This window comes from Pinus tabuliformis, chromosome X (assembly GCF_031772625.1).
Source record: "Pinus tabuliformis cultivar Carrire ecotype Pingquan chromosome X, CPIR1, whole genome shotgun sequence".
NCBI classification, from domain to species: domain Eukaryota; kingdom Viridiplantae; phylum Streptophyta; class Pinopsida; order Pinales; family Pinaceae; genus Pinus; species Pinus tabuliformis.
The window spans coordinates 214,539,369-214,611,457 of NC_142308.1; the positions used below are offsets into that span (position 1 = coordinate 214,539,369).

The 72,089-nt window shown below is 39.2% G+C and overlaps 2 pseudogenes; both read right to left on the minus strand.

Annotated features, from left to right (window-relative positions):
* Nucleotides 1-10,433: 10,433 nt before the first annotated feature.
* On the minus strand, nucleotides 10,434-10,826 carry LOC149139111 (F-box protein 7 pseudogene; annotated as a pseudogene).
* A 6,464-nt stretch (nucleotides 10,827-17,290) lies between these two features.
* Nucleotides 17,291-18,059, minus strand: LOC149139112 (F-box protein 7 pseudogene; annotated as a pseudogene).
* Nucleotides 18,060-72,089: the final 54,030 nt, after the last annotated feature.

A 72,089-nucleotide genomic window follows, 5' to 3' on the forward strand; every position in this document is an offset into this window, starting at 1 on the left:
CAAAAAACAGGGAACAATAAGAATATGCATCGACTATAGGGACATTAATCGAGCCTGTCCAAAGGACAATTACCCAACTCCCTATATCGATCAAATCATTGATGATTGTGCCAGCAGTGAAATATTTTCCTTTATGGACAGTTTTTCCGGATACAATCAAATCAACATTCTACCTGCCGATCAACCAAAAACGGCTTTCATTTGTCCATGGGGGACATTTTCTTATTGCAAGTTACCTTTTGGACTTAAGAATGCCGGAGCAACTTTTCAAAGGGCGATGTCTTATGCGTTTCATGACATCAAGCACATTGTGCAACCCTATCTCGATGACTTGCCTGCTCATTCATTACATCGAGCTGATCACCTCGTCCATTTACGAGCAATCTTTATGAGGTGTAGGCATTATCGTATTCGGTTGAACCCACACAAATGTGTCTTTTGTATAGAAACAGGTCGATTGCTGGGATTTGTAGTTTCGAAAGCCGGCATTCGCGTTGATCCCTCGAAGGTCGAAGCTATCATCAATTTGCCTCCTCCTTCGAGTCTTCGCCAACTCCAAAGTTTGCAGGGAAAGCAAACTTTTTACGACGATTCATTCCTAACTACGCCGAGGTTACAAAGGGTTTTACACGGTTGTTGAAACAGAACACTCCATTCTATTGGGATGAGATAGCTCAGAAATCTTTTGATGCACTCAAACACGCGTTGACCCATGCACCGTTGTTGCATCCTCCCAACTACAACCAGGATTACTTCTTGTATCTCGCCGCCTCTCATTCCACCATTGGAATGGTCTTAGTTCAGGAAGATGAATTCGGAACAGAACATGTGATATATTACCTTAGTCGAACGTTAAATCCAACTGAGCTAAAATACTCACATGTGGAGAAATTGGCATTGGCAGCCGTTCAAGCTGTCCAACGTTTTCGTCACTACATTCTACTACGTAAAACTACGGTAATTTCGGATTGCAACCCTATGATCTACATTTTGACCAAGCAATTGCTAGGGGGCAAGTACTCTAAATGGATCGTTATCCTGCAGGAGTTCGACTTGGAATTTGAGAAATCTAAGTCTAAGAAATCTTTAGTTTTTGTAGAGTTAATGTGTGACTTCCCGCGTGCTGACACGGAAACTGTGGCGAAGGGGCCCATTGCGAACGAATCCTTGTTTCTAATCAGCACTTTAGATCCGTGGTATGGGGATATCATCGTCTATCTCCAGACCCAATCCTTTCGGCCAGAAATTTCAAGGTCGGAACATCGGAAAATTCGATTCCAGTCCCAACAATTCAGAATTATTGGAGATACTCTTTATCGTCGTGGGGCGGATTCTATTTTTCGACGTTGCTTAACTCACGAGGAAGATGAAAGGGTTCTAAATGACTGTCACTCTGGAGCGTGTGGCGGTCATATGTCTGGGTATGCCACAGCCCAAAAGATATTGCGCGCTGGCTACTTCTGGCCGTCTTTATTTAAAGATTGTATTACGGCGGTCCGAAAATGCCACAACTGCCAGATTTTTTATCGTAAGATGCGCGCTCCACCTGCTCCTCTCCACCCTATAATTGCCGTTGGTCCTTTTGCCAAATGGGTATCGATTTTATTACATGTAACCCTCACTCGGCTGGGGGGCATGCGTATATCATCCTTGCGGTAGATTATTTTACTAAGTGGGCCGAGGCGATGCCTACATTCGAGGCAGACGGCAAGACAGCTGCAATTTTCATGTTCAATCATATAATTGCTAGGTTTGGTGTCCCACAAGCGATAATCACTGATCATGGGCGTCATTTTCGAAACGTTATGATGACCGAACTTACAGGCCAGCTTGGTTTACGTCACGATAGTTCAACCCCTTATTATCCACAAGCGAATGGTCTGGTTGAGTCCATCAACAAAGTTTTAGTTATCATGATCCGACGAATCATTGGGATTCATCGGTCGAATTGGCACAACATGCTATTTTCAGCGCTTTGGGCGTACCGAACTTCAGTAAAAACATCAACAGGGTTCACTCCTTTCCAACTAGTCTATGGTTTGGAAGCTGTGTTACCCATTGAATGCGAAATCCCGTCACTGCAAATGGCCATCGAGTTACTTCCAGCTACTTCCGAAGAGGAAAAGCGTTTGTTATACTTAGCTCAATTAGATGAGAATCGACGTGATGCTGCATTGGCGATCGAGACTCACGCAAAACGTATGAAAGCTCAGTATGATCGAAATGTGACCCCTCGAAATTTTTCGGAAGGAGACCTAGTGTTATTGTATGATCAAGCTAATGATAAATTAGGCGCTGGAAAATTCGTTCCTATGTGGCATGGTCCCTATGTTGTCAAGCGAAAGCTAGCCAAAGGGGCTTATGAATTGGTAGACTTTGATGGGGACTCTTTGGGTAAACCCAAAAATGGCCTTTACTTGAAGAGGTACTATGCTTAAAAGAATGGGTATGGAGATTTTTAGTTAGGATAGTTTTTCTTTCTAGCTGGTGTGTTTTAGTTTAAAAAGTGTGCTTAGCTTAGAGAGTGTTTTTTTCGTCATTATTCCTGCTTATCTTGGTTTTACTCTTGATATTGCAGATGTCGATGCCTCTCCAAACATACATTGGATTTGCTGATGGTGCTTGTCGTAATACACAGAACATCTCTTCCGCAGCTTGGGTTATCTATTCGCCCTCTGACGAGTTAGTTTCTATGCATGGGGTAAGCCTCGGTCAAACAACAAACAACATTGCAGAGTATAGTGCAGTGATTGAGTTATTATCTGAATCTATTTCATTTGGGATTCGGAGTTTGATAGTGAGGTTAGATTCTGAACTCGTTGTATTACAGCTTAATAGAGTGTATGCCATTAGAAATCCAGTGTTATTGAGATTATTTTTGAGAGTGCGTCTCTTGGAACGTGAATTTGATTACATTGAATATCAGCATATTCCAAGGTCTTTAAATACATTAGCAGATGCAATTGCTTCTCGAATGTTAAATAGACATTTGCAATAATCATACATGTAAATTTAAAACCATTCCATAACATGATTTACAAGATAAGCCGGTAATAGTGATATATATATAGGAGTGTGTCAAAAAATACATCGTCCTCGATCATAGGTTGAAAAACACCTTATGATCGGCAAAAATGATAAGTACAAAAAACAAAAATGTCACATGTGCCCACAATAGGCGATCATCCTATCACTGGTGATGATCTCTATAAGAAACCACTGCCCGGGCCACCTTGCAAAGGAACCTCCTAAAAGGTCCCGGGACTCCAATCACATAGCGCTGAAGTCGACGAGGAATGTCATCTATAGTGGTCTCAGGAATATCTCCTGTCAAGCGCTCGAGATGACCCTCCAACTCGGCCAAAACCTCTGCTGATTCGTCCTGTGGGGCTGGCACGGGTGCAACTGGTTGCTTCCTCTCGAAAGGCCAGAGAGCGGCTGGTCGCTGTGGACCCACATCTGCATTTGAAACTTTTGCTATCAGTTTTGAGACGATGGAAAATAACAAAAAAATTTAAAATAGGAAAAATGTTGAAAAGGATTTTACCTGAGTCATCCCACTGCTCTCCTGGTGGAAGAGCCATGTCTAGGTCACCACGAAAATCTATCCCAGCATAAGGGAAATCCTGAATGGAAAAGACCTGGTTTTCCAGCCATTGGAAATACTCAGGTTTGAATCGAGCAACCTCTGTCCTCTCGTCCGGGTGACGGGCCATGACTGCAACCCATCGCATCAGTTTGGGCTCTCGAGGAAGCCCAGCTCCAACAGTAAGGTGTTGTGGGATCAGCATAGGAACCCTCTCCAGGCCAAAACTCACGACCAAAGCCCCATAACCAAAGGTCTTTAGTCGTCCGCTCTTGGCCCTGGTCAGTTGGCCTTTCACATTGGCCAGCACAGCATCGCACCAGTTGAAGATGGTGCCTCGAAAGCAATCAACTGCCATACGCATCTGGGATCCGGTGGCAATATGTAATGCGGCAGCTCCGCAAAGTCTGGTGACAGTAAACGCAATCACCATGAGTTCAGGACGGGATATGGTCTTTATGTCTATCCCTTTGTCTCTAGCCTGGCTGTTGCAGTACTCTAGCCGGAGGCTATCGACAGACTGGCCACCTGGCCTAGTCCTGTGCAGAGTCAAGTCTTCACCTCTCTTAGGCAAACCAGTCAAGAAATAAATGTCCGCCGGCTCGATTTCGAGCTGGTGGCCGCCAATGAAGAAGCACTGGTCCTGTATGCTCCATCTGTCAACCAGCCACTGTAAGAAATCCACCTGAGCCCTCATGCCAGGAATGGCCCAGAATTTGTACAGTCCGCACGCCCTCAAAGCATCAAGTGAAGGCTGATGATTCCATGCAGCAGCATCCACGTCCTCATGCTCTCGTTCACGCCAATCTAGCATGATGTACTCTCTGCATCAAGTATAAGGATAAATTAAATTGCTAGAAAATATTTTGTGTGGTCCATTTTTGAGAACTTTTGGGTTCAAAACCCTTGCGGCGGGGTACGCACCCTCCGAGTTAGACACAGTGCGTGGGACCGCACTTTGTCTACACGGAAGGTGCGGACCCCGAGCTTTTTCCCAATGGAGAAAAAGTCGGGGTCCGCGGGTCCGCAATGGTAAACCTGCGGACCCCCGCGCGCGGGTTTTGCGCCTAAAAACCCTCCCAAAAATGAAATAAATGACTTAAACAAAAAATTAAACGGTTAAAAATGAAGAGTGGGATGATGTGGATTACCTGGAGAAGACGGCGTTCGATTCCGACGGTTGGATTTTCCGCAATCTTCACAGGAAGTTTTCTGAGCAAAAGCACTATTTTCTCACCCAAACTCAAACGGTAAAAATGAATTGACAAAGGCCCTTTTTATAAGTTTTTTGAGTAAATGAATTGCAAATTTGTTTATGTTTCACTTTGAAAAGGTATTTTGCAACATTTTTATCCATTTCAAACAGGTATGAGTAATGTTTGTGTTTTTGTGCAGAATAAAGGATTATTCAGGCGAAATCTATCATTTTCAACGAAAAAACAAGTAGAGTCATCTTTAAGCCCTTTTCTGACTCCTAAAACATGAAAAGATTGCCGAGCGTTTCTTTTACACTCGTTAAAACGGAATTAAAAGACGGTCCACTTACAGCTCTTTTCCGACCGTAAAAACATGAAAAGATTGCCGAATTTTTGTCGTTTCAAATTCGATATTGGTTATAAAACGACGTGTCATTGATCGCTTTTTTACTTTTTCGGGTCAAGGGCACTAATAACGAAAAGTACTCCTTGGTCGTAAAAGATCAAGCGGTTCTCTCAAGTATTATTTTATACTTTTTCGGGCTTGGGAGACACAAATTTACGAAAAAGGTCAACCCTGGAGTCTTCTTAAGTTTTTTCAGACTCTCTAAAATTGAAAAAACGCCGAGTTTCTCCTATACTGGACTCGTTAAAATTTCACAGTAAAGGACCTGTTCAATTACAAACAGGAACGAACCACTCCTTCTTAGGGTTCGAATTTAAACTAAGTTGGACTCATCCGAAGGATGAGCTTATAATCAAGCAAATGTTATCCTCCTCAAGCTTGTCAAAAATAAAGAGGTACTTGCCAGAAATGGTGGGGGAAAAGAGAGAAAAATGAGTCTGTTTGTCATACTTTGTAACCACTCTTGAACATGACACTTTCATTCACCTGGGTTGGGAAATCCTTTGCCTAACAGTTGATCAAACCACATTGAAAGTCTTCAGCCAGTTTCTGGGTATTAACTTTGGGTCAATTGTCACCAAGCCATCTGTCGTGTCGTTATGTGTTCAAGAGGTCACTGCCAATAAGCCATTCATCTGCAAAATATCTGTCATCCATCTTGACCATCCCTGAGTCAGTCCTTGCAACTAAATTTCTTCAACTTGATCTATGATTTCGTGTTGTGGGCTTGCCTACGACGGATCGCTTTCTATCGACATCAGCACATTATCTAGAAAGATGATCTAAAAATCGTCAGTACCTTGAGATCTGCATGCCTCAATGGCAGGTTTCTCGCCTTTGACGACAGTTTACATCATTGACTTTCGATCAAAGGATTCCGTGACATGTTCGACATCAACACATTTATTCGCATCTCATGGATTGTACTGGGTACTTTGAGAGCCATTGACATCACTGGTGGTTTCTCTCACACTTGTTAACAGTTTACATCATTGACTGGTAATCAAGTGGTTTCTACCATGTTCGACATCAACACATTTATTCGCATGGATAGAATCATACTATTTCGGGAAGTAGAAATGAAGACCCTGGATCTAGTTTCCACCATCCAGGCTGCGAGGAATTTTGTATTCATTATGTTGTGGACTATTCATAAACAGATGGCTGCGTCCATACTGTGTTCACACGAGTCTATACTTGTGATGTTTTACAAGATCATTCCTATATCATAGCAGTAGATAGTTTTCTAGTTAGTTTTGATCTGAGTATGGGAATGCCTACCTCAGCGATGATATGATCTCATATATATATTTTGCATTGAATGTTTTTACAGGTTCCGACCGGGCTCTCCACAAGATGATCCTCGAAATGATAAAGCACTTCACTCTTCCTATATGATAAATGAAATCCTCATCTACTACAGACTTAGCACTTTAGGGGGCAATCTGTTACACAAAAATATCGTCACCATGATTATTTGCAGTCAGTATGGGTCCATCATCACTTGTACTGTCCTCCTAAGCAAGTCTAAGACCTCAGCTCTTCAAATCAAGCTTTGGAAATGGGAGAAAGACATTAAAAATAAATGTAACTCTGGTTCTGCACTTTCTCTCATGGTCACCTGCGGTCCCGCACCTTCTGTGTACAAAAGCTGCGTACCTACCTGCTCTGTCCCTAACGGTGTAGGTGTGGACCCCTGTAAAAGTCAAAAGGCGCAAGTTTTATCTTAAAAAACTCACTTTGGGTTAATTCTAGAATTTTCTAGAAGGAATTTTGACGTGGATTGTTCGCTCTGAGGTGGTTCATGCATCCCAAAAGAGAAGGAGCTAAATCCCTTGACTAAAGGAGCTATCCCTTTGAAGGAGGGCTTTATCCCTTTGAAGGAGGACCTAGTAACTTCCCTCCATTGCACTATAAATACAGGAATTGGGGTGAGGACTAGGGAGGTTAGAAGCTGAACATTTTGAGGGTAAATGCTGGTGAAATTAAGACTTCCTAGTTGAGCTTAAGAGGAGAGATCACATACCTTCTTGACTTCATTGGGGACTGAGTGAAGCTTGTCAAAGTAGAGGAGACTTCTTGTTGGACCCTGGGAGGAGCTTGTACAGCGTCAAGGCAAAGGTTGTAAAGTTCTTCTTCTTTTGAATTAATACAATCAAACTCATTTTTCTCAACAAGTATCTTATGGTATTTGTTTCATGGACTCCTTGACTTTCATGTTAAATATGTTTTACGCAATTGGCTTTTCAGGTGCTATTTAATTTGTTTGCCTTGTTTGTGTTTGCAGATTCGTGAAAAGGAGCTCATTTGGATCAAAGGAGCGAGGGCATCCACAAGCTTGCGTTGGACCAAAGGTAGGCCCTAAAAACACTTGTTTGCTATTGTTTATCAAAGCATATTTAGAGAAAGATAGTGTCTGGTTGGTTTGCTTGTCATTAGGTCTTCTTTAGATTCTAGGAAGGTCTATCTTGTCCGCAAGATCGACTCATTCCGTGTGACAACTATTCAATTATTTCTCTGTCAAATCTGTACAATGAAGCGCTGGGTTTTTTCCTCCCACACTTTCCTCAGAAACTCAGAACCATTTACACATAATTTTCATACAATAAATAGACTTCAATATGGGAAAGTCGATCGACCCAAAGTGGGACAGAAGGTGAAAGGCCAACCGCCTGTAAAGGAGCAGCGTTACATTTTTACTCGGATCTGAAAAGTGACATATGTAGGTGTGAATCCTTTGAAATTGTAACTGAAAATGAAAGTAGCCCCCGTGGCTTATTTCTCTGCTACATACGTTTTACATTTGGGCGTTAAATCTGTGACTGTTCGCTTTAATTTGGCTTTACGGTTTCTGACTTTTTGCCTTCCCTTGCATATGCTCCTTTTTCTCTTCTTTTTATAACTCCTTTCTCCAGATGGTTTCTTCATGAAATTCACGTGAACCACCTTCTTTGACTGCTAGTTATATATTGGATACATCCTTTAACCTGATTATGTACAACATCATGTTGGCCTTTTCTTGAAACCTTTAGACCTGTCAAATTTATTTCATGGTCTTTAACAGCATCTGTAAAACCTTCAGTTTGAACATCATCATCTGTACTAGTGCCATTTGTGTTCTCCATAACTTTAAACTTGTACATTTTCCCAGCTCTTCTCTCAGACGCTGAGTAACTCTCTTTAACTAAATCTTGTTGTATATCTTTCTTGTTATGAATCCTACTGCTTCTGCGAACTTGCTCTTTTCTATGTTGACCATTCTCAACCTCATCTCGGTCCTCCAAACCTTCTAATTCGGTGATGTTATGCCCTGAAGTTTGATCGTGAGCACCAACAGCTTTAGCTGGGGATTTGACAGCTGTTGTAGTAGCCACATAATCCTGTTGCAGTTCAGCTTGATGCTTTCGACTTTTTCACCTTTTGTGTCATTCAAAGCCTCCTCCTTTATGCATTTGAAATTAGACCTACTGATTCCTGGTTATCATGACATCAGTGACTTTTTGTGCATTTATGACACAAAAACCTAGTACAATAAATGTTATACTGTAAAGATGAATTCGCTAACAAGTCTTTTATATCGACACTGCCATTCCATCTGGATTCTGGATTTACATGCTGTGTGACCTTCACCTCACTACTTTTTACCTGGTTTCCATGGCTTTTACTTGGGAATATGAAACTTTGTCCGTTGGAAGTAAAATCCAACACCCACTAACCAATCGCTTCAGCTGATGTAGACTCTCCCTATTTTAATTATTATGATCTCCATTAAAGCTTCTTACTGATCTCTTCATTTACATGTTCATAATATGACATTTTCTGAACAGATGATATTGCAGAGGAAAAATCATGTCTTTCGTATGCAGTTGAGAAAGATGTCCGGCATTCTTCAAGTTTCGCTTGTGTTTTACTCTGAAGAATTTTGAGAGCATCATCATTGTTAGCATCTTCTACAGATTGTCGAACCTCCATGATCTCCATGAGCAATTCTGGATCAGGCACAGTTGCTTCCTCATCAACATGGATGCCTTGCAGGTGAAACTACATATAAAGAGCCATCAAGGGCTGCGCAGAACCGTACAAGTCCATGTGAAGTGAATAATTAAGTGAATCCATGAGATTTTTTTTTATTGGCACCATGAAATGAGTGTGCTGCTGGATTAGAGAGCTGTCTAAGTAGTAGGTATCGTTCTCTGGATAGAGGCTTGAGAAGCACATTATAAGCCTTGATCACCTGAGCAGACTGCTAAGCCGAATACTCCTTCTCTTCCTCAGAGTTGCACTGAAATAAATCAGGATGCAATTTCTTCTGCCAATCTTTGTACTTTCTCTCTAGATCATTTATATGCATATCATATCCTGGCTACCTGTATTGAAGACTTGTGTCATGCTATCCTGATATAAGTGGGAATTTATTCTGCCATTTTTGCTGCTGAATGTCCTTTTGTCCTTGGTGACCATAGTACTCATCAATAGGGATACCAGACTGGAACTGATGGCGTGAAGAACTACCATAGCTATGACGATGATTCTGATTGTCATTGTATCTTTCACCATAACTATTGAAAGAAGATACAGCATAACCCTGCTCATTACTCTGACTGCCATTATACACTCTAATGTTATATTTTTGAGAGCTATCTAAAGGATATCCATGTTCATATCCAAGATTATCATCTCGTTTTGGATATGAATTAGGACTATAAATCATGTTGGTACCTCCCCAGTACGAGCTTCATGGTGCACACTAAGTGTTACCTCCTGTGAGCTGTTGTTCCTTAGTTGTAGACTGTTGGCAATAAGACGCTGAGCAGATTTTCCTAGATGAGGAGCTGAGGTAGGTCCAGTATGGTGTGGCCTTTTCTCGATCATGTGCCTTCCTCCCATCCTTCTGTTGCCCCCAGCACATCCTCTTCAATATTAACTTCATTCTCTCTGATGCCACTAGTCACAAGAGAGACAAGATCCAACCGATTGTTTGCACCAATAGTTGTACCTCTTAATCTTAGACGGATTCTTAGGACAGTAGGTCGTAAACCTGGGTACAAAATGGCTGCCTCAACCTGATCCTTTATCATTGTGTAGCGACCACCAAAGACAAACTCAGCTTTTGATGCCCGTCCGTGCATAGCTTTTGCAACATCCTTCACCTTCTGAGATGAGTTCTTGTACAAGAATTTACCACTGGGGAAAAAAAAGCACATAGCGATAGTAGCATACCTTAAGATCTACTATAACTCTTCAGTTAAAAGATTTTCTGCCATGGAATTTGAACATCTGATGATTTCATTTTTTCATTTGTGATACTGATTACATCTGTCTTTTCTGGCAGCTGTAATTCCAATGATCTTCCAATCAATAACAAATGCACTGGATTGGTGGTTTTCCATTCTGCAATTCCGGCACGAATATAGGTGTTTCGACTAACATACAGTCCATCAAAACGAAGCCTAGGACGATGAAGCCACATTTTACGCCAAGAGCCTCCAAAATCAGTTTTCAGAATCTTATAATTCTCTTCTAGTCCAGAAAGCTGCCAGGTATTAATGCATGCATTGCACCAAAGACAAGGGGTCCGAAGGGCATAGCGCCATTTTCGACATACACATGCTGCCCTTCCTAAAGTGTAAGGTGTCATATGTTTTACATTTGGGCATTCGGTGCTTTGACCGTTTCAGCTCCCTTTTCTTTCTGTTGCCACGAATACACGTGGTTGAGTAAAAACTGTCATGAGGAATTCGAATCCCTATTTCCATATATTCTCTCCATTTTCTTGACAGTGATCATCGGTGGTTTTCCTGAGCTCTAACGAGCTTGAAGATCTTCTTTCTTTGCAGTATTATCTTGCAAGACCATCTGACAGACATGCGAGAGGGTGCCTTCAATATCAGCCACACTTAGTTTCCAGAGTGAGTTGATCTTTTTTGAAAAATAAATCAAGGCCCAAGAATCCTGGAACCTGCATCAAAATTTGACTTCAAAAAGTTCAATCAACGAATAAGATTACAGAGGACTGATCTGAACAAGTGACTCCCGTATTTTCCACAGAACAAACCCAGAATTATTTCAAATCTTCGCGAATCATAATGAGAGGGTCGACCACCATTTTGTGCACATTGAAAGAAATAAAAATTCGATCCTGTGAAAACCCAGGATTTGAAGCCCAACGTAACCCTTTTTAAATCATATCCCAGAACCAGCGAACATGCAAATAAAATTTGCCACGTTTCCACCTATCAACTCTTTGTTGGACTGTAGATATGTTTCCAAATCACCTTCAGAATAATTCCCCTCTGTACATATGGTCCTCTGAATTTGTAAAAGCCGCATCCACATCATCCAACAAGTGCTCTGGCTCTGTGCGCCGCGCAGGCTGCTCAGTGCACCGCGCCATGTGAGTGCGCCGCGCCAGTGTTAAAAATGCACTGTGGAGGAGCGCCCAGTGCGCCGCGCGGCCCATGTGTGCCACGCCATATGCTCTATGCGCCGTACGTTGACTGTTAGCACAATTCCGGCCTCCAAACAAAAAAAATTCGTCCTTTAACCCTTCAATGAGATCTTTGGGTGCAAATGGCCTTTTAATCAATGAAAATATCTTGATGACTTTGATTTTGGCAAATTCACTTTGTAAAGTTGTAGAGTCTTGGCACTTTGACAACTTGGACACAAACTCTGATTTCTCGTTTCCTCTGACTTTTGGCTTTGAAATGATGACTTTTTCTTGATTGATTTCCTGCAGGTGTTGGAGCTGCTGAACCTAGCAAGATGGGCAGGGCTGCCTGAAGAACTGTAAAACCTTATCAATCATGCATTAAACGAACTTAATAATTTCTTCTTTAAAACAGAGTTTTAAAGAAGAAATGTCCTTCAGCATTATTAATAATGTGAATTTTGAAGTGAAACCTTATTGAAGCTCTCTTTGGCCTGCAGGCATTAGTGAACACTTCTGGAGACAAAACCCTGGACTCAAGGATTAAAATGACCCTTTTTGACCAAACTGGTATTTGATGACTGCAAATGATGAGAAATGAACCTTGGTGAATTCGACTCTGACAGAAGACTGACAAGACTGAGTCTAACATTGGCTCCAATTGGGATGGCAGCTGCCGCTCCGTGGAGGTGCCAAGAACTGCAGATCTTTGGGAGAGCAGACAGTGCCTTCATCCATTGGGCTATGGAGTCCATTATTCCGAAAAACCAACATGACTCAATTTATTGACTGAAACTTGACTTAAACTAACTCAATGCGAACTAAAATGACTAAAAAACTTGACTCTATGCAAAAGGAAATGACTCATGACTGACTTAACTAAAACAAGAACTGACAAAACTTATTCAATGGTAGCAGTCTATCAAGATTCGAGGGTTTCAAATCATGATGACAGCCACCTGCATACTAATGCAATATGTACAATCATGTGTAATGTGTCTTCCAATGTAACCAATCAAGTAGATGCCTCCTTAATTGATTCTCTAGATCAGATCTTCTGGTCAACAACAGATACTGGTAACTGGGCCTCCAAAAACACAGTTGACCATGATCTCCTTCATCACTGAATACTGCAATAATCACCTTCACTGCTGACTACAACAAATCTGCCATTAGATCTTGAAAAACATGAAGATTCTCCTCCTGTTGAAAAAACAAGGGGTCCATTTCTTGTGACGTTGATCTCTTTTCACAATATACTTCAGAAAAAGTATGCTCCTGGTCCTCAAAAAATTCTGAACAAGCAGATGAGTGGATTTCCTCTTCAAAGAACATTTCAAAACATGAAACATAGGAAGAAGAATCTAAAATGGCATCCTGAATGGTCGGCTCTCCGGTAGTCTGAACATCTTGCAGGTTATCTTCATATGATATGACAGCCAAATTCTCATTACATTCATTAATAATAAGAAAAGAAACTTCAAATTCTTCATGAAACTCAAGCATGACCTTTCTGTCCTCTATCATAAATTCATCCAGAGAAACTTTTTCACCTACTTGAACAAAGATATCCTCTTGTTGTTCATGAATTGACTGAATTACCTCGTTAGGAAGGCTGTGTTCTGATGAGATGAGGGCAGTTAGGTCTGTAACTCTGTCTTCTTCATTTGAGGCGGCCTCAACAATGCAATTCTCTTCTATGAGATCCGGAACAACATGTTTTTCCTCATCACAATCTGTTTCTCTATCTGGTTTATCATCATCATTTTCTGAGATTGGAACATCATTTTCCTGCGTATCCTCATTTATTTCAACCAGATCTGAAATAAAACTTCTTCTTTCCTCATTTTCGGCCATATGGAACTCTTCAACCTGCTGATCTATTTCATGTAATTCATGTTGACTGTCAAGATGCAAAATTCCTTCATTTTCCACCATACAAAGATCTTGATTCTGCTGCAAATTTTCCTGAGCATCTTGATGGGACTCCTCTAGTTTCTCTTCATGTTGCTGAAATGGATTCTCGTACAAGGCTTCCATGATCTCATCATCCATAAAATTATCATCTTCATAATATTTTTCAAGGTTTTCAATAAAAGTAGAAGCATGTTTGCAACAGTCATGAACTAGATTTAATGATGGATAAGAGTCTTTATATCTTTCAATGAACATGGCATGAAAATCCTTTAAACAGTAAATACAAGCAGGTGGCAAACTTTCATACCAAGATTGGGCTTCATCTTCCAGAGTGGCCATGAATATCTTCATAAAGCAATCTTCAGGAAAATCAACCTTCAACTTGCGAATATGCATGTGAAATCGAACTAGATGTAAAGCAGCGTCCTTCTTACCATCATCTTTAAATGTAGGCAAATTCCTTAACCAATCTACCTTCGGAATTTTATTTGGAAAACTTGGGATGTGATCTCGGCTCATGGGAGCGTATCTTCTTACAATCCGCTCAATTTTGAAAATCTCAAAGCTACTAATCTCTCTGCAGTGGAGTCACCATGAAGCACCGGTTGCTGGATTCTTCAGTGAAAGGAGTCGCCATGAAGGATTGATTGTTGGATTCTTCAGTGAATGGAGTCGCCAGGTGAATGATTTCAGCCTTCTTATGTCTGATCGATGTTCACCATCAACAATCAGCTATGAACTTGAGATATGTACTGGGGCAAAACAATCTTCAAGCAAACCATTTTCGTCCCCAGTGGAGTCGCCACTATGTTAGCGCTCGAATCTACCTCAGGCTGAAAAAGGAAAAACTCAAGGCAACATCAAACCAAAATCAGCCTTGTAGCTAGCCCTACGAGGGCAGGAGAGGGCTCTCTCCAGTCAATCTCGATAAAATGAGCAATCGGGTGTGAGATGACTAAAAATGGGAACTAATTTTAGGCCAGTAAATGGATAGGAAAGGGGTAATTTGATAAATGACTGGGTTTTCTGGGCAGCATGGGATCAAGGAACAGCATGAACAAAGAAGTCAAATCAAAGACACAGATTATCTCCTGAGGCAAGATAGGCAAGAGATTTAACATCAAATTTGAAATACTGTGGAGTGGGTGAACTGTTGAGAGGTTGACAAGGGCATAGAAGATGAATCCTTGTCAAACAGAAGAAAACATTAAATATGAACACTTTCCCAAGGCAGAGCAATAAATTGGATTCTGCCTTTCTCACTTTAAAAGCATTCAGCTGAAAACGATTATGAATGAACTATGAAACAGAAACAAGAGACATATGAAACAGGAGAAGAAACACATGCTAAATTCATACCGCAAGGATCTCATGAAACAGAGCTGTACCATTCAATTATTTCTCTGTCAAATCTGTACAATGAAGCGCTGGGTTTTTTCCTCCCACACTTTCCTCAGAAACTCAGAACCATTTACACATAATTTTCATACAATAAATAGACTTCAATATGGGAAATTCGATCGACCCAAAGTGGGACAGAAGGTGAAAGGCCAACCGCCTGTAAAGGAGCAGCGTCACATTTTTACTCAGATCTGAAAAATGACATCTGTAGGTGTGAATCCTTTGAAATTGTAACTGAAAACGAAAGTAGGCCCCATGGCTTATTTCTCTGCTACATACGTTTTACATTTGGGCGTTAAATCTGTGACTGTTCGCTTTAATTTGACTTTACGGTTTCTGACCTTTTGCCTTCCCTTGCGTATGCTCCTTTTTCTCTTCTTTTTATAACTCCTTTCTCCAGATGCTTTCTTCATGAAATTCACGTGAACCACCTTCTTTGACTGCTAGTTATATATTGGATACATCCTTTAACCTAATTATGTACAACATCATGTTGGCTTTTTCTTGAAACCTTTAGACCTGTCAAATTTATTTCATGGTCTTTAACAACATCTATAAAACCTTCAGTTTGAACATCATCATCTATACTAGTGCCATTTGTGTTCTCCATAACTTTAAACTTGTACATTTTCCCAGTGTTTCTCTCAGATGCTGAGTAACTCTCTTTAACCAAATCTTGTTGTATATCTTTCTTGTTATGAATCCTACTGCTTCTGCGAACTTGCTCTTTTCTATGTTGACCATTCTCAACCTCATCTCGGTCCTCCAAACCTTCTAATTCGGTGATGTTATGCCCTGAAGTTTGATCGTGAGCACCAACAGCTTTAGCTGGGGATTTGACAGCTGTTGTAGTAGCCACATAATCCTGTTGCAGTTCAGCTTGATGCTTTCGACTTTTTCACCTTTTGTGTCATTCAAAGCCTCCTCCTTTATGCACTTGAAATTAGACCTACTGATTCCTGGTTATCATGACATCAGTGACTTTTTGTGCATTTATGACACAAAAACCTAGTACAATAAATGTTATACTGTAAAGATGAATTCGCTAACAAGTCTTTTATATCGACACTGCCATTCCATCTGGATTCTGGATTTACATGCTGTGTGACCTTCACCTCACTACTTTTTACCTGGTTTCCATGGCTTTTACTTGGGAATATGAAACTTTGTCCGTTGGAAGTAAAATCCAACACCCACTAACCAATCACTTCAGCTGATGTAGACTCTCCCTATTTTAATTATTATGATCTCCATTAAAGCTTCTTACTGATCTCTTCATTTAGATGTTCATAATATGACATTTTCTGAACAGATGATATTGCAGAGGGAAAATCATGTCTTTTGTATGCAGTTGAGAAAGATGTTCGGCATTCTTCAAGTTTCGCTTGTGTTTTACTCTGAAGAATTTTGAGAGCATCATCATTGTTAGCATCTTCTACAGATTGTTGAACCTCCATGATCTCCATGAGCAATTCTGGATCAGGCACAGTTGCTTCCTCATCAACATGGATGCCTTGCAGGTGCAACTACATATAAAGAGCCATCAAGGGTTGCGCAGAACCGTACAAGTCCATGTGAAGTGAATAATTAAGTGAATCCATGAGATTTTTTTTTTATTGGCACCATGAAATGAGTGTGCTGCTGGATTAGAGAGCTGTCTGAGTAGCAGATATCGTGCTCTGGATAGAGGCTTGAGAAGCACATTATAAGCCTTGATCACCTGAGCAGACTGTTGAGCCGAATACTCCTTCTCTTCCTCAGAGTTGCACTGAAATAAATCAGGATGCAATTTCTTCTGCCAATCTTTGTACTTTCTCTCTAGATCATTTATATGCACATCATATCCTGGCTGCCTGTATTGAAGACTTGTGTCATGCTATCCTGATATAAGTGGGAATTTATTCTGCCATTTTTGCTGCTGAATGTCCTTTTGTCCTTGGTGACCATAGTACTCATCAATAGGGACACTAGACTGGAACTGATGGCGTGAAGAACTACCATAGCTATGACGATGATTCTGATTGTCATTGTATCTTTCACCATAACTATTGAAAGCAGATACAGCATAACCCTGCTCATTACTCTGACTGCCATTATACACTCTACTGTTATATTTTTGAGAGCTATCTGAAGGATATCCATGTTCATATCCAAGATTATCATCTCGTTTTGGATATGAATTAGGACTATAAATCATGTTGGTACCTCCCCAGTATGAGCTTCATGCTACACACTAAGTGTTACCTCTTGTGAGCTGTTGTTCCTTAGTTGTAGACTGTTGGCAATAAGACGCTGAGCAGATTTTCTTAGATGAGGAGCTGAGGTAGGTCCAGTATGGTGTGGCCTTTTCTCGATCATGTGCCTTCCTCACATCCTTCTGTTGCCCCCAGCACATCCTCTTCAATATTAACTTCATTCTCTCCAATGCCCCTAGTCACAAGAGAGACAAGATCCAACCAATTGTTTGCACCAATAGTTTTACCTCTTAATCTTAGACAGATTCTTAGGACAGTAGGTCGTAAACCTGGGTACAAAATGGCTGCCTCAACCTGATCCTTTATCATTGTGTAGAACCCGCCAAAGACAGACTCAGCTTTTGATGCCCGTCCGTACATAGCTTTTGCAACATCCTTCACCTTCTGAGATGAGTTCTTGTACAAGAATTTACCACTGGGGAAAAAACGCACATAGCGATAGTAGCATGCCTTAAGATCTACTATAACTCTTTAGTTAAAAGATTTTCTGCCATGGAATTTGAACATCTGATGATTTCATTTTTTCATTTGTGATACTGATTACATCTGTCTTTTCTGGCAGCTGTAATTCCAATGATCTTCCAATCAATAACAAATGCACTGGATTGGTGGTTTTCCATTCTGCAATTCCGGCACGAATATAGGTGTTTCGACTAACATACAGTCCATCAAAACGAAGCCTAGGATGATGAAGCCACATTTTATGCCAAGAGCCTCCAAAATCAGTTTTCAGAATCTTATAATTCTCTTCTAGTCCAGAAAGTTGCCAGGTATTAATGCATGCATTGCGCCAAAGACAAGGGGTCCGAAGGGCATAGCACCATTTTCGACATACACATGCTGCCCTTCCTAAAGTGTAAGGTGTCATACGTTTTACATTTGGGCGTTCGGTGCTTTGACCATTTCAGCTCCCTTTTCTTTCTGTTGCCACGAATACACCTGGTTGAGTAAAAACTGTCATGAGGAATTCGAATCCCTATTTCCATATATTCTCTCCATTTTCTTGACAGTGATCATCGGCGGTTTTCCTGAGCTCTAACGAGCTTGAAGATCTTCTTTCTTTGCAGTATTATCTTGCAAGACCATCTGACAGACATGCGAGAGGGTGCCTTCAATATCAGCCACATTTAGTTTCCAGAGTGAGTTGATCTTTTTTGAAAAATAAATCAAGGCCCAAGAATCCTGGAACCTGCATCAAAATTTGACTTCAAAAAGTTCAATCAACGAATAAGATTACAGAGGACTGATCTAAACAAGTGACTCCCGTATTTTCCACAGAACAAACCCAGAATTATTTCAGATCTTCACGAATCATAATGAGAGGGTCGACCACCATTTTGTGCACATTGAAAGAAATAAAAATTCGATCCTGCGAAAACCCAGGATTTGAAGCCCAACGTAACCCTTTTTAAATCATATCCCAGAACCAGCAAACATGCAAATAAAATTTGCCACGTTTCCACCTATCAACTCTTTCTTGGACTGTAGATATGTTTCCAAATCACCTTCAGAATAATTCCCCTCTGTACATATGGTCCTCTGAATTTGTAAAAGCCACATCCACATCATCCAACAAGTGCTCTGGCTCTGTGCGCCACGCAGGCTGCTTAGTGCGCCGCACCATGTGAGTGCGTCGCGCCAGTGTTAAAAACGCACTGTGTAGGAGCGCCCAGTGCGCCGCGCGGCCCATGTGCGCCGCGCCATATGCTCTATGCATCGCGCGTTGACTGTTAGCACAATTCCGGCCTCCAAACAAAAAAAAATCGTCCTTTAACCCTTCAATGAGATCTTTGGGTGCAAATGGCCTTTTAATCAATGAAAATATCTTGATGACTTTGATTTTGGCAAATTCACTTTGTAAAGTTGTAGAGTCTTGGCACTTTGACAACTTGGAAACAAACTTTGATTTCTCGTTTCCTCTGACTTTTGGCTTTGAAATGATGAATTTTTCTTGATTGATTTCCTGCAGGTGTTAGAGCTGCTGAACCTAGCAAGATGGGCAGGGCTGCCTGAAGAACTATAAAACCTTATCAATCATGCATTAAACGAACTTAATAATTTCTTCTTTAAAACAGAGTTTTAAAGAAGAAATGTCCTTCAGCATTATTAATAATGTGAATTTTGAAGTGAAACTTTATTGAAGCTCTCTTTGGCCTGCAGGCATTAGTGAACACTTCTGGAGACAAAACCCTGGACTTAAGGATTAAAATGACCCTTTTTGACCAAACTGGTATTTGATGACTGCAAATGACGAGAAATGAACCTTGGTGAATTCGACTCTGACAGAAGACTGACAAGACTGAGTCTAACAGGACATGCCCAAGGGCTTTTGCATGGCTCAATCAGGTTCTGTTCAAGCAACTGCTAGATCTCTTGTTTGCACAAAGCCTGTTCAGTAGGTGACATATGATTACCACTTGCTTTCTATGGTTTAGGAAGCAGAGACAGTACAGAAGCAGTAATACCTCCTCCAGTTATACCTTTATCAGTTCCGGTTCCACCATCATATTCTATTCCCAAAAGAAACGAAAAGAAACCTCTATCCCATAAATCTAATGACTGCCAATTCTGTGTATCGGGTCCATCTTCAGGTTTCCAACTAGAAGATCAAAAGCATGAAACAGTCTTGCCTGATATCAAAAGCTTTAGTCTTCCTAGAGCTCAATATGATCTGACAGTAAAGATTAATGAAAGATATTTAGAGCCTACAAACTCTAGAAAAACTTTCAAGAATGGTACTCTAAAGTCAGATTTCCAATGGGTACAGATGAAAAACATGTCATATGCGGATCAGAGTGAAACAGAGAAAATGCATAATTATACAAACTATCATATTGTTTGTATGCTACAAAACATAGATGACATAGCCAAAGATGTGCTAGAAATTAAAGAACATATAAAGAAAATGCAGTGGTTATAATGAATGTTTGGGAATACAGAATGAGAATACACAGAAATTTAATGATATCAATTCCAACATGGCAATTATTTCCAGGTCCCTTGGACATTTAAGAGATGCATTACCGCAGCCTACTTCTCCACCTCATTATAGAGAAGTAGATCTTTCAAGTTCAAAATTAAAGTTTTCTTCCAGTTCAGATGAACTAAAAGATGGTCTTAGAAGTATTTTGTTCAAAAGCATTGATAACATAGACACTGCTAAAATTGAGAAAGTACAAAAAGGAATAATGTTAGCCAGAGAAAAAATAGATTTTATGAGAGATGGGCTAACCACTTTTCCTACTATTGATAGCCTGCGATTTCCAAAGGGTTATGTCAGTCTTAAAACCCTTGTAGAAAATGGCCAACCATCTGCTCCACAAATTTTGGCCATGTCTGGTGTTACCTCTCATACTACCAAAACTCCTGGAGAACCCACTCAAGGAGATACTAGTTCTAAAAGAGATAGGGGTGATACATTTACATTCACACATAAAGGAATGAAAGGTGACAACGATACATTTGCACATGAAGCATCTGCAGATAGTCCTTTCTCTAGATATAGAAACAATTTGGAAAGTGTCCCTGCCAAATTTGAAAATCCATCAGCTAAAGGATTTGGTAATACACTTTTGGTAAATATTGATTGCATGGAAAGTGATGAAGTTATAACAGTTTTGCATAATGTCCATGCTTGGGCACTTCAGCGAAAAGCTGAAACTAAAGCATCATGGTCTAATATAGTCACACAAATTGTTTGGTCTTTTACTGGTATTTTAAAAAAATGGTGGGATAAGTTGTCTGAAGAAGAAATGAAAAATATCATTGAACATCCAACAAATCCCCTGAAAGCTATTTTTCATGCCTTAACACATGCATTTGTGGGGGTAGTACCAGCAACACCATGGTCAACTCTTTTTAGCTCAAAGATTGAGTAACATAGATTATCTGCATGATTATTATTGTGTTATGCAAAAACTTCTTTATTGAGCAGAAGATCCTCACAATGTTGCTTATTTAAGGTAATACATAGCTTCAATGCCAGGAAAAATTCCAGATTTGATTAATCAGTATATTGAGACCAACAAAGTAAAAATTGAGAATTCCTTATTCGCTGCAGTACATCAGATGATAGTTTCTATTTTGCAAAGAGAATGTGCATCAGAAAAAGCTAAAAAGAATTTTAAGAAGCAGATGCATTTCAGTACAAAGTTGTGTAATAATTTTGCAGAAACTTATGATTTTGGATGTAGTAGCAAATCTAAAAATAAAGTGTCAAAAGTCTCATGCTCATGCAAGATAGATAAGTATACTCCTAAGAGAAAATATTATCCTTCTAAATTTTCCAAAAAGAAGAGGATAGTATTCAGAAAAAGAGCAAAGCCTTCTAAAAAGGTAACATGTTTTATATGTGGCAAAGAAGGCCATTATGCTAATACTTGCAAAGAGAAGAAGAATAAGAAACAGTTGAAGATCATGAATATTTTTACTACAGTTTATAATCCAGAAGATTGGGACCTCATTTCCCACTCAGATGGTGAATATTTTGAGATTTCCAGTGACTCCTCTACTTCAGATAATGATGATTTACCTAATATCATAAGAATAAGTTTGGAATCTGATTCTTCTGACTCTGATGAAACTTTTATTGCCGATATTAAAATGTTTTACTTCAACAAAACAGATAATTTGCAGAATCAGATTGATGAGGTCAAGACACAGCTAGCATAGCTTGAACCGTCCCAGTTAATAGCTAGAAGAAGATTGAAAGAAAAGCTGGAAGGTTTGGAAAAACAATTACCTTCCAAAAGAATAATTGATGATGAGGATTTTGTTGAAAGAGAGTTTGATTCAATGTTCAAACCATTGCATATTACAGAAGCTTCTCAAGTTACAGGTATGGATGAAATCAATACTCTCAAGAAGAAAATTAGCAGTTTGGAATCATCTATTAAACTAACAAGATCAGAAATATTGCAATTATCAACTAAACTTCAAAGTCTTATTTCTGATTATGATGATGCTAATTCCAAATTGACAAGAATTCTAATGAAGGATATTCTGGAAGAAATGCCCATGAAATCTAAGGAGGTAGATTTGGTAAATATCATGGGAATAGGAGATAAAGTGGTAATTCGTTTGAAAATAAAATTGCCAAATTTAAAGGAATACACTTTAGATGCACAAATTGATTCTGGAGCTATGTGTAGTTGCTGCAAATTTGGTGCAATTCCTTATTGTTATTGGCATCCTACTAAACTGTCCTTCAGAGCTGTGAATAAAGAGTTAATGGAGATTAACCATATATCTCCTGATTTTCCAGTTTATTTGAATCATGTACAAACATATGTTACTTTGTACAGTTTTGATACAGGATCAGATGTCCTATTGGGACAAGATTTTTTGAAGAGATTCCTTCCAGTCACCTTTGGCAAAGACTCAGTCACATTCACTACTGTTGAAGGACTGGTTATGATTCCTGCAAAGAATTATTACCAGCTTAAAGTCAAGCCCAGTGATGAAGAAAATCTATAGGATACCATGCAGGATCTTACCAAAATCCAAAAGATTGTCAAGAATGCAGAAATACATGGCCAAAAGACATTGCAAGCAATCTCAGATAAGCTGCACCAAGATTGCACAGCAAGCAGGCCAGACGCTTTCTGGACCAGGGAGAAATATTTTGTAGCATTACCTTATAAAGAAGGGTATGTTCCTAAACCACAGAAAGCAAGTGCTAATCATATGTCACCTACTGAACATGCTTTGTGCAAACAGGAGATCTAGCAGTTGCTTGAATAGAACCTGATTGAGCCATGCAAAAGCCCTTGGGCATGATCGGCCTTTTATGTCAACAAACATAGTGAGAAGAAACGTGGAAAGAAGAGGTTGGTAGTTAACTACAAAGCTTTGAATGAGGCTCTAATGCCTATCAGGTATCCCCTTCCCAATAAATAATTGTTGCTTGCTAAAATCACCAATGCCAATTTTTTCAACAAATTTGATCTTAAAAGCGGTTTCTAGCAAATTAGTATCATTCCAGATGACAGATATAAAACAACCTTCATAATTCCACATGGTCAATACCAATGGACAATAATGCCATTTGGTTTGAAAAATGCTCCTTCTGAGTTTCAAAAGCGGATGGAAGATATTTTTGGAGGGGTAGAGTATGTGATTGTATATATTGATGATCTTCTTGTATTTAGTAAGGATGTAAATACTCATAAGTTGCATTTAGAAAAATTCTATGAAATAGTGTACAAGCATGGTTTAGTTCTATCTGACTCAGAGGAAAAGTTCCAAATTGGAAAAGTCAGAATAGACTATTTAGGATTACATATTGAACAGGGTCACATAGAGCTTCAACCTCATATCCTTCTTCATCTTCTGAAATTTCCTGATATTTTCCTTGATGTAAAGATGCTTCGGATATTTTTAGGTTTCTTGAATTAAATCCGTCAGTTCTATGAAAAGCAATCTGAAGATACTAAGATTCTGCAGAAAAGGCTGAAGAAAGAAAAAGTTGAATGGTCTAATGAGATGATTATGGCAGTAAGGAACATAAAAAGCAAAATCAGAGAGCCTCCCAAGCTAAGACTGCCTGACACTGATCTCCCATTTATTCTTGAAATAGACGCATTTGATCATACATGGGCTGATGTGTTATTACAGAAACATGGAAGGAAAGAACTTGTTTGTGGATATGCCTCTGGTACTTTTGATGACACAGAAGCTAAGTATCCATCTTCCCACAAAGAAATACTGGCTGTCAAAAGAGGAATTAAAAGATTCAAATTGTTCTTAAAAAGTGTCAGATTTTTAGCTATAACTGATCTGAAACATATGAAAGGTATTTTGTCCAATAAGAAATTGTTAGAACAAGTAAATACCAGGGTTCTAAGATGGGCTCTCTGGCTAGAAGGTTTTGATTTTGATATTGTCTATAAATCAGGTGCAGAAAATTATTTAGCAGACACGTTGACAAGAGAAGGAGCTCCAGATATCAAAGACGTCAAGATGTTCAGACCCCTGTACAAAGGAGAAAGTTCTTCAAGTAAAATTCTAGTCCAGTCTAGTGGCTGTCAGTCCAGAAACTATTCAGTATTAGTATGTAGTCAGTGTAAATATGAATTCTGTTGGGATTGTTTTGTTTTAAGAGTCAAGTCATTACCTATAGAAGTATTACAAATTGTGTTGCAGAAATGGTTTGATTCAGAGTCATGCATGTTTGCGTACAGTAAGGAATTACCTTATAGAGATAGGCCTTGGAGAGTCTTTTATGCATTATCCCGCAAACCTATTCCCATTTATTTTGGTTTTGTCCAAAGTATAGATTGGACCTAGCAAGATTATTTTACCATTCATTAAAGGGCTAGAATACATGGTTATGTCAGAGTCATTTTTTATGCTGCACAGGTATATAGTGCTGTAAATTGGTGGAGTCCTTGGTTTAAATTGTTTCTGTTGAAATATATGCCTAGAGTCACTTGGATGTGTGAAAATGGTTTTCCAGACATGATCAACACACTTATTTGGGAACTCCACATTGCTGCACAAAATGATTACGCTATAGAATTCGAATTCATTCATGAAGATACAGTTGTAGTCTAGAATGACAGCAATCACCATGGACCAGAATTTAAATTGTTTATCAGTTTTCGAGGAGAAATTTCTGTGGATGAAAGGCACCGGCCTCTAAATGTTTTCTCATTCCCTTTCTGCTGTTGCTTCCGAGAAGAAGCACCACCATGGTTAGATGTTTCATTAGCACCAGAAATATTTGCTCCTGACATTGAGCAATTATTAGAAAGAGAACAAATAGATAGATATGAACAAGATCATGATGATTCTGATGAAGAATGGAATAACAATGACTAATGTATATGATCACTCTTTTGATATCATATACACTTTATGTAAATATTTAAGTTTTCATGGGTTTTCTTTAAAATATCCACTTTGTAATAATCAGCCGATTCCGACCATCTTGTCTGACTAATGTATATGATCACTCTTTTGATATCATATACACTTTATGTAAATATTTAACTTTTCGTGGGTTTTCTTTAAAATATCCACTTTGTAATAATTATAAGTTGATGTCCTAGATTCCGGCTGTCTTGTCTATAGATCATATAATCTTGCTTTTTAGGTAGTGTCAGATTCAGTCCCCATATGGCTCTACCTTTAAGGGACAAGATAACAGGTGGTAGTACCCACTTGCCCGAATATTTTAAGTACGCATTGTTGTTAGTCCTTCGGATATGATTTCCTGCGTGATATTCATACCGAAAGTAGATTCCATCTGTTATAAGTTTCCGGTAAAAGTTTTAACCAGTTAACTGGCTAGGATATTATAAATACTAGCATTGTAAGATGGAGGGGGATGCGTAGTTTTTGAGTTATTTATGTTCAAAAGTTTTAACTGGTTAACTGGCTAGGATATTATAAATACTAGCATTGTAAGATGGATGGGCATTCAGGGTTTTTAAGTTATTTTTGTGTGAGTTATTTGTGTGTTTGAGTCAAGTCTGAGTTTGAGCTCCCTGCTCTTCATCTACGAGAAGTTTCTCGATCTGCTTGCATCACGGAGATCTAACTCTCAGTTCTTAGGTAAATGTTATTGCAGTTGATCTCTGGAATGTAATATCATTTTGAAATCTTAATAGAAAGTTATTGTTGTGAGCCCAGATCTTGGATAACCTCTTTAATTCCTTCAGATTGGCCACAAATCCCTTAGTGATGTACCCATCTTTGGCCAGTGGGTGAGCCTTCCAATAGTCTGTCACAAGGTTGGTGTAGGAGATGTCTTTCAACCATGAGGAGTTGAATTTGAAGGGAGCTCTTGGTTTGTTAATAATGCCACAGATTTCAAGGTGGATAGGTAGATGGTCTGAGAGTCCACAGGATCCCACCCATTGGTGATATGTGTACCCCTGCTCCAACATATGTTCCTTGATGAGGAATTGGTCTAGTCTCCTTCCAAGGCTGGCCTCCCCAATTCTTTTGTTCCTCCAAGTGGGGGCTAGTTTGGCCATAGGGATATAAATGAGCTGATGAGGGTCAAGGAGCTGCTCAAAAAAACCTGCTAAGGGGTCTACATGTGCCTGGTGCCCCCAGGATTCCGAGTATCCTAAGGAAAAATTTAGGACTCCTACTATGATTATATTGTTTGGCTGAAAAATGTTGTATCCCAGAATCCTTTCCCAGAAGTTCTCTTGATGGTGGTAGGGTCCATAAATATTTATCAATCTGATCTCAGATCCCAGCTCAGACAAGTATATGTCAATCCCTATGAACCCTATGCCCCCCCAGGCTCCCAGAAGTTTGATAGAGTGAGGGTTGCATCCTAGGGTTGTGCCACTCGATCGTCCATTAACATCCATGGCATGGAATTGCCAACCTGGGAGCATAGATTCCAATAGAGGAGATATGATAACTGCTACTCCCAGGGTTTCCGGCAAAAGGACCAAGTCTCGTGGCTCCTTCTGAAGAAGTCTCCTCAGCGCTAGTTTTTTTTCAATATTAGCTATCCCTCTGTAATTGAAGGAGATAGTCTTCATGGGGAAACACAAGTGGAGGGCTTTGTGCTCTAAGGACCCTATCTAGAGTAAGTTGTTTCCCAGAGACCACCTCCATTCTTGCCTTTTGTTTTGCTTTAGACAGTGAGGAAGGTCTACCTCGGGTGGGCTTCAAGGCAGAGGAGGAAGGTGTAGTGATAATGTCGATGGCATCCGACATAGATGCACGGGAGTGAGAATGGAGATGGTATCTATGGGGCTCGGGGTCATTCCCAAAGATGGGGATCTCATGTGGCATAGGAATGGACAATAGCAAGGCTAGATGAGTGACATCCAGTTTTGTAATGAGGGGGCTAGCCTGGTGGCTTGAACAATGATGAGAAGTGTCAGGATTTGACCCATGATGCAAAGGGCTAGTTGATGTTGTAGATATAAAAATAAAGCATGTAGAGTGAGAGGTTGGATAAGACATACTCGAACATAGCGCTCTGCCGGTGGCCACCTTGGACCTGGTCAGAGAAGGTGAAGGTGGCCGAAGGGGTGTAGTCCCATGCTTCTTCGACGTCGTTGCATCAGGCATGTGTCCTTCAGGCTCAAAGTCGTTCAATTTGACCCCATCTGATTGTTCCTTCTGCGACTGTGCTCCCCCTGCAGCTGTGGTTTTTCCTTTGATACCTGATTTTATTTATGCAAGGAGAGGGAAATCCTTGAAGAGGTGGCCAACTTTATGGCAGTGTCTGCACTGAAAGGGGACCCCCTCATAGTCTAGTATCTAAGTCCGGTTATAATTCCTCCAGCAAAGCGTAACTTTTTCTTGCAAGCCTCCTCTAATGTCTAGGTGCACCAACAGTCTTGCATAGGCCATAACTCTTGTGGAGAGATAGGATCTATCATAATCCAAGTAAGTCCCCAAGGTATTACCAATTCTTCTAAAAATTTCCTCAGTCCAGAAGTGGAGAGGCGGGCCAGGAAGCCAAACCCAGATTGGCCCTGCCCAAGTTGCTATCTGTCTAGGTCAAATAGCAGACTCCATCTCCTAAGCATGACCGGGGCTTGTTCAATCTTCCAGAAGGATGATAGAACCTAGTTGGTGTGTTCAGTTTGCATGAATCTAAGAGAAAACCAACCACGATCAAAGGTTTGAATGATAGGTAGATCTTCCAAGTGATGGCCCCATATTTCAGCTACCCATTGTTTGAGTCTTGCTGCAATTTAGTTTTTTCCTCTGACTCTGCCTACCAGGACCATTGCTGCCATATCCATGGTGTCTTTCCACTGGAAATATTCTTCCCAGTCGATGAAAACATCTTGTGCCCTAGGCTTGACACACCTTTGTTTCTCCCCACGAGTTAGCTCCGCATCCTCAGATTCTTCCGAGTATTCTTCAGAACAAGGGTTTGGGGGGTTAGGGTTAGGGTTTGGAGGTAGTTTTTCAGATCCAGGCGGGTAGGTGTCCAAGAGGGGGGGAATGATGGTGTAACTGCCAAATGGCTAAGCCGGCTCTAGGGGTGGGAAGGATTGTGAAGGGAGGGCTTTGCTGAGGGGGGAGCATAGAGGGTAGTGGGAAGCCACAAATGGGTGGAGGGAGGATAAGCTTGAGGATCCAGCCTCTTGAGCAGAGGCGAAAGGGTAGGGGCCAAAAATATGGGGCAAGGACATCAGTGAAGGTGTAGAGGAAACTATCCAGGTCACAGGAATCTTCGAAAGGTTGATCACAGAGCTGGGCTGTCCCGATAGCGACGAAAGTGGTGCGATAACCTCAGTGAGCTCCCTGCTGAATGGAAAATATTCTTTGTTGTTTGTGGGTCTGCCAAAGATGGAGATGCCCTCGAGGGGGTCCTCCAAATAGTCTATAAGGTCACCTTCCATGTTGCTCCAGGGTTTACGCCAGCTCCTATCTTAAACCGGTGTAACTGACGCAGGCTAAGACCAAACCCTACGAACGCAAAACCACATACGCTAGCTCAAGTCGCTGATCGAGGGTTAAGCAGGATGAAGAGATTAACAAGGTTCCATGGCGGGTTATGGCAAACTGTGACAAAGAAACGGACCGTGTCTACGTCTAGGCCCCAGGTGTACAATAGGATGGCCTACCCCATGTCAGGTTGTGGTCGCGCTAGCCCTGTCTGTGTCCTCCTCGCCATTGTACTAACCAAGATTGGGAGAGGTTCAATCTTTCGCAATCATTATTCTTCTTAGCAAGTTGTTTCTCCAAATCTCCCTTGATATGTATTGCTTCATTTGCTTCTATTTTAAGGGAGATGATATCTGACTTCATTTTGAAAATTTCTTCATTTTCTTTTTCTAGACTACTCTTCATTTCTTCCTTGATCTGGGTTCCTTCACACAATTGGGCCTTAAGAGAAGTGATTTCTGATTTTAACTTGGTGATGTCATCATCCTTTTATTCTAGTTGGCACATGACACTGTTTCTCTCCTTTTCTACTTCATCAACTTGTCCTTCTATGAATGTCAAAGCTTCCATTACCTTCTTAGCTCCTTGTGCTTGTTTCCTTGCTTCTTCTAGTTGAGATCTAAGGGAGGGGACCTCTTCCTTGTATTAACCAATATCTGCTTCACATTTGTTCAAGTTTTTGTGCCTTTGTTCAAGGTGGCCTGACAAGGTATCTTCTTGTTTCTTTTCCTTATCCATTTGATTTATCATGGATATGACTTCTTCATGATGCTTTCTTTTTATTTGATGAAATTCCTTCTTAATCTTGACAAGCTCTTCATCCCTTTCTTGTACTTGAAGCTTGAGAAGGTCAACTTCCTTCCTTGTTTGGTCTTGGTCACCATCTAGTGCTTTCTTCTTAAGTTCCTGGCTTTCCTTTTTCAAACTAATAATCTATTTCATAGCAGCCATAAGTTTAGTGAGGAGATATTCTTCCAAATATTTTTCATTCTCTTCATCTTCTAGATATTCTTTAGCCTTGATGACATCATTCTCATTTTCAATTTCCATGATGGGTTCTGGATTTCCTTCTTACTTTCCATCATCTTCTTAACTAGTGGTCATGGTCAATGCTCCTTTTGAGTGAAGGTCATGAATTTTGTTCCATATACCCTTTGGTGATGAACATTTTTCTAAATTTTCATTTATAGAATATAGTAGTCCATTTAGGATTGCCTTTATTGCTTTTGCATTATACTCCTTGGATTCTTCATCCATCATGTTATCAGTATCACCGATTTCCAGAATTCAATGCCTTGAGTCTTTAAGAAATTTCTTATCACCAACAAATTGATCATCTAGCCTAATTTACTAGATGGATCGAAGTACACCATGTAAAGCCAATTTTACCATAGTAAAATTGCTTTCACTGTGAGAAATTACCTAATAAACCACCTTTATTAAGTAATTTATAGTAAAACCCATGAAGAATAATTAAATAAATCACCATTTATTTGATCTTCTTCTAGGAATAATTAATTCAACCATTGTTTTATTATTATTCCTTGTCAAATTTGACCCAATCATGAAAAATAAATAGATAAATCATTATTTTTCTTATTTTTCTCTAAGAATAACTAATTAATCATTAATTAATTACTATTCTTTGTTAAATTTAACTAAAGTCCTTCCGAATAATTAAATAAATCATTATTTGTTTATTATTCCTTAACTAATTCTTTGAGATAATAAATAAATCATTTATTTACTTATTATTTCTAAATAAAAGTTTAAATACTTTTTCCCTCCTAAACAAATATAATAAAATATTCCAAGTGGTAATTCCAAGGGGTAATTCCAAGAATGGGATAAATATTATTATATTATTGATCATTATTTGAGGATAAATCAATATTTTGTTATAAATAGGAGGGTTTTCTATTCATTATTCACTTTTGATTATTTTCATTGTTGCACTCACTGTTGTAACTCTGATTATTTTCATTGTCGCACACCATATTTTTGTTGGGTTTATGCATTATAGAGGAGAGAGACTCTACAGAAGCTAAAGACATTTGAGGATAGTCAGGAACCCATCCCATAGAGTGGGACTGGTAACATTTATCTGTTCTCTTCACATGTGTTATTATAAAATTATTCTTTACATATCTAGTTTCCTTTGGATGTTTTGGGGTTATTACTTTTTCTTTCACTATTTGACTATGATTGCAGCATAATTTTGGTAGGTTTTGTTTCTATCAATAGCTACAGATCTACAATTATTAGTAGTCATTTCTATTGTTGATATCATTTGTAATTCATGATCTTAAGTGGGTTCTTTTCGTACATCATTGAGAAGAAAACACTACAACAAAATTCCTCATTTTTGCTTCCCATATATCAAAGTTTCCATTGAACAATGGAGCCTTCACAAATTGATTGATTTCAACTTTGGTGGTTGAGGGAGACACATCTTTAGGAGGATTAGAGACTTTCTTCCTTGGCTTCACCATTTGTGTTCTAATTGATCAACCTTCAAGTTGTTAGGCTTTGTGTGAAGATACTGGCTCTGATACCAATTGTTGGAAATACTGGGGGGGGTGAATCAATATTCCTTTTCAATTATTAATTTTACCAGTTATATTTAGATCACAAAATAATAAATAGGAATAAATTCTTTTATTAATATAATATTTATAATGAATCAAATACAATATATAGGGCTCCAACCCATGATGAAGACACCGATCTTCAATCTCCTAGGCTCCAACCGATTGCCAAGCACCAACTTGGTCTTTTGTGAGGCTCCAACCTCTAGGGCATTGACCCTATCTTCTCAAGGCACCAACCCCTAGTGAACCAACCCTTCTGTGGTACAAGCTCTGACCTGGTTCCTTGAGGACACCGATCCTCTAAGGCTCCAACCCTATCCTTTAAGGCACCTAACTTGTTTGTTCGAGGCTCCAACCTTCAGGGAACCAACCCTCTGGGCTCCAACCCACTGCTATATTTTGTCTAGATATGTTTGATAGTAATTCTCTGCTCTCAAAATATTCTTCATTGTGTTATGTCAATCTACAGATTCAATGTAGTCTCCATGCTATGTCATCAATGACAACCTTGTCTCATAGAATGTGTCACCATTGCTCTTCATATTTACCCAAACAAAATTTCCAAGTCACATCATGATGACTAATACATCATGGTCTTCAATACTCTTTACACAACTTCAATGTATCTTCAATGAACTGTACTAAGCTCTGCACATACACAACTCTCTATTTCAACCCTCTGTTCTAACTATCGTAGTAATTGCTTCAAGAGTAACTGCTTCAGAAGAGTGATTGTTGTGGCTTCAGGTTGTGCGTACAATTATAAAACGACCCTATCTTATGCAATATTTTTAATAGATCTTGGGCTGTGCTTCTACGATTCATTATAGATCTGATCTTTCAGTGATTAACCCAGTCAACATAATGCTTTGACCTTCAACTTCCGCTGGACCTTCAGCTTCCTCTTCGTTCACTTGACCTTCGGCTTTCTTTCTATTGTTCCTTCACATTCACAAGTTGTGAATGGTCATTATGTTCTACGATAGATGCACAAGATCGATGATTATAAATGAGGCGTATTAACTTATATTTATATGAGTCTCACCAATAACCAAGAGAAATGTTCATTGGAAGGAGAGGCCGACTTATGAATATTCATCCAATTATTCACAAAATTATTTATTTAGAGAAAATTTCATAGGAGAGGTCGTACCCACATGAGGTCCCACATCCACGTCATTACCTCAATCACAATCGCAACTTTCAGAGGTATTTGACAAGTCATTCTCATAAAATAGCCTATTGTCGATTTCCCCTACTGGATGCAATATTATATTAAACTGTTTTGATAACTCCATTGGGTCCACCACACTATCGCAATCGGTGGTCCAGGGTCCACCACTCTATCACAATAGCAACTTCATGAAAATCTCACAATCACAACCCTTTTTCTTCACGATGTAACATGTTCGATACCCCTACTGCTGATGGAGTGTGTGCAATATTCAATAAGTTGTTTTTAATAAATTTTTGGATCCACACCTTTATCACAATCAGCGGTCCGTCTGGTCCACAAGTCTTATCACAATCAATAGTTTGAATGTGACATCTTTAAGACTTGCAATATGAAAATTCTGATACAACGGATGCGATGTTTCATTAAGTCGTATTGAATGGAGCTACTGGGTTTGTGTTGTATATCACAATCGGGGGTTTTGAGTAGTGTTACATAACTTAATATAATAGAAAATGTCGTTATGATATGATTTCTCAGATAACTTTGTTTATGCTCCTTTGCTACAATGCTCCTCTGTTGTTTCCTTCCTTTCAGTTCTTCTTGGGCATATGTGATATTTCCGATATGGCTCCTTCGTTGTTTTCTTTGAATCTTTGGCTTATTTGTGATTTTCGATGGATACTCTTTCTTCTGTATGTTTCTCTTGCTCCAATATGCTTCTCCTAATGCAATTTTGACTTCCAATGGCTTCATATCATCATTTGGTATCCCAGAGTATTTCCATATTTCCATTAATGACAATCTAGATCAATAGAAGGAGTGCCTATTTGGGTGAGCTCCTATAGGATAACGTCTCATGGAGACACATGCCACTCTTGTTGAGGGAATTTTCCCATATGAGTGAGGTTTCTTGAGAATGTATCATTGGGAGACATGCCACTCTTTTTGAGGATTTATCCTTGTAACGACAAAGAATATACAATGTACATCATCATCATACTGCAACATTTAATGAAGTGGCCTCACCACCTTTGACACTAAGGCCCAGAGGCGTAACCCAAACTGGGAGAACTCCATTATAAATGTGTTTGTGTTCTTGATTTGATGGTTGTCATTATGTTTTCTCTTCTTTACAGTATGCACATATGGCTTTTCATAATCTTTCACATGCAATTATGCTAACATCATAGAAGTAAAAGATATTGGTTAATTCAAGTAGCCGAAGAGATCCAGATCATGTTTGGTATCAGAGTGGTCTTCTTGCTAATGTGAATTGCAAGAGTGAATGATTGAATGTGTAGAAAGAAGGGAAATGGAGAACAACAGAGATCTCTACGAGTACCTCCTCAGGATGGCACACATGATGGACATAATGTATGAATATTATGAGAAGAAATTTGCAAGAGAGTAACGGGAGAAAGAAAGAGAAGAGGATGATACTCCATCTCCATCTTCCAGTGACCATTCATCTTCTTCATTGTATTCTCATCATTCAGATGAGGAGATCAATCAGAGCCTTCAAGCAAATAATGCTTGAAGAGGCTTCTGCGAGAAGAAAAAGAGGAGAAGTAGAGATTTCACTTCAGTTACGAGCCACATAAGAGGCCTTGGAAAAGTTGAAGCACAACGAAGGTTTAACAAAGACATTATCACTTTTTTCAGAAACGATAGTTGAGATAAAAAATGTTGATCATTCTTCAGTTTCTTTTTCAAATGACACTATTTATGTTGGAAACATGGAGGTGCCCATTTCAGGAACTGCCATGAGACTCCTTACCAAGATGGGGAATAAAGGAGGAGGACTTGTTGTTGGTGGCCAAGGAATGAATCAACCAGTGGAGGTTGTTCAAAGACCTTGATTTGCAAGTTTGGGATACACTGAAGGAGAGTGCTCGAAGGTACCATAAGATTCCAAGACATTATCGAAGCCATCAAAGAAAGAGGATGATTGGAACACATCACAATCATCCCATGATAGTGCACATTGCAGAGGAAGAGATAAGGCAAGATTTCATTGCAAGGATCATAGTAGAGGCAGTCAAGAGAGGTATAAACAATCTCAGTATTCTAAATTTCATTTTAATTACAAGCATGTTAATGATGAACAAAAGTCATGGAATAGAAAACCATGTAGTTTTTGTGGTTTGCATAACCATGTTATTGCCAAGTGCTGGAAGATAATGAAACAAGAAAGAGGATGACACATGAAAGGTATTATCCACATCAGGGAAGGAAGAAGGTTAAATAGGCCTGGAGGAAGAAGACTTATTGCAGTCATGTCGTGGAGAGACATGCCACTCTTGTTAAAGGAATTTTCCCATATGAGTGACAATTCTTGAGAACATCTCATGGAGAGACATGCCTCTAGGTTTGAGGGAATTTATCCTTGTAATGGCAAAGAATATAACATGTACATCATCATCATATTGTAGCACTTAATGAAGTTGCATCACCACCTTTGACATCAGGGCCCGAAGACGTAACCCACACTGGGTGAACTCTGTTATCAATGTGTTTTTGATATTGATTTGATAGTTATCATTATGCTTTCTCTTCTTTATAGTATGCACATGTGGATTTTCATACTCTTTCATATGCAATTATGATAACATCACATAAGTAAAATATCTTGGCTAATTCCGATAGATGAAGAGATCCAGCTCAAGTTTGGTATCAGAGTGGTCTTCTCGCTGATCTATATTATGAGTGTGAATGATTGAATGTGCAGAAAGAAGGGAAATGGAGAACAACAAAGATCTCTACGAGGACCTCCTTAGTATGGCACATATGGTGGACATAATGTATGAAGATTATGAGAATAAAATGGAAAGAGAGGAATGGGAGAAAGAAAGAGCAGAGGACAATACTCCATCTCCATCTTCCAATGACCATTCATCTTCTTCATCGTCTTCTCATCATTCAGATGAGGAGATCAATCAGAGCCTTCAAGTAGACAATTATAAATTGAGGAGGCTTCTACGAGAAGAAAAATAGGAGAATCAGATATTGCATATTCAGTTACAAGCCATAGAAGAGGCCTTGGAAAGATTGAAGCACAATGAAGGTTTAGTGAAGACATCATCACCTATTTTAGAATCGACAGCTGAGGTAAACAATGTTTATCATTCTTCAGTTTCTTTCTCACATGACACTATTTCTGTTGGACACGCGGAGGTACCCATTTCAGGTACTAGCATGAGACTCCTTACCAATATGGGGTATAAAGGAGGAGGACTTGGTGTTAGTTGACAAGGAGTGACTCAACCATTGGAGGTTGTACAAAAACTTTGATTTGTAGGTTTGGGATACACTGATGGAGAGTGCTCGAAGGTAGAATAAGCTTCCAAGACATTGTCGAAGCCATCAAAGAAAGAGGATGATTGAAACACATCACAATCCTCCCATGATAGTGCACATTATAGAGGAAGAGCTAAAGCAAGCTCTCATTGCCAGGATCATAACAGAGACAGTCAAGAGAGGTATAAATAGCCTCATTATTCTAAAGTTCATTTTGATTAAAATCATGTTAATGATGAAAAAAAATCGTGACACAGAAAACCATGTAGTTTTTGTGGTTTTCATAATCATGTGGTTGCTCAGTGTCGAAAGAGAATGACAACAAGAAAGAGGAGGAGACGTGAAAGGAATTATCCATATCAGGGAAGGAAGAAGGTTAAGCATGTCTAGAGGAAGAATAATTATTGTAGTCATTACAACAGAGGTGGAAATCAAAGAGCTACATGTTGGAGGCTCCATCCAGAGCAGCATCTCAAGGACAAAGCGTCCATGCAGAAACTAGTTGGTGAAGATGTTCAACAAGAAAATCCACCACATTCTTGGTGGTTCACTTTGTTGAGTAAGAGATGATTTTACTAGATATGGTAGCTTGTCATAACCACATTTTGTAATTCATATGTTACAATATAAATGTAAAAGTGACGATGTGTTTTCCATTTCTTATTAAAGAAATGATGATGTTTTGGCCTTTTATTGGTAGCGAGGGTATTGGTTTCTATTCTGATGTAAACTTGAACAAATCGTATGCCTTATAAACTCTTGGAAAGTATGGGGATGCTTGGGTCATGATTGGCCATGTAATAGAGCATGTAATTTGCAAATATTGTACTATAGGTTTGCAGAGGATGTAGGTGTTGACTCATCACTTATGGCTTCGAAGAACAAGGCTGAAGGAGAAGGAAGTGTGACCTGTCAAGACACTTGTCATGTAGAAAAAGTAACACAACAACTTCAGATTTTGTTCATGCTTTTGGAGGACCAAAATCTCCTCAGTGGGGAGGAATGATCCAGGTCACTCCATAAATGCTCAAGATTTAGAAGTGGCCTTGAAAAATATCAAAATAAAAGTCCTCAGATTGAAATGAAACCAAAACCAGATCGTAATTCTCATTTTCCTGATTCCAACGGTGTGAACAACACTCAAATTTGAGTTTGTATGCTCAAGTTATAGCTGGTCAAATTTCTGGTCAAACTTGGCCAAGTGGCAGTCTTAACGAGGCAACAATTTGGCAGAATCTTGGAGCACAGAATCTGGCCACTGGAAAGGGAAAATTTTTCGAATCGTTGATTTGTCTAATATCTTATAAAAATCAGCGATTAATTTTAATGGTCTGTTATAACAAAAAAAAATTGAATTGTTGGGGTGGCAAGCCACCAACCTCACCACCCCTCTAAACAACCCAATGATTGAATACTTATATGGCACATTTATTGGATAATAAAAAAAGTATGGTGGGTTTGGGCCAAGGGTGACCTAGACCCCGTGCATGGTCATATGCCAACAATAGAACCACATGATGGGGAGTAGGCGGGGGTTGAACCCGCCCAACCCACATGGGCTAGCCACCAACGGGTGGCCCCAAAAGTGTTAAACAAATCATGCTATGTAACCACTGACATTTAAATATATATCTAACCACCGACATTTAAATATATATGTAACCGTCGACCGCGCACTAAAGCTTCCATAGGGTTCGACCCCGAAACCACCTCAACCACAAGTCTTAACATGACGCTGCCTACCAACGGGCCAATGAACCAATGTTGGTAGGTCTGTCGACACATATGTATAAGAACTCATTCATTTTCCTAGTGGAGATGCCCAACAATGGAGGAGCAATGGAACCAATAGCAACCTGTGCAACATAACCATGAGCGAAGGTATCTTGGAGATGCCAAAAAAATTCCCTTAGAGGCGTAGAGGTGCCAATGTCAGAATTTTAGAAGTTGATAGTAATTTTTGCACGTTTTCTCTCCAGGATTCAAACCATGAGGTCTATTTCCCCATCTGAGCAATGAAAATTCAGGCGTCCAAGGAATCTTTGAAAAATATTATGGAATCTAAAAGATTCCCTTATAGGTTGATTTTTGATAGAAGCAAAATGATGCCAACTTTATAGTCATTTTTCATAGAATTTCATAGGGAGTGCAGTGGTGTGCTCAGAATATTCAACTGAGCAACACATTTTTTGGCCATCTTTAGGAAGGAATCTTTGGGGGAATCTTCAAGATTCTTGAGGGTCCAGATTTCGACAGTGTCAGAAAGGGGTGAAGTTTATAGTTGTTTGACATGATTTCATGCCACAAATCAGTGGTGTAGTCCATTTCTTCATATGAGCTTTGCATTTTCTGGCCATCCCCAAAACTAGAGGTATATGATGCAGTTATGCCATGTCTTTCTTCTGATTTGCTAAGATGATATTTTTGTTGTTGAGATCCCTAATTACAATTATGTTGAGGGATACTTGTATACTGCATGATGTGATATTTTATTAGCTTGTCATGCTAAAGGAGTTCCCATTTGAGTGAGAGATCCTATAGAAGAATGTCCTGTGTAGAGACATGCCACTCTTGTTGAGGGAATTTTTCCATATGAGTGAGAGTCCTGAGAATGTCTTGTGGAGTTACATGCCACTCTAGTAGAGGGAATTTATCATTGTAATGACAAATAATGTATGATGTACATAATCATCATCTTGTAGCACTTAATGAAGCGACCTCGCCACATTTGACACCAGGGCTTGCAGACGTAACCCACACTGGGTGAACATCGTTATCAATGTGTTTGTGCTCTTGATTTGATGGTTGTCATTATGTTTTCTCTTCTTTATAGTATGAACATGTCAATTTTCATACTCTTTCATATGCAATTACGCTAACATAACAAAAGTAAAAGATCTTGGTTAATTTCATTAGCTGAAGAGATCTAGATAAAAAAAACCATCCAGATTGACTAGACCCATGGTTAAATATCATAGATAAATATCTTGAAAGAAATAATAAAGCATGGACCATAAGTAACGAAAGTAATTTATATATGGAAACTTCTAGTGAAGATTGCCAAAAATTCCATTTGATTCAATTTCTATTTGTTTGTACCAGGTATAAGATTGTTTTTTTAATATTTTTTTTGGATTTTTTGACATGATGTTATAACTATGTATTTAATCCAAATATGTTTCATATCTTACTTATGACTCCAAATGATGTGATTGGAAATCTAGGATTTTATGTACATGCATGTTTGTATTAATGCTTAATGTAATGTGACAAATGCCAACATAGTTAGAGAATTAACACATGGAACCTCCTTGTCTCAACATGGGTTTTCCTATGATCAGGACCAAAGAGATAATATTAAAATAAACATGATAAACATCAAACTAAATAAACCCACATACAAAAATAAATAGCACTCACATCACACACCTATGTACAAGGCACTATTCATCCTTGCGTTTACATAGATTATATCTCACTGGTAGGTTCATGCGAAGGATTTATATTAACATTTATGAATTCATGGGCCTTATCAACATCATATGGCCATGGGTTTCACCTTGTTGACCAATATCTCATAATATTCATTCATAAAAGGGGTTTTTAAAATTGTGAAAAATAAATTCAATATATTGTAGGTATTTGTGGCACCCCTTTCATTACCACAAATTTTGTAATATAATTAAGCACATATAATGTTGGGGTGCAAGCATTGATGCTATTATGTCAAACTCTATTATATGATGTAATGTTTATTTTTATTAATAAAAATGCTAGAGCTGAAGAAATGGGACAACCAACAGATTATGATGCCTTGGGAGAAGGGAAAAAATCGACTCAAGAGGAAAAATATACCTTGGGTGAATATTTCCCTTTGATGTGATGGTTGGTCTTCCTAAGAAGCTGAAAGGTTGGGAATATGAAGGGTCAAGGTGTTATATAATAAAAATAAGAGGGAGGAGAAGTCAATGGGTTCTTCTTCTTGGTTCTATTGACAGGTGGAAAAATTCTAGCTTGCAATGTGGATATACCACCTCATAGGGGCCCTAATTAACTCATTTAGTGTGGTGGAAATCATCAGTATTTGTCTAGTTTTTGTGTGCCAAACTAATCTAGTATAACCTACGCTAATTGTATAACTAACATAATATAACCTACTCATAATTCTAAGTACTCATTTAATATCTATCTAAGCTTTTATCCCACTATGTTGGTGTTTGATGGACTTGTTGTTATTGAAAAAGAGGAGGGAGAGAACCACCCCAAATGCAAGTTTTCTAGGAAACTGCAGATGTTTAAAATGACAGTTCTTTCAACTGATATGTGGGCTCAACTAGGCCACCTAGTAAAATTTATGTCAATGCAAAAATAAGGAAGGTAAAAGAGATTGTGTTTATGTTTATTCCAGGATATAAATTTTAAGAATTAAATCCTATTTAAAACAATGCTAAAACTAAATAATGCCACGAGTGATAATCTATAACTTAATTTGAAAGAATGAATGTTAGACATAATGATAATAAATTCAAAAGGTAGAGATAATCTGCATCTAAATCAATTAATGAGCACATAATACTTATTTTAATTATAGAATTAAAATGAGTATTCTAAAATGCATAAATAAGAAAACAATTCATTAAATCTATATTTCATTTTCAACTCAAATCAAACATGCATGTAGAAATATATAACATACAAGATGGTTGAAGAAAATGAACTTTTATGAAAAGCTCTCGAGGTCTTCAAAATTGATCAAAAATAGATGATAAAGTATTAATTTAACATGAATTCATCTGAACGACCCTTTCTTCATCGAAGGGGGTCATGTATATAGAGTAAAATTTAGGAGAAAATATTGTTCATGATTTTGATAAAACAAAATATCTCTATCAATAGTAAATCCATTACATGGATGTGATCAAATTTCTAAATTAAAATCTCAGTTGTAAAAGTTGTTATCGGGGTTGTTGAAATAGGCTATGAGTTGGACCTTATCCAATGGAATTGAATTCACTTCCAAATTTTGTTGAATTTGTCTTGATCTTCCCTTATTTTTCATTAACCCTACACATACATATTTAAAAAATATGATAACTCAATGGATTAAGATAATAGTGCAACACATTAGCTATAACGAAAGTATGGGAAAAATGATTTAAAACTAAATCATGATTAAACTTTGGTTTAATTATCTCATTTCCTATATGTTTTAATAATAAGATTTGAGTATTTGGGGTCTGATGAATGAAACAAGTAACATTTACCAAAGGAGGCCATATGTTGGATTGACACTAATTGTAGGTTAATTAATTTGATTAGCTTAAATCATTGTTAAAATAAAATTATTTTGGGATCCATTCATCTGGAACTGTCTATTAAGATTTCAAAATGATATTACATTCCAGAGATCGACTGCAATAACATTTACCTAAGAACTAAGAGTTAGATCTCCGTGATGCAAGCAGATCGAGAAACTTCTCGCATATGCAAAGCAGGGAGCTCAAACTCAGACTCGACTCAAACACACAAATAACTCACACACAAATAACTCAAAAACCCTGAATGGCCCTCCATCTTACAATGCTAGTATTTATAATATCCTAGCCAGTTAACCGGTTAAAACTTTTACCGGAAACTTGTAACAGATGGAATCTACTTTCGGTATGAATATCACGCAGGAAATCATATCCGAAGGACTAACAGTAATGCGTACTTAAAAGATTCGGGCAAGTGGGTATTACCTTAAAGGCAGAGCCATATGGGGACCAATTCTGACACTACCTAAAAAGCAAGATTATATGATCTATAGACAAGACAGTCGGAATCTAGGACATCGGCTTATAATTATTACAAAGTGGACATTTTCAAGAAAACCCACGAAAACTTAAATATTTACATAAAGTGTATATCATATCAAAAGAGTGATCATATACATTAGTGAGACAAGACGACCAGAATCGGCTTATTATTACAAAGCGGATATTTTAAAGAAAACCCATGAAAAATTAAATATTTACATAAAGTGTATATGATATCAAAAGAGTGATCATATACATTAGTCATTGTTATTCCATTCTTCATCAGAATCATCATGATCTTGTTCATATCTATCTATCTGTTCTCTTTCTAATAATTGCTCAATGTCAGGAGCAAATATTTCTGGTGCTAATGAATCATCTAACCATGGTGGTGCTTCTTCTCGGAAGCAACAGCAGAAAGGGAATGAGAAAACATTTGGAGGCTGGTGCCTCGGATCCACAAAAATTTCTCCTCGAAAACTAATAAACAATTTAAATTCTGGTCCATGGTGATTGCTGTCATTCTGGACTACAACTGTATCTTCATGAATGAATTCGAATTCTACAGTGTAATCATTTTGTGCAGCAATGTGGAGTTCCCAAACAAGTGTGTTGATCGTGTCTGGAAAACCACTTTCACACATCCAAGTGACTCTAGGCATATATTTGAACAGAAACAATTTAAACCAAGGACTCCACCAATTTACAGCACTATCTACCTGTGTAGCATAAAAAATGACTCTGACATAACCATGTATTCTAGCCCTTTGATGAATGGTAAAATAATCTTGCCAGTTCCAATCTATACTTTGGACAAAACCAAAATAAATGGGAATAGGTTCGCGGGATAATGCATAAAAGACTCTCCAAGGCCCATCTCTATAAGGTAATTCCTTACTGTATGCAAACATGCATGACTCTGAATCAAACCATTTCTGCAACACAATTTGTAATACTTATGTAGGTAATGACTTGACTCTTAAAACAAAACAATCCCAACAGAATTCATATTTACACTGACTACAGACTAATACTGAACAGTTTCTGGACTGACAGACACTAGACTAGACTGGACTTTTACTTGAAGAACTTTCTCCTTTGTACAGGGGTCTGAACATCTTGATGTCTTTGATATCTGGAGCTCCTTCTCTTGTCAACATGTCTGCTAAATAATTTTCTACACCTGATTTATAGACAATATCGAAATCAAAACCTTCTAGCCAGAGAGCCCATCTTAGAACCCTGGTATTTCCTTGTTTGAACAATTTCTTAATTGGACAAAATACCTTTCATATGTTTCAGATCAGTTCTAGCTAAAAATCTGACACTTTTTAAGAACAATCTGAATCTTTGAATTCCTCTTTTGACAGCCAGTATCTCTTTGTGGGAAGATGGATACTTAGCTTCTGTGTCATCAAAAGTACCAGAGGCATATGCACAAACAAGTTCTTTCCTTCCATGTTTCTGTAATAACACTGCAGCCCATGTATGATCAGATGCATCTATTTCAAGAATAAATGGGAGATCAGTGTCAGGCAGTCTTAACTTGGGAAGCTCTCTGATTTTGCTTTTTATGTTCCTTACTACCATAGTCATCTCATTAGACCATTCAACTTTTTCTTTCTTCAGCCTTTTCTGCAGAATCTTAGTATCTTCAGATTGCTTTTCATAGAACTGACGGATGTAATTCAAGCAACCTAAAAATCTTTGAAGCATCTTTATATCACGAAAAATATTAGGAAATTTCAGAAGATGAAGAAGGATATGAGGTTGAAGCTCTATGTGACCCTGTTCAATATGTAATCCTAAATAAGTCTATTCTAACTTTTCCAATTTGGAACTTTTCCTCTGAGTCAGATAGAACTAAACCATGCTTGTACACTATTTCATAGAATTTTTCTAAATGCAAGTTATGAGTATTTACATCCTTACTAAATACAAGAAGATCATCAATATATACAATCACATACTCTACCCCTCCAAAAATATCTTCCATCCGCTTTTGAAACTCAGAAGGAGCATTCTTCAAACCAAATGGCATTATTGTCCATTGGTATTGGCCATGTGGAACTGTGAAGGCTATTTTATATCTGTCATCTAGAATGATACCAATTTGCCAGAAACCGCTTTTAAGATCAAATTTGCTGAAAACATTGGCATTGGCGATTTTAGCAAGCAACAATTCTTTATTGGGAAGGGGATACCTGATAGGCATTAGAGCCTCATTCAAAGCTTTGTAGTTAATTACCAACCTCTTCTTTCCACGTTTCTGCTCACTATGTTTGTTGACATAAAAGGCTGGACATGCCCAAGGGCTTTTGCATGGCTCAATCAGGTTCTGTTCAAGCAACTGCTGGATCTCCTGTTTGCACAAAGCCTGTTCAGTAGGTGACATATGATTAGCACTTGCTTTTTGTGGTTTAGGAACATACCCTTCTTTATAAGGTAATGCTACAAAATATTTCTCCCTGGTCCAGAAAGCGTCTGGCCTGCTTGCTGTGCAATCTTGGTGCAGCTTATCTGAGATTGCTTGCAATGTCTTTTGGCCATGTATTTCTGCATTCTTGACAATATTTTGGATTTTGGTAAGATCTTGCATGGTATCCTACAGATTGTCTTCATCACTGGGCTTGACTTTAAGCTGGTAATCATTCTTTGCAGGAATCATAACCGGTCCTTCAACAGTAGTGAATGTGACTGAGTCTTTGCCAAAGGTGACTGGAAGGAATCTCTTCAAAAAATCTTGTCCCAATAGGACATCTGATCCTGTATCAAAACTGTACAAAGTAACATATGTCTGTACATGATTCAAATAAACTGGAAAATCAGGAGATATATGGTTAATCTCCATTAACTCTTTATTCACAGCTCTGAAGGACAGTTTAGTAGGCTGCCAATAATAAGAAGGAATTGCACCAAATTTGCAGCAACTACACATAGCTCCAGAATCAATTTGTGCATCTAAAGTGTATTCCTTTAAATTTGGCAATTTTATTTTCAAAGGAATTACCACTTTATCTCCTATTCCCATGATATTTACCAAATCTACTTCCTTAGATTTCATGGGCATTTCTTCTGGAATATCCTTCATCAGAATTCTTGTCAATTTGGAATTAGCATCATCATAATCAGAAATAAGACTTTGAAGTTTAGTTGATAATTGCAATATTCCTGATATTGTTAGTTTAATAGATGATTACAAACTGGTAATTTTCTTCTTGAGAGTATTGATTTCATCCATACCTATAACTTAAGAAGCTTCTGTAATATGCAATGGTTTGAACATTGAATCAAACTCTCTTTCAACAAAATCCTCATCATCAATTATTCGTTTGGAAGGTAATTGTTTTTCCAAACCTTCCAGCTTTTCTTTCAATCTTCTTCTAGTTGTTAACTGGGACGGTTCAAGTTGTGCTAGCTGTGTCTTGACCTCATCAATCTGATTCTGCAAATTATTTGTTTTGTTGAAGTAAAACATTTTAATATCAGCAATAAAAGTTTCATCAGATTCAGAAGAATCAGATTCCAAACTTATTCTTCTGATATTAGGTAAATCATCATTATTTGAAGTAGAGGGGTCATTGGAAATCTCAAAATATTCACCATCTGAGTGGGAAATGAGGTCCCAATCTTCTGGATTATGAACTGTAGTAAAAATATCCATGATCTTCAATTGTTTCTTATTCTTCTTCTCTTTGCAAGTATTAGCATAATGGCCTTCTTTGCCACATATAAAACATGTTACCTTTTTAGAAGGCTTTGCTCTTTTTCTGAATACTATCCTCTTCTTTTTGGAAAAATTAGAAGTATAATATTTTCTCTTAGGAGTTTACTTATCTGTCTTGCATGAGCATGAAACTTTTGACACTTTCTTTTTAGATTTGCTACTGCATCCAAAATCATAAATTTCTGCAAAATTATTACACAACTTTGTACTGAAATGCATCTGCTTCTTAAAATTCTTTTTAGCTTTTCCTGATGCACATTCTCTTTGCAAAATAGAAACTATCATCTGATGTACTGCAGCGAATGAGGAATTCTCAATTTTTACTTCGTTGGTCTCAATATACTAATTAATCAAATCTGGAATTTTTCCTGGCATTGAAGCTATGTAATACCTCAAATAAGCAACATTGTGAGGATCTGCTGCTTGATAAAGAAGTTTTTGCATAACACAATAATAATCATGCAGATAATCTATGTTACAAAATCTTTGAGATAAAAAGAGTTGACCATGGTGTACTGAATTTGCTGGTACTAACCCCAAAAATTCATGTGTTAAGGCATCAAAAATAGCTTTCAGGGGATCTATTGGATGTTCAATGATATTGTTCATTTCTTCTTCAGACAACTTATCCCACCATTGTTTTAAAATACCAGTAAAAGACCAAACAATTTGTGTGACTATATCAGACCATGATGCTTTAGTTTCAGCTTTTCGCTGAAGTGCCCAAGCATGGACATTATGCAGAACTGTTATAACTCCGTCACTTTCCATGCAATCAACATTTACCAAAAGTGTATTGCCAAATCCTTTAGCTGATGGATTTTCAAATTTGGCAAGGACACTTTCCAAATTGTCTCTATATCTAGAGAAAGGACTATCTGCAGATGCTTCATGTGCAAATGTATCATTGTCACCTTTCACTCCTTTATGTGTGAATGTAAATGTATCACCCCTATCTCTTTTAGAACTAGTATCTCCTTGAGTGGGTTCTCCAGGAGTTTTGGTAGTATGAGAGGTAACACCAGACATGGCCAAAATTTGTGGAGCAGATGGTTGCCCATTTTCTACAAGGGTTTTAAGACTGACATAACCCTTTGGCAATCTCAGGCTATCAACAGTAGGAAAAGTGGGTAGCCTATCTCTCATCAAATCTATTTTTTCTCTGGCTAACATTATTCCTTTTTGTACTTTCTCAATCTTAGCAGTATCTATGTTATCAATGCTTTTGAACAAAATACTTCTAAGACCATCTTTTAGTTCATCTGAACTGGAAAAAAACTTTAATTTTGAACTTGAAAGATCTACTTCTCTATAATGAGGTGGAGACGTAGGCTGCAGTAATGCATCTCTTAAATGTCCAAGGGACCTAGAAATAATTCCCATGTTGGAATTGATATCATTCAATTTCTATATATGCTCATTCTGTATTCCCAAACATTCATTATAACCACTGTGCATTTTCTTTATATGTTCTTTAATTTCTAGCACATCTTTGGCTATGTCATCTATGTTTTGCAGCATACAAACAATCTGATAGTTTGTATAATTATGCATTTTCTCTGTTTCACTCTGATCTGCATCTGACATGTTTTTCATCTGTATCCATTGGAAATCTGACTTTAGAGTACCATTCTTGAAAGTTTTTCTAGAGTTTGCAGGCTCTAAATATCTTTCATTAATCTTTGCTGTCAAATCATATTGAGCTCTAGGAAGACTAAAGCTTTTGATATCAGGCAAGACTGTTTCATGCTTTTGATCTTCTAGTTGGAAACTTGAAGATGGACCCGATACACAGAATTGGCAGTCATTAGATTTATGGGACAGAGGTTTCTTTTGGTTTCTTTTGGGAACAGAATATGATGGTGGAACTGGAACTGATAAAGGTATAACTGGAGGAGGTATTACTGCTTTTGTACTGTCTCTGCTTCCTAAAAATGAAGATCTATCTAAGATAGTCATAGATCTGACAAGATGGGGGCTTGTGAATTTGCGACCAGAAGAACCATCAGGATGTTTGACAATAGACAATTGTCTAGGTGAACTAGAGATGGCCAACCTTAAGGACAATAGTGGAGGTACCTTCCCTACACCTGAGCTTAGGGACAAGCTCGTTGAATTAATAGCGTTAAGAGGGAAAATTCTCAAGGATAAAGAGGAAACTTGGAGACTGAGAATTCGGGCTATATGGCTAAGAGAAGGGGATGATAATACAAAATTCTACCATAAATTTGCTAACGGAAGGAGGGCTATAAATACCATCTGGAAATTGACCGATGAGCTTCCTCCCATCTGGCCTCATTGGCTACCTCTCACTTTAAGCAGGTCTATCAGGAGCCCCCAAATGCTACCCTAGCTAAGGTCATTAGAGTAGCGCAATTGTTCCCTCAGTTCATTGATATTGAGGAAGTTGAGAAGCTTAATAGAGAAGTTACCATGGGGGAGCTTGAGGCTACTCTAAAATGGTTCAAAAAGGATAGGAACCCTGGCCCTGATGGATGGTCATTAGATTCTACCTGGCTTTTTTTTATGTTCTAGGGAATGACCTACTCAAGGTCATTGAGGAGTGTACGAAGTCTGGGTGCATGCACGGGGCTATAAACACCACTTTCATAGCACTCATTCCCAAATCTGACAATCCTTCATCCTATAACGACTTCCACCCCATTTCCCTCTGCAACTACCTATATAAAATCATTTCTAAAATCATAGCCAATCGCATCCACCCCATCCTATCCACCCACATATCCCCAGAGAAATTTGCTTTTCTAAAGGACAGACAGATTCATGAAGCCATCAGTTCAGCTTAGGAGGTGCTGCACTCCATACAATCTAAAAAAATCAAAGGTATGATCCTCAAAGCTGATCTCTCCAAAGCTTTTGACAGGGTAAGCTGGCTATACCTCAGAATGCTTCTTACTCATTTAGGCTTTCCAGTAGGATTTATTAAATGGATCATGTGTTGCATCACCAATATATCCTACAGTGTTCTGATAAATGGGGCCGCCTCACCCTTCTTTGGCTCTGAAAGGGGCCTTAGACAAGGATGCCCTTTGTCCCCTCTACTCTTTCTCCTAGTTATCGAAGGCCTAAGAAAATTGATTAAGGACATGCATCACAGAGGTAGACTCTCTGGAATCATACTATCGGAGGATTGTACTATAACTCACCTCCTCTTTGTGGATGATGTACTTATGTTTCTTAATGGAGGAATTGGTGACCTTACTACTATCCAGAACGCCATCAATATTTTCAAAATGGCTACAGGCATGACCATCAACAACTCTAAATCCACTATAACAGTCTCAGAATGTTCCCCCCATGAAATAAACTTTTCTATTCAAAGGTTTCCCTTCTCTCTGAACTAGATAGATGGAGGCCTTAGATATCTGGGTTATAGATTAAAGCCACTTGGATATAAGATTGCAGACTGGATATGGCTGATCATCAAGCTTGAGAGAAGACTCAATATATGGTATCATAAACACCTCTCCAGAGCTGGCCGACTGGTGCTCATCAAAACGGTACTAGAGGCCACCCCGGTCTATTGGATGTCCCTTGCATGGATTCCTAGAGGCATTCTCAACCGAATTTAGAACCTTTGCAGCAGATTCCTTTGGAAAGGCAATCAATCTGGGAGAATATTTGCATGGGCTAGATGGGACCTTCTATCTATACCCAAGAAATGGGGGGGTGGGGCATCAAAAAATTGGAGGACTTTTCCTCTACACTAGTGGCCAAGCTAGGGTGGCATCTAATTACCTCCACCAGTCTCTGGACCAAAATTGCTATCGCTAAATATATTGCTCCCCTCAGGCCATTGGACTGGTTGAGACTACCTAGCTGGAACAAAATGGGGATCTCAAATATCTGGAAAGTGGTTCTGCACTCGATGCCCCTTATACGAGATGGTCTAACCTGGAGAATATCCGATGGGGCATCTATCAGAATCGGCCGAGACCCTTGGATAGGATGCGGAAATGCACATCAGCTTCCTCTGGACTTACTCCAGAGCCTCAATGAGAAAGGAATCACCCACTTAATTCATGCAGCAGATTCAGAGCGATCGACCTTCCTTCATCAAACTTGGAAGGCAGCTCGCATCTTGCTGCTCCTTCATCAATGGCACCAAGCTTGGCGCACTTACACTACTGCTCTACAGGAATCTCACATTCGACTGAGAGAGGGGGTGTTACACTAAAATTTGTCACCATGACTATTTGCGGTTAGTATGGCTCCATCAACTGTCATACTATCCTCCTTGGCAAGTCTCATACCTCTGCTCCTCATGTCAAACTCCAAGAAAGAGAGAAAGCCCTTAAAAAGTCAATTAACTCTGGTTACGCAGTTTCTCTTAACCTTACCTGCGTGTACGCACTCCAAGTTCACAATACCTGCGTACTTGTACGCTCTATCTGTAAAGAGGTGGGTGCGTACTCCTGTAAAGGTCAAAAGGCGCGAGTTTTACTTCAAAAAAGTTACTTGTGGTCGAATCTAGAGCATTCTAGAAGATGGTTTGATGTGTATTGAGCGCCTCCAGATGGTTCATGCATCCCTATGAAAGAGGAACTTATCCCATCAAGAGGGGAGCTATCCCATTGAAAGAGGGGCTTATCCCATTGATGGTGGACCTGATTAACTTCCTCCAAAGCATTATAAATACAGGCATTGGGCTAGAGGGAGGGGAGGTTGAAAGCTGAACATTCCTAAGGGTAGATGCTGCTGAAATTAGGACTCCCTTATAGAGCTTGAGAGGAGAGAGATTCCCATCCTTTCTTAGCTTCATTTGGAAGTGGGTGAGCTGATCAAAGTAAAGGAGAACTCTTGCTGGACCCTGGGAGGGATCTGCACAACACCAAGGCACTGGTTGTAATGGTTTCTTTTGTTTCCACTTAATACAATTAAGTTCATTTTTCTCAACAAGTTGTTATATATAATTTGTTTCATATACTCCTTGGTCTTTATGATGAATATGTTTTATTTTATGAGTTATTCAGGTGCTATGTAATCGTTTGCTTGTTAGTGAATGCAGGTTTCAAAGAGAAGGAGGAGCTCATCTGGATCGAAGAGGCTGGACTGCTACAAACAACGTTGGACTAAAGGTATGCTTTAAACACCTGGTTGCTTGTATTCTAAATGCATATTTAGGGAAAGATAGTGCTTAATTGTCTTGTTTGTCACTAGAAAGCCTTAGCTTCTAGGGAGGTCGGTTTTGTCCACAAAATTGACTCTTTCCACATGACAAAATGGCGACTCCGCTGGGGAATCCATGGATTTGATTGATTTCTCTTTTGATTGATACTTTGATTTGAGAAAAGTCGATTTCTTTCTGGTTTTTGACTGATTGACTATGAATTTGGGTGGAATAGCTTAGGGTTAAGTTAGATCTTATTTTTCTTGGTTTTTCTAGCAGTATGCACCCTCTGCGTTAAGCACAGTGCGTACTTGTATGCACTACAGCTTTGTACACAGAGCGTACACACACCTGTGCAAACAGGCTGCCTGCGTACCCTGTCAAAAATTGAGAAAATTTCAATTTTTTCCTTTTTGCCTCTTAGATTTTGTTTATAATTTGTTTTTGCTGCCCAGATCCACTGGTTACCTGTCAGAAGTCTTCATCTAAGCTTGTTTCATTAGTATCAAGGGTTTTAGTGAAATTCATAGAAGTTCTAGCCCTAGGTTCGATTTTTGCATTGGTCCTGTAGTGACTTTGGCTTTAGAAGTTGTAAAACCTTGGATCTCCCTGGTCTTTTCAGTCTTCTTAGGAGTCGAACCTTTCATAAAATCCACCTGTGTGAGAAACCTACCTTTGTGTTGTCTCTTTGCGGAATTTCGACAAAGTTTGTTTGTTAAAGCTGTGAATTTCATTCTTAAGAAAAAGAACAAAAGATTTTGTATTTTGTTTTTGACTGGTTTATGATTCTGCATGAACTAGTCCTTGGTTGAATTGTAACTGAGTAAAACATCCTGGAATTATACTTTGTAGGCTTTTGCCTCATTAGGTTTGCTTTTAGGTGAATTTCTCTTAGATTTGCTTTTAGGTAAAATTGATTTGATTGTCATAGATTTTTTAAAATTGATTTTTGTTAAGTAGTTTTACATGCTTTGTTAATATAGGAAAAAATACAAAAATCTCTTTTGAAGAAAAGTTTGTTTTAGTAGCATTTGAAGTCTTTGAAAAGAGAAAGAAATTTTCGTGAAATAATTAGTGGTCATGTGTTGCATGCTTTGGAAAAGATAAAGAGATTGTTTCTTTGATTTTCATTGCCAAGAAAGTTGTCTTTATATCAATTTTGCATCCTCCAACTCTCTTAGCTAGGGAATTCATTGAAAAAAGAAAAATAGTTTAAATCATCCTAGGTGCATCTTTTTAGTGGATTTGAGTCGAGTCTACACACCATCAGTTTCATCTCCACTACCTTTTTTCCTAAATAAAAGCCATAAAAATTAACGCTTAAAGTAAAATTTACTTAGTAACTTTTTATTTACTAGGGCTCTGAAACACCAATATAGATCAGGCTAGTGTCATGGAGTAGGAGAGTAATTAACTCTCCAAGACAGCAAAACCAAACAAGTAGCTCATCTTGTGGTAGGATAAATCCAGTTGTTACATTTATGCTCTAGGAAAGCTCCTCTTAAAGGAGAAGCACGAGATCGTGTCCGAACCAGTGAGGGGATCAATCCTCCTTCATTGGGAACGACGCCAGATACGCACGTACTACAAACGGTAAACCTCGGATTATTGTCGAGGAGCCTGGGGTCACTTGTCGGTAAACCTTGGATTATTATCAAGGAGCCGGCAAGGGGATTGAGCTTGTTACTCTGCCCTTGCATGCTATCGGATCGTAGACTGTTCCCCCAGGTATATTTGTTGCTGTTGGTGACCTTAGTGACCATTATCTTTAGGGTTCTACCCAAGGTGATGGTGGAGGGAAGATCCCACTGTACCTGGAGCAGACGTCAGCTAGACTCACTTGGATTTTCGGGGGGGTTCACTTCACTCGAGATGGTTAAAGTGGAGGAACTTGTGCCGGTCTATTCATTAAGCAGGTTGCCGGGGTAACTGTTCCACCCGCCACTTCTGTACTGAATTCGGAGATGTTGGGTTTCATCACCAACTAGTGTTTTCGGTCCGGAAGGCTACTGTTTGTGTATGGTTTGACGCCCTAGATTCTTTAGGCGTGTGATTCGAATTTGTTTGGTTCTTTAGAGACTTTAGGCTGTTTGCTTTAAGATTTTACTTTGTTTGCGTGTGCAGTAGTTAAAAGTTTTTAACTGTGGCTGAATTACCGAGACAGTCCCGTAGACTTCGGGGCCAGTCTCCTGAGATTGTAACCGTGGCCGATTTGTTGAGGAAGTCCTGTAGACTTCGGGGCCAACCTCCTGAAGATGTCCCGGGTCATTACGAAGGTTTGAAAGTCCTTGTAACTCCTAGTGGCAGTAAAGTAGGTTCACCTGAAGAAGGAGAGTCTTCGTTGGTAGTTCATCCTGATTACCAAAGTCTAGAAACAGGTTATAATCCCGAAGCTGTTGTAGTTTCCGAGCTTGCTGGTAGTTTTTCATCTACTAGTGATATAGGCGAAGAACCTGAAATATCTGAACCTGTTACTCCAACTTCTAGTGCTCCTGATTCACCTAGGGTAGAAAGAGTCATCACGGAAAATCTTCCTTCTGGTTTGATAGCTATTGAAGAACTTGCTCCAGAAGAAGAAATAGGCGTCCCTATCCCTGAAGATCAACCTACTATTGATCTAAGGGAGCGTGAATCCATTTTTTACAGTCCACCTAGAAGTACTACTTGGTATCTTTCGTTAACTAATTATTTGGACAACTCAGGGTCAAGTTTTTCTCCACCTCATACCCCTTATCCACCTGGAGGTATTTATACTCCTGTAAATATGTCTGGTCAGTCATCCATGTTTACTCAATCGCCTGAATCTTTCTTGTACGGTGGTCCTTCTGTTCCCTCTGGGTATCAGTCACTTTCTGGTACTTTTGTAGGAGCATCTCCTCAACCCATTGAACATGGGTCATTAACTGGAAACAATGGTAATAAACCGTTGGGCGTAGGAGACATTTACATGATGTCAGGTTCAATTCCCAGTTCTCAACCTCAAGGTGGCCAGTTACCGCCTGGGGGGCAGCCTCAATTAATGCCTGGGGGGCAACCTCAAGGTACACAAATTGCGTCTGGGGGGCAACCTCAAGGACAGTATGTACCTGTGGTGCAATACATTCCTCAAGGTCAACCCAGCCTCAATATGTACCCCAAGGTCAACCTCAGTATCAATTTATACCTCAAGGTCAACCCCAGTATCAGTACTTACCTCAAGGGTATCTACCTCAAGGTCAGTACTCGAGTCAAGGTTATCAACCACCCCAAGGTCAATCTTATGTTCAAGGTACGGGAAATGTACCTTTCAATTATCAATCCTACCCTCAATCCGGTTATGGATCTCAATATCCTCAACCTGTTATGGGTCAATACCCCAGAATGAACATAGTGTGGGATCCATCGCAAGTTCAACAGATTTTGCAGCCAAGTGTACAGTTGTCATCTCCAGCTGGACAACCCTTAGTTTCTGGTTCACCCCAGCAACCAGTCCAGTCTAATGTTCAAACTTCTGTACCTTCGGTAGTTTCTCAGTCTGGACCTATTGCGCCTAGTACTCCATCTCAAATGACTGCTGCAACTACCGCAACATCTGTTCAGTCTACCACACTTACTTCTGGAGTATCGACAGCTCCGGTTTCTACTGTCTCTGTAACTACTCCTCAGACATCTTTACCATTGTCTGGATCTATGATTCAAACTACGGTTCAGATGCCTATAGGACAACCTGGTTTAAGTACGGTTGTCACCAGTCAACCAAAATTCGCTTATCAACTGTACCAGGGATAGTACCAATACGGGCCTGTTGTCCAGCAGCCAGTTTACCAGTATCAACCGTATCCTGGGTACACTTATCAACAACCACAACAACCCCAGTACGGTCCGGTTAATCCTGGTTTTCTGGGAGGATACAATATCCCGAATGCGATTCCTATTCCAAGTTATCCTGGATATCCTCCTCCTGGGACTGGTCTTGTGACCCAGAGTTTTAGGGATCCTAATCGGCAATTACCATTTATCACAACTTTGGATTTACCAGACTTGTCGCGCCTAACAAACGATCCAATAAATTATCTTCCGTTTTGGCCGCCAATGCCAAATAAGTTGCCCAGTGACATACCCAAGTTTGAAGGTAAGTCTAGAGAGGACCCATCGAATCATGTGATGACTTACCACCTCTGGTGTGCCTCTAATTCCATCTCGGATGGTTCGATCCGCTTACGTCTTTTCCAGCGTACTCTCATTGGTCTCGCGGCCAAGTGGTACATTGAGTTACCACGGGCCTCTTTTTATAATTTTAGCCAGTTAGCTACCTCGTTCTTAACTCATTTTCAGTTGCCGGTCAGATATGATAATGGCACGGAGTTACTAACTTCATTAAAACAATCGACGTCCACTTATATTTCTGATCATATTCATGAATGGAGACGTCGAAGACGATTAGTGAAAGTTTTTATCCCGAACCAAATCTTAGCTGAATGGTTTGTTAAATCATTGTTACCGAAGATTACTGAAGACGTAGCTAAGGCTGGAGTAGTTACTGAGGAGCAAGTGATTGCTCAAGCGCAGTACCTTGACTTAGTTTACACTCAGTCAGGTACGTTACACGAAAAGATCGCAGATCTTCCTAAGTCAAATCAAATCGCTATTGCTCCTTCGGGGTCTCATGCCGCTGATGGCATGATTGGTACGGTGAATACTAAAAGCAAGAAGAAATCCTCAAAGAATTCTTCGCCTATTATAACCTTACCAGACTCCCCGACAGGAGAATCTTCTGCTAAAGTTTCCGCCGATATTCACGCTGTAGAGTCATCTACAGCTAAATCAAAATCCGGTGGGAAAAAGAAAGGTAAGAAGAAGAATAAAGCAGACAAAACTCCAAAGGAGAAAACAGAAAAGTCGGAAACCAATGACGAAAAGCGCAAACCTCGATATCCTTGTCTTATTTGTGAAGAGGATCATTTTACAAGAGATTGCACTCATCGGGCCGAGGTTGTGAAAATCGTCAAGGGTTCCCCAACTCCTGCTGTTTTGAAAGATCCATTTCCAAAGCAGGAGAGTAAGATGATAGGTTCTTCCTCGAGTGCCAGTGAGGAACCCATATTGATGATGTCTCATGTAAGGATTGCGACTCGATCGCAAGATTATGGTAGTAAGAGTCCTGTTGATGGCAAAGAAGCAGAATCTTCTCATTCTAATCCATCAACCTCAGCTCCTGGTTCCGATCCACTACAGATCGAGAAACCTAACCTGGACTTAGTAATCAAACCGCCCGCCAAGGGTGTACTTCGAAGGTCTGCTTTCAATCCACATGCGAGAGCAGCCCAGAATTACAACATTGTTGAGGATTTAGCTGTTTCACCCTCAGCAATGTCGGCTTTGGAAGTGCTGCAATCATGCCCAGCACAACGCAAATTACTTTTGTCGGCTATAGGAGCTGTTGATGTTCAGGACCCGAACCTAATAATCTTTGATCTAGAAAATAGTACACCGCGTTTACCTCATCAAATGGCTTTCCAGATCCCAGTGATAGTTAAAAACAGGTCTATTCATCGGACTGTAATTGATGAGGGAGCTTCTACGTGTATTATGTCGATTCAGTGTTGGAGATCGCTTGGTTCTCCTTCGCTGAACCAATCCCCGACAATTCTTAAGGCCTTTGATGGCCGTGGGTCCCATCCGTTTGGCATTTTACAGGATTTGCCTATAGGGGTTGAAGGAAAAACTGTTAGTCTGGATGTGGAGGTGGTTAATGCCCCTCTAGACTACAACCTTCTCTTGGGTCGCAGTTGGTCTTACGCTATGACAGCGGTCGTTTCATCGGTCTTCAGGGTAATAAAGTTTCCATATAATGGCAAGATCGTAACAATAGACCAGCTCGCTTACTTTTCATCTGACCCAGCCTCTTCAGAGAGTATCCAGCATGTCGGTAAAACGACTATCCCTTATAAGGATGTTGGAGTAGGATTAGTTAAAGATGCCGGTTTACTGGGAACTTTTCCTTTTCCTCCAATCAACGCCTTGTGTTCGTTTGCATCCATTCATATGATTACTTCAGACACTATTGCTTATGACGATCCCTGGATCGTTCCTTCTGAATCTGAGATAGACTCATTTGGTGATGCTATGCCTTTGAGTCCATATGAAATTGCCTATGAAGCCGTGCAGTCTTTTACCGACCCGCATTCAACCAAAATCGACCAAATGAATGTGGTCCGTGAGGAATCACTTTTCGCGTCAACCTCGGAGTTAATAGCGTTTCCCGAAGTTGTGTCATCTGACGAGCAACTTCGTGAAGTCCTGTGTGTAGACGATTTACCATGGGAAGATCTCCATCACAGATCTTCGTTTTTACCTGAGGATGATCGTTTTGAAAACAATTTCTCATCAATCTTTACAGCTGAATATGTCAAAGAAGCTCAGAATCCAATGAAACATCCTGATTCAGAGCTAAATTTGGGAAACATTTCTCGAACTATTCCCATTGACATTTCAGTCAAGCCTGGAATTGTTGAGAACATTCATATAGGTGCCTCGTGTTCAGATGACGAAATTCAGACATACAAGGCCCTATTTCAAGAATTCTGTGACGTGTTTGCCTGGTCCTATGAGGAAATGCCAGGAATTGATCCCGCGATTGTTGTCCATGAGATCAAGACTTACCCGGACGCTAAACCCGTCCGGCAACGTTTGCGTCAGATTCACCCACGAAAAGCGGCTGCAATTAAAGCAGAAGTTGAGAAGCTGTTGAAAGCAGGTTTCATTTATCCGATCCCGTTAACGGATTGGGTATCGAATATTGTTCCGGTTAACAAAAAACAGGGAACAATAAGAATATGCATCAACTATAGGGATATTAATCGAGCTTGTTCAAAGGACAACTACCCAACACCCTATATCGATCAAATAATTGACGATTGTGCCGGCAGTGAAATATTTTCCTTTATGGACGGTTTTTCTGGTTACAATCAAATCAATATTCTACCTGCCGATCAACCAAAAACGGCTTTCATTTGTCCATGGGGAACATTTGCTTATTGCAAATTACCTTTTGGGCTTAAGAATGCCGGAGCCACTTTTCAAACGGCGATGTCTTATGCGTTTCATGACATCAAACACATTGTGCAACCGTATCTCGATGATTTGCCTGCTCATTCATTACATCGAGCTGATCACCTTGTCCATTTACGCGCAATCTTCATGAGGTGTAGGCATTATCGTATTCGGTTGAACCCACACAAATGTGTCTTCTGTATAGAAGTGGGACGATTGCTGGGATTTGTAGTTTCAAAAGGCAGCATTCACGTCGATCCCTCGAAGGTAGAAGCTATCATCAAATTTCCTCCTCCTTCGAGTCTTCGCCAACTCCAAAGTTTGCAGGGGAAAGCAAACTTTTTACGCCGATTCATTCCTAACTACGCCGAGATTACAAAGGGTTTTACCCGGTTGTTGAAACAGAACGCTCAATTCTCTTGGGATGAGATAGCTCAGAAATCTTTTGATGCACTCAAGCACGCGTTGACCCATGCACCGTTGCTGCATCCTCCCAACTACAACCAGGATTACTTTTTGTACCTCGCCGCCGCTCATTCCACCATTGGAATGGTCTTAGTACAGGAAGACGAATTCGGAACGGAACATGTGATATATTACCTTAGTCGGACGTTAAATCCAATTGAGCTCAAATATTCACATGTGGAGAAATTGGCATTGGCAGCCGTTCAAGCTGTCCAACGTTTTCGTCACTACATTCTACTCCGTAAAACTACAGTCATTTCGGATTGCAACCCTATGATCTACATTTTGACTAAACAATTGCTAGGGGGCAAGTACTCTAAATGGATCGTTATCCTGTAGGAGTTCGACTTGGAGTTTGAAAAATCTAAGTCTAAGAAATCTTTAGTTTTTGCAGAGTTAATGTGTGACTTCCCGCGTGCTGACACAGAAACTGTGGCAGAGGAGCCCATTACGGACGAATCTTTGTTTCTCATCAGCACTTTAGATCCGTGGTATGGAGATATCATCATCTATCTCCAGACCCAATCCTTTCGGCCCGAAGTTTCAAAGTCGGAACGTCGAAAAATTCGTTTCCAGTCCCAACAGTACAAAATTATTGGAGATACTCTTTATCGCCGTGGGGCGGACTTGGTTTTTCGACGTTGTTTAACTCACGAGGAAGTTGAAAGGGTTCTGAATGACTGTCACTCTGGAGCGTGTGGCGGTCATATGTCTGGGTATGCCACAGCCCAAAAGATATTGCGCGCTGGCTACTTCTGGCCATCCTTATTTAAAGACTGTATTACTACGTCCGGAAATGCCACAACTGTCAAGTGTTTGATCGCAAGATGCGCGCTCCACCTGCTCCTCTCCACCCTATAATTGCCGTTGGTCCTTTTTCCAAATGGGGTATCGATTTTGTTACATGTAACCCTCACTCAGCCGGGGGGCATGCGTATATCATCCTTGCGGTAGATTATTTTACTAAGTGGGCCAAGGCGATGCCTACATTCGAGGCAGACGGCAAGACAGCTGCAATTTTCATATTCAATCACATTATTGCTAGGTTTGGTGTCCCACAAGCGATAATCACTGACCATGGGCGCCATTTTTGAAACGTTATGATGACAGAACTTACAGGCCAGCTTGGTTTGCGTCATGATAACTCAACTCCTTATTATCCACAAGCGAATGGTCTGGTTGAGTCCATCAACAAAGTTTTAGTTATCATGATCCGACGAATCATTGGTATTCATCGGTCGAATTGGCACAACATGTTATTTTCCGCGCTTTGGGCGTACTGAACCTCAGTGAAAACATCAACAGGGTTCACTCCTTTCCAACTAGTTTATGGTTTGGAAGCTGTGCTGCCCATTGAATGCGAAATCCCGTCACTTCAAATGGCCGTCGAATTACTTCCAGCTACTTCCGAAGAGGAGAAGCATTTATTATACTTAGCTCAATTAGATGAGACTCGACGTGATGCTGCATTGGCGATCGAGACTCATGCAAAACGTATGAAAGCTCAGTATGATCGAAATGTGACCCCTCAAAATTTTTCGGAAGGAGACCTAGTGATATTATATGATCAAGCTAACGATAAATTAGGTGCTGGAAAATTCCTTCCTATGTGGCATGGGCCCTATATTGTCAAGCGAAAGCTAGCAAAAGGGGCCTATGAGCTGGTAGACTTTGACGGGGACTCTTTGGGTAAACCCAGAAATGGACTTTACCTAAAGAGGTATTATGCTTAAATGATGGGTATGGAGATTTTAGTTAGGATAGATTTTTCTTTCTAGCTAGTGTGTTTGTTAGTTTAGACAATGTGCTTAGCTTAGAGAGTGTGTTTTTCGTCGTTATTCTGCTTATCTTGGTTTTATGCTTGATGTTTGCAGATGTCGATGCCTCTCCAAACATACATTGGATTTGCTGATGGTGCTTGTCGTAGTACACGGAACATCTCTTCCGCAGCTTGGGTTATCTATTCGCCCTCTGACGAGTTAGTTTCTATGCATGGGGTAAGCCTCGGTCAAACAACAAACAACATTGCAGAGTACAGTGCAGTGATTGAGTTATTGTCTGAATCTATCTCATTTGGGATTCAGAGTTTGATAGTGAGGTTAGATTCTGAACTCGTTGTATTACAGCTTAATAGAGTGTATGCCATTAGAAATCCAGTGTTATTAAGGTTATTTTTGAGAGTGCGTCTCTTGGAACGTGAATTTGATTACATTGAATATCAGCATATTCCAAGGTCTTTAAATACATTAGCAGATGCAATTGCTTCTCGAATGTTAGACATACATTTTCAATAATCATACATGTAAATTTAAAAACATTTCATCACACATGTTTAACAAGATAAGCCGGTAATAATGATATATATAGATAGGAGTGTGTCAAAAAATACATCGTCTTTGATCATAGGTTGAAAAACACCTTATGATCGGCAAAAATGATAAGTACAAAAACCAAAATGTCACATGTGTCTATAAAAACGACCATCCAATCACTGGTGATGCTCTCTATACGACACCACTGCACGAGCTACTCTACACAAGAACCTTCTAAAAGGTCCTGGGACTGCGACTACATAGCGCTGAAGCCTGATAGGAATATCATCTATAGTAGTCTCTGGTATGTCTGCTGTAAGACGCTCTAGGTCTTGTTCCAACTCAGTTAGGGTCTCTGTGGCCTCGTCCCGTGGGGCCGGTGCCGCTGCAACTGGTAGTCTCCTCTTGAAAAGCCGGAGATTGGTTGGACGATGTGGGCCTACATCTGCATTTTGAAAATTGTTACTGTCAGTTTTGAGACGATATATAAAAACAAAAAAAAGTAGATAATTTAAAAACTTGCGAAAAATGAAGTACCTGTGTCATCCCATTGTTCTCCCGGTGGAAGAACCATGTCCGGATCTCCATGAAAATCAACTCCGGCATAAGGAAAATCCTGTATAGAAAAGATCTGGTCCTCCAACCAGTGAAAATACTCCGGAGTAAATCAGACAACCTCCGTGCCCTCATCAGGATGACGGGCCATAACCGCAACCCATCACATCAATTTAGGCTCTCGGGGAGGCCCAACCTCAACAGTGAGCTGCTGTGGGATCAGCATCGGAACCCTCTCTAGGGAAAAACTCACAACTAAAGGCCCATAACCAAAAGTCTTTAACTGTCCGTTTTTAGTCCTAGTCAGTTGGCCCTTTAAATTGGCCAACACAGCATCACACCAGTTGAAAATTGTGCCCCGATAGCAATCAATCGCCATCCGCATCTGGGATCCAGTGGCAATGTGTAAAGCGGTAGCCCCGCAGAGTCTGGTAATTGTAAAAGCAATCACCATAAATTCAGGTCGGGATATAGTTTTGATCTCTATCCCCTTCTCCTGAGACTGAGTGTTACACCACTCTTGTCGGAGACTAGTGATGGACTGGCCACCCGGCCTAGTCCCGAACAGAGTCAAGTGTTCGCCTCTCTTGGGCAAACCAGTGAGGAAGTAAATATCTGAGGGCTCTATCTTGAGTTGGTGCCCTCCAATGTAAAAGCACTGGTCCTGGATGTTCCATCTCTCTACCAGCCACTCTAGAAAGCGCACTTGGGCCCTCATGCCAGGTGTGGCCCAGTATTTGTAAAGGCCGCATGCCTTTAAAGCATCAATGGACGGTTGATGATTAATGGCAGCCAAATCAACATCTTCGTGCTCTCTCTCGCGCCAATCAAGCATGGTGGGCAATCTACACACCAAAAAACATCTGTTAGATTCAATGAAATCAAAAAAAATTGGTCCATTTTGAAGAAATTGGGGTTTGAAAACTCGTTTTGCGGGGTACGCACCCCGCCTTTAGGAACAAGGCGTGGGTACGTGGGTTCCCTTAAGGCAAGGTGTGTACGCCCGGCATTTTCCCAACTAAGAAAATGTCAGGGTACGCAGGTCACCAGTGGAGCACCTGCGTACCCCGAAAGGTGGACCTTGAAACCCCAAAGCCTCCAAAAAATGAAACTAGGGCCTAAAAAAAAATTATAAACGGATGAAAATAAAGAGGAGGATGTTGTAGAATACCTGAAAGAGACGGTGTTCGATTTCGACAGTCGGATTCTCCGCAATGTCCACGGGAAGTTTCTTGCCAAAAGCCCTTTTTCTCTCCACAACAGTAAAATGGTAAAAATGAATTGGTAAAAGCCCTTTTTATAGGTTTTTTTGGGTAAATAAATGGTAAATTTGTTTATTTTTCACCATGAAAAGGTATTTTTCAAAGTATTTTTATCTATCTTTAAACAAGTATGAGTAATGTGTTGGTTTTTGCGCAGGATAAAGGATTTTCAGGGAAAATTGTCATTTTTTACAAACAAAACATCGGAGTCATCTTTAAGCCCTTTTCTAACTCCTAAAATATGAAAAGGTTGCCGAGTGTTTCTTTTACACTCGTTAAAATGGAATTAAAAGATGGTCCCCTTATAGCCCTTTTCTGACCGTAAAAACAGGAAAAGATTGCCGGATTTTTGTCATTTCAAATTCGATATTGGAAATAAAACGACGTGTCCTTGATCGCTTTTTACTTTTCAGGTCAAAGACACTAATTATGAAAGTATTCCTTGGTCGTAAAAGATCAAGCGGTTCTCTCAAGTATTATTTTATACTTTTTCGGGCTTGGGAGACACAAATTTACGAAAAAGTTCAACCTTGGAGTCTTCTTAAGTTTTTCAGACTCTCTAAAATTGAAAAACGTCGAGTTTCTCCTATACTGGACTCGTTAAAATTTCACAGTAAAGGACCTGTTCGATTACAAACAGGAACGGACCACTCCTTCTTAGGGTTCGAATCTAAACTAAGTTGGACTCATCCGAAGGATGAGCTTATAATCAAGCATATGTTATCCTCCTCAAGCTTGTAAAAAATAAAGAGGTACTTGCCAGAAATGGTGGGGGAAAAGAGAGAAAAATGAGCCTATTTGTTATCCTTTGTCTCAGAAGAAACCTTATCACCACTCTTGAACACGACACTTTTCATTCACCTGGGTTGGGAAATCCTTTGCCTAACAGTTAATCAAACCATCTTCAACCGGTTCCGGGTATTAACTTTGGGTCAATTGTCACCAAGCCATCTGTTGTGTCGTTATGTGTTCAAGAGGTCACTGCAAATAAACCATTCATCTGCAAAATACCTGTCATCCATCTCGACCATCCCTGAGTCAGTCCTTACAGCTACATTTCTTCAACTTGATCTATGATTTCGTGTTGTGGGCTTACCTGCAACGGGTCGCTTTCTATCGACATCAGCACATTATCTAGAAAGATGACCTAGAAATCATCAGTACCTTGAAATCTGCATGCATCAATGGCAAGGTTTCTCGCCTTTGACGACAATTTACATCATTGACTTTCGATCGAAGGATTCCGTGACATGTTCGACATCAACACATTCATTCACATCTCATGGATTGTACTGGGTACTTTGAGAACCATTGACATCACTGGTGGTCTCTCTCACACTTGTTAACAGTTTACATCATCGACTGGTAATCAAGTGGTTTCTACCATGTTCGACATCAACTCATTTATTCGCATGGATAGAATCGTACCATTTCGGGAAGTAGAAATGAAGACCCTGGATCTAGTTTCCACCATCCAGGCTACGAGGATTTTTGTATTCATTATACAGTAGACTAATGATAAACAGATGGCTGCGTCCATACTATGTCTACATGAGTCTATGATTATGATGTACTGTGAAATCATTCCTATGTCAGAGCAGTAGTTAGTTTGTTAGTTAAAGTTTTCAATCTGAGTATGGGAATGCCTACCTCAGTGATGATATGATCTTACATATGTATTTTGTGTTGAATATTTGCAGATTCCGACTGGGCTCTCCACAAGATAATCCTTGAAATAATAAAGTACTTCACCCTTCCTAGATGATATGAAACCCTAATCTACTATAGGCTTCGCACTTTAGGGAGCAATCTGTTACACTAAAATTTGTCACCATGACTATTTGCAGTTAGTATGGCTCCATCAACTGTCATACTATCCTCCTTGGCAAGTCTCATACCTCTGCTCCTCATGTCAAACTCCAAGAAAGAGAGAAAGTCCTTAAAAAGTCAATTAACTCTGGTTACGCAGTTTCTCTTAACCTTACCTGCGTGTACGCACTCCAAGTTCACAATACCTGCGTACTTGTACGCTCTATCTGTAAAGAGGTGGGTGCGTACTCCTGTAAAGGTCAAAAGGCGTGAGTTTTACTTCAAAAAAGTTACTTGTGGTCGAATCTAGAGCATTCTAGAAGATGGTTTGACGTGTATTGAGCGCCTCCAGATGGTTCATGCATCCCTAAGAAAGAGGAACTTATCCCATCAAGAGGGGAGCTATCCCATTGAAAGAGGGGCTTATCCCATTGATGGTGGACCCGATTAACTTCCTCCAAAGCATTATAAATACAGGCATTGGGCCAGAGGGAGGGGAGGTTGAAAGCTGAACATTCCTAAGGGTAGATGATGCTGAAATTAGGACTCCCTTATAGAGCTTGAGAGGAGAGAGATTCCCATCCTTTCTTAGCTTCATTTGGAAGTGGGTGAGCTGATCAAAGTGAAGGAGAACTCTTGCTGGACCCTAGGAGGGACCTGCACAACACCAAGGCACTGGTTGTAATGGTTTCTTTTGTTTCCACTTAATACAATTAAGTTCATTTTTCTCAACAAGTTGTTATATATAATTTGTTTCATATACTCCTTGGTCTTTATGATGAATATGTTTTATTTTATGAGTTATTTAGGTGCTATGTAATCGTTTGCTTGTTAGTGAATGCAGGTTTCAAAGAGAAGGAGGAGCTCATCTGGATCGGAGAGGCTGGACTGCTACAAACAGCGTTGGACTAAAGGTATGCTTTAAACACCTGGTTGCTTGTATTCTAAATGCATATTTAGGGAAAGATAGTGCTTAATTGTCTTGTTTGCCACTAGAAAGCCTTAGCTTCTAGGGAGGTTGGTTTTGTCCGCAAAATTGACTCTTTCCGCATGACAGGGGGATGATGAGATCATATGGGCCATTTCCAAAAATGGTTGGTACTCCCCAAAATAAGGGTATCTACTACTAGCCAACAAGCACAAACCACAGCACATTGAAACATGGTGGAAAGACATGTGGAAGCTTAAAGCACCTCCCCGCACCAAACTACTATTGTGGTCTATACTGAAAAACAAGGTGCTGACAGGAGATAACTTGGCTAGAAGAGGACTATATGGCCCTTATTGGTGTTGTTTCTGTAAGGACAACTCTGAATCCCTAGATCATCTATTTCTCTTCTGTCCTGTCACTATTGATCTTTGGACCTCCACCCTCACCCACTCTCACATGCCTATTATCTGGGGGGGACAGACTACCAAGGAAGCTTGGGCAAATTGGTGGTCATCTGTTATATAGCCCAAGGCCAAAAATCTTCCCCTACTCATATGTTAGGAAATCTGGATAGCTAGAAATCGTTATATCTTCTGAGACATCGCCCCTCATTGGAATTCCATCTCAGTCAGAATTATAGCTGACTACTGCTCCCTCCCTAAGGACTTGGCAGCCACACCTCCCAAGAATATCACTCCTAAACCCATCGACCGCACAAAGCCCTGAGCATATTTTGATGGCTCCGCACAAGACACAGGTTGTAGAGGAGGGGTTGTTCTACATATATCAGATAACCATTCTTATCACATCCAAATGGGACTTGGAAATGGCACCAACAACTTTGCTGAACTCTCCACAGCAAACTACCTCATACAATTTTCTATAGTAAAAGAATGTCATAATTTACAAATGTTCGATGATTCAAAAATTGTATGTGATTGGATAAACAAAACCACAACTTGCCACACATTCACATTGGGACATATTTTGGATGAAGTGCATAGATGCATCACATATTTTGACAATTTCGTTTGTCATCACATATACAGGGAATGAAACACCATCGCTGACCAACTTTCCAAAGCAGCAGTGATCAGGCCATGCAACATCTGGATGATCCAGGAGTAGCGGGGAGGTGAACATTTCTAGTACTACCACCGACCATATATGGACCATGCAAAACAGGCTCAACAGGAGCCTGAAAACATATGAAAATTTTGAATATTTAATTTCTGTTTATTTTTGTATATGCACATAACAGTACATGTTTCTCAGGTATACTCTCTGCGTAGAGTAGTTTATTTTGATGTCAATTATGTAGTACTTTTAAATGACTATATCCCTGCATGGAGAACATATTTTGGGACCTAAAATTTTTGAGCTGGCACACAGCCTCCACTTTTCCATATGCTCACAACATCTACAGCATGTAATTTTCCTATTAATGAAAATTACGATTTTTCCAAGGAGAAAAAAATGATTGTGAAAGATTGGAAGAAGAGAATGTATCCCTCAGGAAAAAGGTAGAAGGGATGGACAAATTTTTGAAGAGCTCCCAAGCCTTGGATGATATGCTCAGCCATCAAAGATCCCCGTTTGATAAATTAGGTCTTGGATATGAAGGAGAATCCTCAAGAAAGAATGATAATTCTTCAAAAAATAAGGATGTGAGGAAGCCAGAAGGAAATATTGATGCTCCCAGTTCCATCAAAGGCAAGGATAAGAGTCAAGGAAAAAATGAAGGAAGTCTCATTCCAAGAAGAAATGTAGATGATGTCAAGGATGCAAAAAGCAATGGTTATAATCAAGGAAGAAATACTTCAGAAGTACATCAAGGAAACATTCTATTCCGAGGTACCAAAGTATATTTCTTGGTTATTGCTATTCTTGTACAAACTTTGGACACATGGAAAAATATTGTGGGACATATCACAAAGATAGACATTATGGTCCCCGATAATCTCCGAGAAGCAATTTTGCAAAAAGAAATCATGAATTCTTATTCATGAACAACATAGAATGCTTCAAGTGTCATAACATTGGTCATATGGCATGTGATTGTAACTTGACTTGGGCTCCTACACAAGCTAGAACCATGCCAGAGAAGAAAGTTACACAAGTATGGAGAAGAAAGTAAATACAATTCGAAAATATCTTGAAATCTCCAGCCAACAACACATGTTGTTGACTTGATGAAGATATCCTTGATATTCTTAGTGTTTGATGATGGGATTATGCCAAAAAGATGCCATGCATACAGTTAAGGGGAGCTTGTGATTCTTGATCATTATAGCAGAAGCTATCTGTGAAAGTGTCCTTATGAAATCCTTGATGAGCTATATTAACAATCATTCTTTGATAGATAATTTCTCAGGAACACTCCATTGAAGAAAATGATCTCTTATCTATCCAATGGACTGTTATTAAAGATATTTTTTTTTCCTACTTGATTACTAAGTAGAAATTGGAGCAGGAGAGAAGGTTGTCTAATGCTAAATAAATGGGGCAAAGAACTATGTTGCTATTATTACAGAAGTTGAATTTCTCGACTCAGGGATATGACAACAGGTAAATTATGGACACAAATAGAGGCAACCTTCAAACAAACAAATACATTTGTGAATGAATCTTGAAGCAAGAGTAGTTTTCAATCGGTAGAAAGAATTTAAAAGACAGTCACAGATTGGAAATCAAAATCTGCTAGTGGAGATAACTTGCAGAAACTTTTACTAGAACACAAGGAAAAATGGCTTGTCAAAAGGACTATAGAAAGGACAATGTTGTGTAGTTGAATATAACTTAGTGACTTAAGGAGAAGCACAGAGATACAGAGGAACTCAAATTTGAAGAAAGATAGCAAGAAGACAATTTTTGTGGCATTTTCTCTTTATTCAGACTATGAATGCCTCTTAATTCTGACTGTGGAAACAACATAATATGGTGTAGAAGCATAAAAACTTGGACTTGGACATTTGGTGTATGGCTATTTGGAGTCTGTTTGGAAGCATTTAAGTGGAGCTTCTTTAATCATTGTTGAAGCCATGATGAAGAAGTTTTTAGATATGAAGAAGGGATAATGTGCTAGCTGATGATAAGGCATCAATCTTTCTATATTGAGCAAAAAGAAGAGCACCATGATAGGAGGAGTAACATACCCATGAAGATCGAATATTCATGTAGAAGAGAAGTAGCTTGACCGGGGAGAAGTTTGACAGGGGGAGCAGTTCGACAGGGGGAGTCCTTGTGCACTCCTTTACCATTGATGTCAAAGGGGGAGAGAAGAAGAATATTGCCATCAATTCCAAAGGGGGAGATTTTTTATCTAGATTGTCATTGATGTCAAGATGGCAATATTCTGGGATCCTAAATGATGATATGAAGCCATTGGAATTCAAAATCAGAGCAAGAGAAGCATATTAGAGCAAGAGAAACATATTGAAGCAAGAGCAGCCATTGGAAATCATAGAGAAGCCACAGGAAAGCCAAAGAGTCAAAGAAAACAGCGGAGGAGCATTGCACTAAAGGAGCATAAACAAAGCTATCGGAGAAATCATATCATGTCGGCGTTTTCTATTATATTGAGTTATGTAACACTACTCAAAACCATCGATTGCGATATGCAACACAGACCTGATAGCTCAATTCAATATGACTTAATGAAACATCGTGTCCACTATATCGGAATTGTCATATCGCAAATCTTAAAGATGTCACATTCAAACTGCTGATTGCGATAAGGCTTGTCGACCCAGCAGACCATCGATTATGATAAAGGTGTGCACCCGAAAAAACTATTAAAAATAGCTTATTGAATATCACATCTTCTCCATCAGCAGTAGGGGTATCGAAAATGTTACATCATGAATCCAAAGGGTTGCGATTGTGGGATTTTTATGAAGTTGTGATTGCGATAGAGTGGTGGACCCTGGACCGCTGATTGCGATAGTGTGGTGGACCCAACAGAGTTATCAAAATAGTTTAATATAATATCGCATCCAGTAGGGGAAATCGACAATTGGATATGTTCTGAGACTGACCTGTAAAAGACCTCCGAAAGCTATGATTGCGATTGAGGTAATGACGTGGATATGGGACCTCATGTAGATACAGCCTCTCCTATGAAATTTTTTGTAAATAAACAAGTCTGTGAATAATTGGATGAATATTCATAAGTCAGCCTCTCCCTCCAATGAACTTGTCTCTTGGTTATTGGTGAGACTCATATAAATATAAGTTAAGACGCCTCAGTTCTGATCATCGATCTTGTGCATCTATCATAGAACAGAACGACAATTCACAACTCATGAACATGAAGGAGCAGTAGAAAGAAAGTCGAAGGTTGAGTGAGCGAAGAGGAAGTCGAAGGTCCAGCGGAAGCTAAAGGTCAAAGCATTCTATTGACTGGGTTAATCATTGAAAGATCAGATCTATAATGAATCTGTATAAGAAAAACCTGCAATCTGTTAAAAATGTTGCATAGGACAATGTTGTTTTATAATTGTACGCACAACCTGAAGCCGCGACAGTCACTCTTCTGAAGCAGTTACTCCTGAAGCGTACTCTTGAAGCAGTTACCACGACAGTTAGAATAGAGGGTTGAAACAGAGAGTTGTGTGTGTGCAGAGCTTAGTACAGTTCATTGAAGATACATTGAAGTTGTGTAAAGACTATTGAAGACCATGATGTATTAGCCATCATGATGTGACTTGGAATTTTTTTTTGGGTAAATATGAAGAGCAATGGTGACACCTTCTATGAGATAAGGTTGTCATTGATGATATAGCATATAGACTACAGTGAAGTTGTAGATTGACAGAACACAATGAAGAAGATTTTGAGAGCATAGAATTACTATCAAACATATCTAGATAAAACATAGCAGTGGGTTGGAGCCTAGAGGGTTGGTGCCCTGAAGGTTGGAGCCTCGAACAAACAAGGTAGGTGCCTTGAAGGATAGGGTTGGAGCCCTAGAGGATCGGTGTCCTCAAGAAACTAGGTCGAAGCCTGTATCAGGGAAGGGTTTGTGCCCTAGGGGTTGGAGCCTCTAAACACAAGGTTGGTGCCTTGAGAAGATATGGTTAGTTCCCTAGAGGTTGGAGCCTCACAAAAGACCAAGTTGGTGCTTGGCAATAGATTGGAGCCTAGGATATTGAAGATTTGTATCTTCATAAAGGGTTGGAACCCTATATATTATATTTGATTCATTATAAATATTATATTAATAAAATCATTTATTCCTATTGCTTATTTTGTGTTCTAAATATAATTGATTTAACTAGTAAAAGTAACAATTGAAAAGGAATATTGATTCACCCCCCCCCCCTTCTCAGTATTTCCAACACCTTCAGCATGACAAGCTAATAACATCTCACATGATGTGGAAGCCTCCTTGTAGAAGCCTCCTCAATTCAGAATTCTCTACTTGAATAACACATCATTTAACATATTATAATTCAATGGTAAAAACCAAGGGTATTACACTAGTGGTGTACCACTCCATGACTTTTTCAAGGGTAGTTATGAAACATTATGTTTATAAGCAATAGATGTACATCATGGTAATTAGTAAAGCACATAAAATACTATTTGCTTGGTTGTTTTTCACAATGACCATTAACCTTTTTAATTTCTATAGACAAAAAGCAAGATCGAGAAACCAAGCTACATAAATTGGATTGCTTATTTGCAATGATTCAATATTGTCAATAAGTACCAAATATAAAACACAAAAATAGTAGCAAATTTCCTACTGAGACCTCCAATAGATGGTTTGGAAAATGAACATATTATATGAATGAAATGTGAGAATTGAATCTTCCAATGTTTTAAGAATACATTTTTGAAGAATTTTTTTCTGGATTTTTGTCCACAGTGAACATTTGTAATCATTGTTTCAAGTCCAAAACAAGACCCATTATTAAATGTAATTGATGAGAGAAAGAGGATAGCATAAAAGGTATAAATAGTTAAAACACAGATCTTCCATCCTCCTCTCAATCTTTATTCTCATTTTCTCGAATAGATGAATCTCTTTCCAAGTCTCCCACAATTCTTGTTTGCAATTTTTTGTGGATAGTGTGAATGCTTAAATATTATTTTGTTATAATCAATTATATATATATATATATATATATATAGAGAGAGAGAGAGAGAGAGAGAGAGAGAGAGAGATTACAATGAATGAATGTGTGTGTGTGTGTGTGCACATGCACATTACATTACATTTATTGTGGATGTGTTATTTTCACTAAGCTCACAATATTGGACTGCATCAAGCAAAATAATGTTTCAGAGGAAAGAAACTCGTTCAAAGGGCAACATTCTAATCAAATTCATTTCTTATTACATTTCATTTTTACATTATTTTGTCACTGAGATGAGTAAAAAATATTTTGGATCCAAGGAATTCTTAAAAAAAATCAAATCCAAATATTTATCTTTAATTTTTTTCTCTATATCCCATCAAAGCACATACAGACTTGCCAATATGCTCTCATATTCTTGTTATATAATACAAAGAACTACTAGAAACAAAAGTGTGCATTCCTTTGTAATACAAAGAACAACCAGAAACAAAAATGTGCATTCCTCTATAGGTTTGTTAGGACTCCAATATGTACCATTTTGTTATATACTTTGATATCATTTTACTCTCAAAACCATAAGCTCCAATGTCTTTTTCATTCACTATATCCTAAGGTATATGGAAACCTTCTCTTTATTATATGATTAATCTGTCTTACATTTAATTCCATAATACTCTTATATTTTATCAATTATTGAAGTGCATTGTTGCTAACACAAGTCAAAGATCGCAGATAATATATGCCTTGTTGGGAATGAGCGGTCGTTGCTGAAACAGCTGAACTTCATTGCTGAAACAGTCAACTCCGTTGCTGAAACAGCTGTCCCGTTGCTGAAACAGCTAACGCAGTTGCTGAAACAACCGTCAAAGCACGCAACTCCCGCTATGCGTTTTTGCGATTCTGGAAGAACTTTTTGTGGATAATAGCAGCAGCCAGAAGATACGGTTACCTGGATTATCTGGAAGATAGCATTTCTGTTGTCTCGGTTGTAACAGTATCTCTTTTTAAGAAAGAACAGAATAGTCTTGTTTAGAACAGAATCGAGATCTTCGCTCTTGTGTAAAATTGTAAATGATGTCTCCTCTTTAAAAAGAGGAGACATCATCATTAGAGGGGATCGAACTGTAATTTTGAGAACAGCATTGTGTGAGACAGGAGCTAGTCTCCTCTTTTGTATGTACCAGTTTTCTTGACAGATGAATAAAGACCTGTTTTGAGCATTCTAGTCTAATTCTTTCTCTTGGGGAATCTTGTGAGAAGGAAAGGGCCCGCCTTCCTCACAAGATTCACCCCTTCATTCCTGTAGTTGTTTATTTCTTATGTATTTGCATTGTATTCAAGTTCTG